This window comes from Leptidea sinapis, chromosome 4 (assembly GCF_905404315.1).
Source record: "Leptidea sinapis chromosome 4, ilLepSina1.1, whole genome shotgun sequence".
Taxonomy (NCBI): domain Eukaryota; kingdom Metazoa; phylum Arthropoda; class Insecta; order Lepidoptera; family Pieridae; genus Leptidea; species Leptidea sinapis.
In genome coordinates this window covers 10,564,279-10,625,226 of record NC_066268.1, presented here as the reverse complement: position 1 = coordinate 10,625,226, position 60,948 = coordinate 10,564,279, and the positions used below count along the sequence as shown (strand labels likewise).

General features: G+C 34.9%; 1 protein-coding gene across 1 annotated transcript; it reads left to right on the top strand.

The window, feature by feature from the left end:
* The first annotated feature begins 263 nt into the window (after positions 1-263).
* On the top strand, positions 264-38,892 carry LOC126979746 (dual specificity tyrosine-phosphorylation-regulated kinase 2-like). The gene is made up of 9 exons (XM_050829258.1): positions 264-344; positions 8,382-8,523; positions 15,905-16,068; positions 17,041-17,318; positions 18,161-18,299; positions 21,444-21,615; positions 25,398-25,541; positions 29,735-29,864; positions 36,916-38,892. Exons 1-9 carry the CDS (start codon positions 315-317, stop codon positions 37,109-37,111), a joined length of 1,395 nt encoding a protein of 464 aa, XP_050685215.1. The 5' UTR covers positions 264-314; the 3' UTR covers positions 37,112-38,892.
* Positions 38,893-60,948: the final 22,056 nt, after the last annotated feature.

Below are 60,948 nucleotides of genomic sequence, written 5' to 3'. Positions count from 1 at the left end.
CTTTAGTTAGTCTTTTGTTACGTGATGTAAATGCTTTTACCACAGGATCCCAGAAAGTCTTCGAAATAAACGTGTTGCAAAAGCTATGTGGAAACTTGGGATTGGATAAGTTTTAAGAACTTTCATAGTTTTATAGAAGCAACATCGATATCAGCTAGCAAACTTATTTATCGATTTCATCATCCCATCTCTAGAATCACTTCAGTATTTAGTGTGGTGGCCGGATGGGTGCATTCATTTGGTAGCTCTGCACTCTTAAATATTCAAGGAGGTGTGATGATCACCACCAAGGGTGTATAGTGACCGCTGCAGCCATGGGCGTGGATACCGTCGCTCCTCCGCGGGTGAGTCCCAACTATTAAGCCAATTTTAAATGAACTACTTCGCTGTCGCACATGTGTGCTGGCTAACATTTAAAAGCGAATGTTTTAAAGAGTTCGTTACGACTTGCGTGGCTATAATCAAATTCGAAGCCTGTTTGATATCAATTCAACAATACGAAAATTTCATGCGCTTTATATGGGCTTGACCTATATCTAATATTATTATACAAATAGAAAGCGACCTTCAAACATCTGATAATGAATTAAAAGTGTTTTATATCACATTTAATATGCATAAAAACCAGTCGCCAAAGGAAATAAGCAACACCAGAGGTCCAGATATGCGTCGCCGGTGTTGAGAAGGAGGATTGCTCTAGAGATGAAGATTCCTAAGTCTTTTTGGTTCGGGAATACCACAGCCGGGAGAGAGTTCCACATATTAGCTGACGAGGGAGAATGTTCCTCGTCAAATGTGCGAATGTAGAATGCCAAATGTCAACATGATGCTGGTGGAATTTCACAAATAGGCGCTTTGGTGTGAGTCCACTGAAACCATGAGATCTATTAACCTTTATAGCCTTATGGATAACATTAACCTTTATAGCTATTCAACGATAAGAACTATTTTAACTTAAAGCAAGCCAACATCTATCTAATTCATCCAAGAATATTCAAAGCAGTAACTGCCGAATTTCTCCGAAGTCTGCAAAGAATTCCGGGAAGACATCATTCCTTAGTGATAAAGTTAAAATATGACTAATCAATATATTTATAAGTCTACGTATATTATAAGGGATAGTAAGTACTCGATATACTTCTGAATCCATTGGCAGTGCGTTATATATATTTCCAATAATATGGGGAAACCTATCTAACTTCTGTAGTGTGTGTAACACTTTGCACTTTTCCGAAGCTTGTTTTCTATGAAGTTTGAAGAAACTATGAAACTTTGTTTACTGTTGTGAAAATTTTCATCACTATTATTCTATCCTTATGGATAGAAATTAATTTTGTAACCAAAATTATAAACTATGCGGGACTCGAAACCGCGACCTCTCGGGTTCCGTCCGAGCGCTCTTTCCAACTGAGCCAACCGTTCGAGTACGAATGGATCTTAAATTTTGGTATATCTTGTTTAACTCTCAGGTTGAGGCTTCTAATACTAATAAGGATATTTCTGTATTTTTCACCCACTTTTGGGGACATCAAGCATTTTGATCGTGCCAATCTCATTATCTGTAGGGATTGATTAAGGGTTTACCCTGAATACAGCTATAGCAACAAGCTTCAGGTCTTCACTGATTGTACGTGAAAGAGTACTTGTAGAATATCTTCCTTTCTCAGATAAAACTTTTTATTTCCCCATAGGATTATGGCGAATTGGCTTTAACAACCTGTTTTACTTCAGAGCACGTTTCTGGTCTGGGCAACAAAGGATATCGATAGAACGATGTAGAGAAAACGCATAGAAAAAACGATTGACAGCTATCGAAGTGTCTTGAAAATGATTGAAGGCTTTAATATTAACCTCGATAAATATCTAAGATGGCGAGGAATGCTCGAAGTTTCTAAAAATTAATTTTTATAACAATATCTATAGCCAGGCTAGTTATATATCCCGAACCCATTAACATTTCCAATACAACATGAAACATAAGTCTGCCCTTTGCGAAAGGGTACTTCAATTCGAAAGGTCAAGTGATATTTCATACCTATTTATTCGTGGAATAGACAAGAAAATAGTTCAATACAATATTATGTCAAGCAATGTTTCTGCTCAATGATTTTCTAAGTATTCTCTCAAATTGAAATAAAATACATTTAAAAGGATTGAATCGCTGTCATTGTAAACGTATTTTACATTAGGCTTTCGCAAAAGTTATATTTTAATTATTACTTTATTTAACCCGACGTTTCGTGACCTTTTCAATGCACGTTTTCAGGGGGACTGGGGGTATTGTCTCAAATTTCAACTAAGGTACAGAAGAAAAATATAATAAATTTAAAATAATATATTTTGGTCTATTTATTTCTGAACATCTTTCGTATTTTGATTACTATCTCTGGTCTACAGCTTCATCGATACAGTCTTTACATTTATATAATATAACTACTTACACGAGCGACGATCACTATTGTTTCGTGCGTATCCTAATGAGTACCTTTCCTTTGACATTTTGTGTGGAATCATATATGCTTAGATTAAGAATTTGATTGATTGACTACCTAAGAAGCTTTTTTATTATGGCAACTATTAGATGCTCGTTTGCGTGGCATTTTGACACTCAATGGCATCTTTCAAATTTTGTAGCATACGCTTCGTGTTATTTTACATTGAAATTAATAAAATACAAAATACTGATTCATGATGATATGTGATCCCAGTGTCTTTCTTATTTCTTGTAGTATTATTTTTACAAAGTTTTAATACGCAACCCGGCATTTTCGTTTCAATTATAAGCAAAGTTTAACACAACATGTGGCACGTCAACGTCACACATTGTTCGAGACTGGCTGGATAACGTCCACTTGGGCGTAGTATTAGTTGTCTTACTTTGCGAATACGGTATCTTGTTGGAGCGCAGCGGAGACCAATCCTTAATCTAAGCATATATGATTATTTATTTCAAGTTTAGATGACTGTCATTGGTAGCATAACAAAGAATTTTAAAGAGTATGAGGAAGAACTTTTTAAGCTATAATTTAAAATGGCGTCCATCGTAAATTGCAAACAAACTAACGACAGAATTAATTGATGAGGAACATAGAGATTCTAAAAAGTTTCGTCCTGCTCTTGTTTTATTTTAATGTAAACCAATGTCGAAATGATAATTGCTTAGCTTCGAGTATAAATGTAACAATACTATATATTTAACAAACTCAACAAAAGTTTCAACTTGTTCTCTGCCGTTTGGAAATCTCAGTCTGACCAATACTTTATACGTAAGTATCCATTCCTACTTGCCAATACTTACGTCCGTTTTCAATAACCTATCTATACTTAGTTGTAAATTCAAATTCAAATATGTTTATTCAAAATAGGATTTATAATCACTTATTGAACGTCAAAATCTACCACCCATTCAAAAGAGACTGCCTCAGACCTGAGAAGAATGGGCGCAAGAAACTCAGCGGGCTTTTTTTTATATAAAATATGGATTACAATGTAATATCGTACAATAAACATTAATAATTAAAGAGCCTGAGGGTGTTCGCTTTAATCCCAGTCCGTGGTGTCATTAAGAAAATCGTTTATGCTATAATAACCTTTCCCACACAAACGTTTTTTAACAATTATTTTAAATTTCGTAACACATTTGTTTTGTACATTTTCTGGGATCATATTGTAGAAGCATATACATCGCCCAACAAAAGACTTACTAACTCGACCCAACCGAGTAGTAGGCATAACAAGTTTATGTTTGTTCCTCGTGTTAACATTATGAATGTCACAGTTTCTAGAAAATTCCTCAATGTGCTAATGTACTTACTAGAGGTAGACAAATCTATCCTTTTTCTCTTACTTACATTTCAATAACCTATCGACATCCACAAATGTGGATTTACAAAATTAACACCACGGGTTGCAAGATGGCAATCGAATACAAAAATTACAGTGCGTTATATTTGGTAGGTTTGAGAATCGGTTGCATCTATTTTTTATACCCCAATTTTTTTTAATTACTTTATATGGCAACGTTTGCTGGGTCAGCTAGTATTTTATTTAATAATATATACTTATGTAAATGAATTGTTTTAATAATCATTGAAGATAAATGATTGCGAACAATCTCAATTAATTAATCCACGAAAGAATTAAATTTATTATGACGTTCATACTTGTAGAGCAAAACTTTTTTCATTTCTCATACTCGGAAAGTAATATTGTTTTGATCTGATTATTGGGTGGAAAATGCTGCTTACCTGCATAGAGAGGGAAAAACTCATACAAATTACTTCCCACCTAAGGGCCGGAATGAACTTTGAAAATAGAACTGTTGCCAGCTGTGAAGAATTTTATGTAAAAACAAACTAATAAAAAAATATGCTGCGGCCATGTGACTTATAAACAGCCAGTGTGAACATAGCGTAAACTTCTTTGAACGGAATAAGCCGCAACAATTACGCGGTGAATTCCATATTTAAAATTTAAAAAGTCGACATAAATTATTGTCATAATTTGACAACTAATTTTAAATAGGTACTACTAATATTATTATATATTATCAATAAATAGTTTAGATAAACAACTATTTTATCTTCCTCATATTCGAAATGAAAAGTAAAGTGCTTAACACGGGTAAAAGAATCAATTCCTACTCGGACTATAGCCGCCCTTGCTGCGCTCGGGCGTCTAAATAGGTACTTCGGGAATTGATTCTTTCGACCCTAGGTTAACAATCAACTATTTTTAAATGTTATTCATAAGTTCTATTTAAACTTAAGCTCAGCTCGTAAATCACTTGAATTAATAATATAATAATTCCTAATAATAATAATTCCTTGATTAATAGCCCCTATCGGAAAACAAGGAAATAATAAGCAGCAAATTAGCTCCATCCAATGAAGGTATTATATATCCTCATTAAGGTGAAATACTGCAGAACAAACTGCGGGCTTTGTGGGATTGTCTAAGTTTTATGAAATAGAAGGCGGCGTTATTGGGGGGAGCGAGTTTTATGTTCGAACGTAATTATCACAGTTCATGTCTGGTTTAGGTATCTTTTGCTTTGAAGTTACTAGAATTTTGCTACCCTAATAGACCACTGACATGATTTATAGAATGTATTAAATGTTCATTGGGTTCGAATACCGGTAGGTGCAAGCATTTATATGATGAATATGGATGTTTGTTTCCGAGTCATGGATGTTTAAATGTATTTATGTGTGTTTATATGAATTTATATATGTTTAAGTAAGTATATTGTATTAAATATATCATTATCTTGTAACCCATAACACAGGCTGTATATGCTTAACTTGGGGCAAGATAATTTGTGTGAAAAGTGTGTCTATATTATTATATTATATTGGGTGAATTGTGAAAAACTTGTGAATTGTTTTTATTAATTAGCATAATAATAAATGTAATAATTAAATTCTGATAAAACAAAGCCACAATATGGCACATGTCACAAATTTCACCATATTCAGCTTCGACTGTTATTATACATTTCTGCGTTCACTACAGTTGTTTAAAATATTATTGGTCAATAGGAAGCAATGTAAGTAATTTTTTCAGTTGAAGCTGCGTATCGTGAATTTAGAAACCGATTTGTACAGTGACATCAATTGAGTAGGAGATAAGTATTTTTTTAAACCCCGATGAAAAAGAGGGTCCTATAAGTTTTACCTTTGTCAGTCTGTCCCTATTTTCTGATCACCATCACAAAATCGGAGGTTTTTTATGTTTTTAATTAAAAACCACAACCACATCATACTATAAAGGCGAAAGTTTGTATATATAGTTGCTACTCCTTAACGCTCGAAGAGCTGTTTAACCTGATACCTGCCTCCGAATTCCACCTTCGCACAACACGCCACAAGTTAGGATATCATCCCCACCATTTGGATGTGTGGCGGTCCTCCACCGTGCGGTTTTCAAGGAGCTTTCTTCGACGTACTACAAAGCTGTGGAATAAGCTTCCTTGTGCGGTGTTTCCGGGACGATACGACACCTTGAAAAAAAGCCCGTACAACCTCCTTAAAGGCCGGCAACGCTCCTGTGGTTCCTGTGGTGTTGCAAGAGACTGTGGGCGGCGGTGCTACCTTACTCCCGTACGCTCGTTTGTCCTCTTATACCATAAAAAAATCTCAGGAGAGGTAAGGCTGAAAGAAAACGAAATAATTATTAAAATTAGAAACCACTTACTCAAATAGGTAATTTTTAAAGTTTGGTACGAGGGTCGCAGCGGTAACAGAAGGCTGACTAAGTACTTGAAACTATGAACAAATTTGGAGTTGATGTACATACATAGGAACATTCACATACATAGTGCAAAGTTTTCAAAATGTAATTGTATCGCGAATGTCAATCAGGATACACTGTAATGTACATTATTTTGCAACAGTTACTTCGCTGATTGCGTGTCTCCGTTTCTGTCACTGCGGCTACAAGTCAGCTAAGTTCCGCGCTCTAACATCTGTGTAACATAAAGTGCATTGCCTTTACAAAATGTTTGTGGAAAACTATTACAGTTTGTAGGTAACTTGCTGTTGTTGTTTTATAATTTGAGTTTTAGTCTGCCAATTATGAGCCAGGATTTTTGTAATTTAAACATTTTAGGATGATGCTTGTCAGAGTAAACTTCTGGGTTATTTGGTTTTAATGTACACCTTAAAATTTATGAAGATATAATTTCCGACATATCGGTCTTTTATTGTTTGAAAAGAAACTTGAATGCACGGCAATTGAATGACGAAGTTTTGATTTAAGCAGACTTAGTTAGTTTTTTTTGTAGTGAAACTTTTTTTATATGGCCAAACGGTAAATTTTTTCGTTCATCTATCGCATGTCGCACTACAGTCGGCCATGGGGTAATGGATAAGTTGAATCACTATCGTTTTTAAAGTAATGTTGACCAAGTAGTCGCAGTTTCATAAAACCACACAATTCCTTTTTTGTATTGATAAAGGTTTATCCAGTGGAAGATAAAAACTATATTTTAAATTATGTTAAATGAAAATATCTTGACTAATTAATGTCGAATTAGAAATGCTGATGTTCTCAAGTAAATAGTGGGTCCAAGTTTAAGATAAGATAAGATAAACTTTATTTGCATTGAATAGGTTTCATTTGCATGCAAATGTCAGTGATTTACAATTATTTATATAGATAAGAAATTTAAATATCCATGTGACAATTCAAGAATTCACTTACATTATAATATACTGATGTCAATAGAAATTTTTAAGAGTTAATCTAAATTTATATTCGGGTAAATTTTGTACACGTTCGGGTATTTTATTAAATAATTTAACACACATTCCGTATGCGTTACGTTGAAGCAATGAAGTACGTTGTGGTCTATCCAAAACCAGTGTATGACCATTTCTGGTGCAGCGTGTATGAACCTATCTAACAGTTTTAAACAAATTTTTATGTTTTTTAACGAACATGCATGCTTCCAATATATACATGCCAATTAGTGTTAATATATTCAGCTTACGAAATAGTGGCCAACAAGATTCGTACGGGGGGATACCTAATATAGCCCGAACACATTGTTTTTGTGCTACGAAAGCTCTTTGAAAATGAATTGATGAGCCCCATAATAATAAACCATATTTAAGATTCGAGGCTACGTAACCATGATATGCTGAAAGAGCTACCTCCACAGATGCAGTTTGGTGTAATCTTGAAAGAACGTAACGGAATTTTATGAGTTTATTGCAAATCTTGTCTATATGGTGAGTCCAAGTTAAGTAGGTATCAATGGTTATACCTAAGAATGTGCTGCTTTGTACTTCTTTTATTGATTGTCCTCTGAAATTAATTCTTAAATCTACATCAGATTTGTTTTTTGTTTTAAATCTAATAAAGTTACTTTTTGCTAAATTAATATTTAGGTTGTTACATGTCATCCAATTTATTACTAAATCAATTGTTTTATTTACGTCATATTCAAAATTAACAATGTCAGAACTATTTTTAGAATTAACAATAATAGAAATGTCATCAGCAAACATTATGCAACGATGTAATGTAAATAATGTTTATAAGTGAACAAAAAAAAATGTCATAAACTATGATGTTTTTTTTGGGTATTTTTGCCGTAATCGCCACGCTTTGCAGGCGGGTTGGTGGAAGGATGCTGCTCCCATCTTCCGTTCTATGTATCCCTTAGTGGCATCTTACGACATCCACGGGAGGAGATGGGGTGGTGCTATTCTGGTGCGACACCTCACGCACACGTATTGTTTTTGTTTCGTGAATGTTGTATACAACTTTTAATAGTTGTTACACTTCGAACTATAGTTGAAGTTATGATTAATTATTTGTTGTTTAATGTAAGATCAATAGTGTATCATAATAAATAAATAAATTGTGATTGACAGCTCCAGATAGAAGCCGGAGACAGCGAAGGTCCCGGCCCTCCAGGGAACAACAACACGGAGGGCGCGCTGGTGAGCCCTCCACGTGACGACAACCACAACGCACAGCTGCCGACCGTCAGAGCCACGCCACTCACGCCTTCAGGTAACAAGCTTTTTTTATCTCAATGAAGCTAAACTCTTCAAAAGTCCTACTCACAGTATCCGATTAGCCACGCAGCAAGAGTAGCAACTCAGAGAATTAATACTTCTACATAGAGTCTCGTGCTGTTAGACAACCGATAAAAAAATGACAAGAATATTAGTTTAGTATGTGTGACAAGCTACGAGTAGGTCTTACACTCGCGATACAACTTTTCCTCCTGAGGCAATCCACGTTAGATACTTGGTAACGGACTATTTCCAATGTAAAGGGATCTTTCAAAGTATTTGCGCTTACTCATTCAGACTCTTTTGTGGCGTCTATGTTGATCTATAATTTTGAATATTTGAAACAATTCTCAATTCAAGACTTACTACATAAAGTGATTCTTGAAATTAATTATATTTAACCTAAAAAATATAATAAAATCATTATAATGGAGTATATGAATCTGCTCAGTGTATATTTTCGAAGAATAATAACTGGAGGAAGCGAAGAGTCAATAGCAGAACGTAATATCACACACACATTTTATGAACTTTATGGGACTAACAAAAATAATCTTAAGATTACAATCTAATAGCTCGAAGTTACAGTTCACAAGTTCCACCAGTGGACTCCATGGGATGCCAGATGGATTATGGGTACCACAACGGCGCCTATTTCTGCCGTGAAGCAGTAATGTGTAAGCATTATTGTTTCCGTCTGAAGGGTGCCGTAGCTAGTGAAATTACTGGGCAAATGAGTCTTTACATCGTATGTCTCAAGGTGACGAGTGCAATTGTAGTGCCGCTCAGAATTTATGGGTTTCTCAAGAATCTTGAGCGGTACTGCATTGTAATGGGCAGGACGTTTCAATTACCATCAGCTGAACGTCCTCCTCGTCACGTCCCTTTCTGTCATAAAAAAACTTAGTTTTTACTTCTATCACCAGTTCCCAAAGACTGCCACTTTTTTTAATTTCTCACTGGCATTTAAGCTTTAAGCTATATCGGGCACGCATTTTAAATGCTACGTTACTTCCAGAGACAATCTACTATTCTCTGTGACAACCTTTATTTACTCGATGTAATAATATTAAAATGTAATGTGCAAATTAATTCATTCTGTGCTATTTCTGCTTCTATACTTATACAAAATACGCAACACGACTTGCAAACCTTTTTGCATACAATGTTTTCAAATCAATAAAGTTTTAAATTATAATACTCAGTTCGAAATCCGTGTTTGTCGTTATATTTTGCATTGTAAGTTAAAGCTGGACAGAAATAGCAAAGTTGAAGCCAAACAAGATGACATTATCTGTGATGTTGGCTCTAGTAAGCGCTATGGGATTTAAATTAATTAGGTTTGCATTCTCAACAAATCAGTCATAATATATTTTTGCAGAGTCAACATTACTTATTTTTAATTAATTTATATAAGCAATATTTACTGTTTTTATCGAATTTTTCCTCGCTATTTAAGGTTGTAATGAGTATAAAACAGCCGCGTATGGATAACAACTGGATTATTATAAGACTATTATTTATTTATTTATACGGTTTGCCAACAGGTTTACATCTTAGTTACGACCAGAATTCACATTTATCTTATATATAAAATGCTCATGTCACAATGTTAGTTACCTTACTCCTCCGAAACGGCTTTACTGATTTTTACCAAATTTTATATGCATATTCAGTAGGTCTGAGAATCGGCTACTATCTATCTATAATATTTTCATCCCCCTAAATGTTTTATTTTTATTTTTTTGGACGTACTTTATTGTTTTTATTTTTTTATGATACAGCATTCAAAAATACATACAACCCTAAATTTTCAACCCTCTACGATCAACCCCTATTTTTGTACAGCGATTTTTATATTATTCTGTTCCATCCACAAATCCGCTATAGGGTTGCAAAATGGCAATGGATCAATACTTACAATAATTGTAGCAAGCCGTTTTGACCCAAATTGATCCTGGTATACATAACATAATAGGGCCTATAATTACTTATTCTATAATTAGGTCTGGGGACAACCAAGGCCAAAATAACAGTATTTATGGCCAGATTAAGTATAGGTTCATTAATCCATAATATTAAAGGGACTAAAAAAGATTTATCCAAAAATTATTTCAATTTAACCTGATTCCTGCCACCGAATTCCACCTTCGCACGACACGCCACAAGTTAGGATATCATCCCCACCATCTGAATGTGTGGCGGTCCTCCACAGTACGGTTTTCAAGGCGCTTTCTTCCACGTACTACAAAGCTGTGGAATGAACTTCCTTGTGCGGTGTTTCCGGGACGATACGACATGGGAACCTTCAAAAAAAGCGCGTACACCTTCCTTAAAGGCCGGCTACGCTCTTGTGAATCCTCTGGTGTTGCAAGAGAATGTGGGCGGCGGTGATCACTTAACACCAGGTGACCCGTACGCTCGTTTGTCCTCCTATTCCATAAAAAAAATCTGTGTTTATTTTACAATGTACAAACATTTTCAAAATACATCATAATAATAAATCAAGTACGAATCGCTACCCTTGTCAGCCAACTTAAAGATCGCTTAACCACTTAGCCTAGACCTTGATATCTAGACAAAAGACCTCTCGCACAAAATAGTACTTATTACACAGCTGACGCCGGTTCCAAGACAACCGGCTTATCTTAGTCTTCACGATGTAGGTCAACATATCACTTAATTAGACCGACTAACAATGGAGCATGAAGTCACAAAACCGGTGGATTTATTTTTATTTACTGAAATAAAAGCATTGTTATGAGCAGTTTTCCGCATAATATTCATGTATGGCTTTAACTAGGCTAGCAGCTCCAGTTTTTGAAGACATTATTAAAATTGTAATAATGATGATGAAAAGAATGTATTCTTTTATTTTATAAGTTTATCTAATAATATAGCAAGTAATAATATATCAAATATCTACAAGGACTATTTTTATGAACATTCACTAAAATACTTTGTGCTGACTGATATAAAAATCTAAGACCCGATGTGACAAATTATGATTCAAAATTCAAATATTTTTATTCAAAACTAGCTGACCCGACAGACGTTGTTCTGTACATAAATAAAATACTGTTTTTTATGAATTTAATAACTTAAGATTTATCAATCTACATACAGTTGATAGTCAAAAGTCAATTATTATGGTTAGGTTCAGAAATTTTATTTGTGACAATCTTATAATTTATCAATCTACATAAAAATAATTTGATAGATAGTTAGCAACTGTAGTTAATCTCTCAACTATAGTTAGCTAAAATTAAGTTTAAGTTTATTTTTTACCTCCTGAGAAACTTAGAAAGATATAAAATTCTAATTAATTATTCATTTGAAACTATTCTTTCAATTTGATTTTTGAACGACGGGGGACACATCAAAGGAAAAACAAAACTGTTGATTTATTTTATCCCGAGCACTTTCATAATTATTCACCTTATAAACCTTCTCTGGACTTCCACAAATAATGCAAGACCAAAATTAGCCAAATCGGTCCAGCCGTTCTCGAGTTTTAGCGAGACTAACGAACAGCAATTCATTTTTATATATATAGATAGGATTCAAAATCACTTATTGAACGTCAAAAACTACCACCCATTCAAAAGACTGCCTCAGACCAGAGAAGAACGGGCGCAAGAAACTCAGTTTTTTTTATATAAATATATATATTACAATGTAATATCGTACAATAAACATTTATAATTAAAGAGCCTGAGGGTGCTCGCTTCATTCCCAATCTGTGGTGTCATTAAGAAAATCGTTTATGCTATAGTAACCTTTCCCACACAAACGTAATTTAACAATTCTTTTAAATTTCGTAACACATTTGTTTTGTACATTTTCTGGGATCATATTGTAGAAGCATATACATCGCCCAATAAAAGACTTACTAACTCGACTTAACCGAGTAGTAGAAGTTGAATAACAATTTGTTACGTTTTTTAAAGTGATAACCCTAGGATTAATACATAAATAAATTTTGAAAACAAAATTTTATGAACGATGCGGGACTTTAACCCACGTTCTTGCTTTCCGTGCCAGCGCTCTGCCAACTGAGCTAAACGTTCGAGTGACGTAACGTCATAAAATCTTGTATGCTTTGTTCAACTCTCAGTTTGCAGCTCAACAAGTTTATGTTTGTTCCTCGTGTTAACATTATGAATGTCACAGTTTCTAGAAAATTCCTAAATGTGCTTATGAGCATATAGAACATTATCAAAAATATATTGAGAAGCAACAGTCAAAATGTTTATTTCTTTAAATTTTTCTCTTAATGATTCTTTAGGACCTAGGTTATAAATCGCGTGAATAGCCCTCTTCTGTTGATTAGAACTGAAAATCTGCCAGAAGGTTAAAGACATAACAAATAGCAAAGTAGCTAGTAAAATTACTGGGCTAAAGTGACTTAACATGTTATGTCTTCAAAGTGACGAGCGCAATTGCCTGGCAATCCACACACATTTTTGGTTCAATCAAGAATCCTGAGCGGCACTGCATTGTTCTGGGCAGGGTGTATCACTTATGAATTCTTAAAATAAGTTCTTGTATGTGTGTCATTTTATTAAAAGTGCGCTGATTTTCTTCCAGCCGTTCTTTTTAGATCTGAGGCAAAAATTTATAATGGGTTGTAAATTTAAATTTGTTGTTATTAATAAAGCACTGATAGTTAGTTAGTTAGTTAGTTGTAGTATATCTTTTTTTATGAATCTGCTTTATGATCCCACATATTGTAACATATTTAACGCCTGATGAATTGCAATAGCAAAAATGTTTACCTTTTAAATTGCTTAATTGTATTTCTTACATTATGAAGTTCTTTTTATTATTTTTATTATTTATTTTTACGTGGGTACTGAATTTATAGCTTTATTTATTTTACCTGGTTGAAATTATAGATGTATATATACTCTGTATTGGTTTAAGAGTCGGTAAAAATAAAAATTGGTAGTCATATTATTGGCCAATTAATCGCCTTTAAAAACTATGACATATGATATTGTATAAAAAATCCCTAGTATATTAACCCGAATAAATGAACAAATGTTTAATTTTTTATAACAAGTGCCTGTTATTCGCAGTGACATCCCAGGCGTCCCCGTAAATGAATAAATCACTTGTCGACACGACCTTGACATGTCGGGAATATAAAGGACGTAACTGGATTGTACGTTTGTAGCACAGTAAATTTTTGAGTAGGCACCTACTTAAATTTAAGACTTAAGACCGGCTCGTCAAATATACTATTTAAACTTTTATGTCCGTTGATCGTCGTGGAAATAATTTATTAGATTTATAGCATTAAAAAATAGTTTTTGTTCCAACGGGGATTTATTCATTCAAGTGTCTGGATGATACCATTATTAATACATAATATACAAATTATTTAATGTGATACACCGGTTTTGTGTTTTAGCGGCAGTACGCCCATAGTGGCTGCGCGGAGACCAATTTTCGGCGTTGAATTATGATTATAAATAACAGAGATAGCTAATAAATACTAAATGCTATCTTTTTTATCTTTATTTGTTAATAACAATTGCGCAATTTGTCAATAACAACTCAATTTATCATGTGCTATAACATGTTTTTAGGAGCTTTACTGACTAGCCTAGTAGATAAATTTTGTAGTAAGAAAATAAGAAAATATTCGAGAAAATTATTACGCGTAGAGAATAAATTCATACAAATCCAATAAGTCGACGTCGTAGAGTCAAGTATTTTTATTCTATTACCTAGGTTGATAAAAACACATTTTGTTTATGGAAAAGGAGAACAAACTTGATGTTAAGTGATCAACGCCGCCCACATTCTCTTGCAACACCAAATGATTCACAGGAGCCTTGTCGCCCTTTTAGAAGGTGTACGCGCTTTTATAGTTAGGTATACATTTTTTAAAGGAGTAGGTCTCAAAATGAATATGGACAAGATGAAGATCATGTCTAATGTCCATGTCGCACCTACTCCCATAACAATTGGGAACTGTACTCTCGTAATTGTCGACGAGTACGTCTACCTTGGACAAACAATCCCGTTAGGCAATTTCGCGAAAGAGGTCACTCGTCGAATCCAACTCAAATGGTCAGCAAATACCACAGTGTCTGAAGACGAAGGTTTTCAACCAGTGTATGTTGCCAGTGATGACTTACGGTACGCAGACGTGGTCGCTAACTATGGGCCTTATGAGAAAGCTCATGGTCGCTCAGGGCAATGGAGAGGGCTATGCTCGGAGTTTCCCTGCGAGATCGAATCAGAAATGAGGAGATCCGTAGGAGAATCAAAGTTATCGACATAGTCCAAATGATTACGATATGACGAAACTGAAGTGACAGTGGGCAAGGCAGTGTAGTTCGACGGACAGATGGCCGTTAGGGCAGTAAAGTCCTTGAATGGCGACCACCTACCGGAAGACGCAGTGTTGGTTGGCCCCCCACAAGATGGATCCACGATCTGGTCAAGATCGCCGGGATACGTTAGATGAGGGCAGCACAGGACCGATCGTTGTGGAAATCTTTGGGGGAGGCCTTTGTCCAGCAGTGGTGAGTGGAAGCCTTCCGGCTGATGATGATGATAGATTTTTTAGAATGATTTCATTATACCTTTATTTATTTACAGAGTGTATGCATTGATGCATTTACTGTACTCCTTAATTCTTGAGATATTTTTTATGATTTACAAACATACTTTTATTTTACAACTTCCTCAGATTAGTTCAAATATTATTTGAGTGCTTTTGTTCCATCACATTGCATAGACTTATATAAAAGATAACTTGTGAGATTTTGAGTGGCTATGAGTTTCTTGCCAATCGCCGCCGATAGAATTGTCGAAGTACCGACAAACGACCGTACGGGTCACCTTGTATTAAATGATCACCGCCATATTCTCTTACAACACCAAAGGAGTCAAGTCAAGTCATCCTGGAAGCACGGCACAAGGAAGATCATTCCACACCTTCAATTGAATATTAATTTAATTTAATCGTTAATTTATGTACACCGCTAATGATTCAAAAATATGCTTTTATCGTATTATCAAACCAAAGTAGCGTCTAAAAACCAGCTTTAGATGTTTTTTTTTTGATTTTAAGTGATTTAAGTAAAACTACTAAAAATAATATTATAGTTAACAAGTCTATTTGATAATAATCTGTCTACATGCATACATGACTCCCTGATGTAAGGATTGGGCTCTTCGATAACATGAATAAAGAAGCAATGTGTGTCGATATACATAAATACGTTATGAAAAATTATTTCTTAAACTTGAATTTTTAGGATGTCAACATTATAAAATGAATTAACTAAAACTCACTAGAACCAAAAATAATATTACAGACGAATGGGGTCTCACAAGTAATATTTTTTTAATTGCAGATGCCTTAAAATCGTTTGGCGACCGATTAACAGAATGGGAGCGAAACGAGATCAGGAAATATCCGGAACTTTGGTTTCTGGGCCTAGAAGCCAAGAAAATAGAGGCCAAGGCTAATCTGCCCAACAACTGTGGCTTCGATGATGAAAACGGCAGTTACACTAAAGTAAGGTTTTGTTTTAAGATTTATCTGCAAATCATTAACCTGATTATAATTTTATATTTACAAAATAAGAATGATGTTGAAAAAAGTTAAAAATTTTAGTTATAAAATTTATAAATTACTCTATCTGATAAAATGTATGATCAAGCTGGTATATTTATGCTATTCTTTGCTATATATATTGTTCCGGAAATTATTTACTAAGAAAAGCTTAGATTATTTATACGTCTAGATAGACTGTTCAAGCCGGTACCAACCATTGGATCGAGCTGCACAACCCACGAGTGATTTCTGCTGAACGCCAATATATCCCACGGCCTGTTTGAGAAGCTATAGAAATTAAAAAGCATCCTAACACTTTTAAAAGGGAGGATGGTTTTAGGCTAGCGCAAATATGGAATACCGTGGTCTCTCTCTGTAGTATAAATGCAACAAAAAGATCCGAAAGTATGGACGTCGTCAGTAGTGTGTGTCGTGAATTAGGGAATCAAGGACCAAAACGAATTAGGTGCCAAGTGGACAGATTGATGTACTATTTTAATACTTTAAGTTTCAAGTGTAAATGTGTCAAGTGTTTCTCGCCGCCTCCGCAGCCCCGCCGTGACCACGATTCATGCAATTGGATCGAAATATCGGCATCAAATCAATTAAATATATATCGTGAGTACCCATCATAATAATTACAAGACTGTGACAGCTGTGAAAACGTCAAAAAAATTCAGGTTGATCTCTATTATGAACAATATTTGTGTTAGTGTGTGTGCACACTAACACAAAGTGACAAACAAATCGTGAGTGTAAGACGTAGCCTGGCTTGTTTTCATCGGTTGTATAGCAGCAACAGGCTCTATTTAGATGTATAAATTATCAAAAAAGAAAAGAATTGTATCGGACTTGAGAAAGCATAAAGCAAATATTAGTATATCCATTTCAAAGCATAATAGTTCTAATTTTGAACTTCTCAAAAATTTCCAGCAAATGCATGACCATGTCGCGTACCGATATGAAATCCTGGAAGTGATCGGCAAGGGCTCTTTCGGTCAGGTCATCCGAGCGTACGACCATCGCTGTGGGAAGCAGGTGGCCATCAAGATCATCAGGAATAAGAAGCGGTTCCATCACCAGGCGCTGGTGGAAGTTAGGGTGCTCGATCATTTGAGGCTCAAGGATAAGGAGCAGGCCCATAATGTGATACATATGCTGGATTACTTCTACTTTAGGAACCATTTGTGCATCAGCTTTGAATTGATGAGGTGAGATGTTTGCTGGGATTTTATTTAGGTCTAATTTAGTTTCTTAGTGGCAATTCACTGATTTATCTACATACTTACACGTTTGGAGGACAGCTAAATATGCTTGGTGACGTCATTGTAATTTTTTTTATGAGAAGGGGCGCGACCAGCAATTCGTTCATCTTATGGCAAGTTATACACTCTGCTCATTATAATGCAGTTCAGCTCTGAATTCTTGAAAATTTGTTTCTGTTGCTGAGATTTCTGAAATTGCTATAATTTTTTATTTACTTTAAAAACGTACAATTTCGATCTTGTGGTGACTGGATGTTCTTGTTACAGGGAGGTCTGCTTCATGTTCATATTATTTATTTTATTTAATTATCTTAAAATTAATGTAATTGTATATTTTAAATTTTTTATATTTTTTTTTTAATAAAATGCTCGCATAATGCCTTTTTTGTTTACGGTATGTGTGGATTGATGCATCTACTGTACTCAATAACTCTTGTGTTTATAATTATTAATTTATGACTTACCACGGGTAAGCCATTTAGTTTTTGACGTTTGAGTATTTTTGTTTCATCACTTTGCATACTTATATAGCAATTGAAATGATTTATCACATAAAAAAAAAAATTCAATACTTAATCTATTTTGAAAAGAACCACCTTAGAGTTTCTAGCTCATTCTTCTGTAAGGAAATCTGCCTTCCGAATAAAATGATTTACCTATGAAATAAAAATATTTTTGATTTGATTTGATATGATCATTTTAATATTTAATTCTGTACCTTACAGTTTTGCCAAAATAGAAGCTAAGTTTCTCATGAATAGATTCTTCACATACATTAATAATTGCAGTATAAACCTGTATGAGCTGATAAAGAAGAACAACTACCAGGGGTTCAGTCTGAGTCTCATCAGGAGGTTCACGAGTTCCCTGCTGAGGTGTCTGCGACTGCTGGAGTCGGAGAACATCATACACTGCGACTTGAAGCCAGTGAGTCAACATTTTCAGCGTATTGATCTCTGGTCTGTTGCACTCCAGTATCAGCTCGAACATTTGACCGCGTGCAACGCCGAGCTGCTAACATTTTCGGGGATCCATTTCTCTGTGAACGATCTTGATCTCGCCGATCACATACTTGGATACCATCCTCACAACCTGGATGTGTGACATTTTTTTAATTGTGGTTTACAAGCAACTTTCTTCCACGAATAACCAAGCTATGGAATGAGTGGGGAATATCACTTTAAAAATAACAAATTGTTTAGATTTACAAGAGCGACATCCCAAGTCAATTTCCTAATATGCAAATATTGGGGCTTAGCAGGTTATCTACTGTAAAGTAGATTCTGTAGATGGATTCTGAAGATTTGAATGGCTCTAGGTACTCAGATAAACCCGTGAGGTTTTCGTGGTACTAATTTCATAAAAATCTATGTATTTGTTCTGTATTGGCCAATAAACAAAAAAAAAGCCACCACCTGAGAGTTGAACAAGACATACCAAATTTTACGAACCATTCGTCACTCGAACGGTCGCCTATGTTGCGTTGTGTTGGTCGCGGGTTCAAGTTCCGCATCGATCAAAAATTTTGGTTACAAAAATTTATATAATTAATCCCAGAAGTGAGAAGTGATTTTACTTTAACAATAACAAATTGATAAGAATGCTTCCTTTACTGAACGTACAGCATGGGTACCTTCAAAAAATACGTACACCTTTCTTAAATGCCGGCAACGCTCCTGTGATTCCTCTGGTGTTGAAGGAGAATTTGGGTGGGGGTGATTGCTTAACATGTGTGAACAGTACGCTCTTTTGTCCTGTCTTCCTTAACAAAAAACTACCCAAATCATCATGAAATTTTGCACAAACTTTTATCCCAAAATCTTTGAGAGATCCCGAGGGATCGCGATGCAATTTAATGTTAACGTAGTCGCGGGTGGACAAAAGTCATATTTCTGCTTTATTTTGTTTATTACATAAGAGGGGGTAAACGGGCAAGAGGCTCACGGGATAGGGAGTGGTGAGGCAACCGCCCATGGACATCCACAACAAGTGTTAAGAGAAATCATTGCCGGCCTTTAGGTGGGAGTATACTCTAGCTTGAAGGACCCTGAGTGGTATCGGTTCGATCATGATAATAAATCTTCTTACATCGACATTGGTTAAGTTAATCTAGTCTCTTCTCCATTAAACGAAAGTATGCCTACTTCAATAAATCAAAAATCTTAGAATTGGTGTCAAAAGTCGTAAAGCGAATATTTATCAAAAAATTTGCCAATGAGTAAAAGATTTATACAAGTACATAGTTGCTATTAGTAGTATTAATACGTGAGTATCCATCCCTAAGGAAAAAAAAATTAGGAAGTTCATAATATCAGTGTTAGGAAAATACGTCCTAACGTTTGCTGAGAACTTTCCTTTTTGCGAATCGCGCTGCTGCCTAGTTTTGTAGTTATTAAATAATCCTTACATGTTTTAAAGCATTAATATCTCTGTCTTTATTGTTTTTTAAACATTTGTATTGTTATTTTTTCTTTTCTTTATTTAATGTTAATTGTTCATATCTATTGTAATTGTAAAAAATTTGGTGGCAGTTTTTCGCAAATAAAAAATTAATGTTAGTAGTATAATGCAAGGACCGTCATGACAGCTTTGGGTAAACGAGAAATTGTATTTAATTCATACAAGGAAAAACATAGTAAAGGGAAAGTGTTTGACAATTACAACAAGTATATTATGTACAAACAACATCGAGCTAGCTGACCATGCCTACTCTACCTTATTAGGAACGGTGTGCAGCTTTAAAAGGCATAAAAGCCATTTATTTTCTCAAAATTGATTCCTTTAAAATTCTTTTTGATGTCATTTCTAATATATTAGATAATCCTACCGCTTCGGAAACAAATGACGCTCTGAGAGAGAAGAAGCAGCGCAAGAAACTCTCCCAGCATTCTTTTTTGCGCTGTTTTTAATAAAATATGTATACAATATTGTACTGCCATTGCTATAAAATAATATTAATCTAGTCCCAAGCTGTCCGATCACTTCGACAATCAGCTGTGGAGTATTAGGATTTACGACAGTCATTTTTTAATAAATAAATAATTATAAATCATTTAAATTGATTTATAGATAATGCCTGAACAGAGGCTGGGACTTTATTATAAAAGTTTATACATTTACCCTTAAAGCTATAGTGTATATTATGAAGCCTAGTAGAATTAGTTACAAACATCCCTTATTTCTAGTGTTATAATAATGAAAATAAAAAAAAATGCGATTTTTGTGAACGTATATTAAATTTTCATAAATGTACTGAAAATGAACAGTCATAATATTTATTTCTTTAAATTTTTCTTTGAGAGACTGTCTATAGCCAAGCTGATATATAGCACGAACAGCTCTCTTTTGCAGAGCCAACACTATATTAATGTCAGCAGCTTGACCCCACCGTAAAATACCGTACGTCATGATGCTTTGAAAATCTAAGTTATCTAAGTAGCTCGTTCCTCTGTCCATAGACAGGTAAACTAAACGCTCTATGGATTGGGTTCTACGTCACGCTGCTATTTAACTTTGAATATCAATAAAGTTCCTCGTGATATTCATCTTTCATATATTAAAAATAATCTCTTACAAATTGCCAAAGCAGTTTATTTACTAAAGCAAGGCATAGGGCAAATTAGAAGACATCATTATTTCCATTGGTTACATAGTTACCTTTTTACTAAGCATAATATAAAAACAACTCTTTACAGGAGGAACGGTTATAATAATATTTCTTTTATGGAAATGAATAACTAACGAGCGTACGGGTCACCTGGTGTTAGTGATCACCGCCGCCCTCATACTCTTGCAACACCAGAAGAATCACAGGCGTTGCCGGCCTTTAAGAAAAGTGTACGCGTTTTTTTGAAGGTCGTATCATCCCGGAAACACCGCAGAAGGATGCTCATTCCACAGATTTGTAGTACATGGAAGCTCTTTGAAAACTTGATTGTAGGGTTGATATCCTAATTTGTGGCGTGTCGTGCAAAGGTGGAATTCGGCAGGGATCAGGTGAAACAAATATGGTTTCATATAATGTGATTTCTTTTAAGCTAACCAGAGTACCTATAAATATTTTTTTTTCAGGAAAACATCTTGCTGAAGGCGCGAGGCAGCTCCTCCATAAAGGTGATCGACTTCGGCAGTTCCTGCTTCACGCACTCCCGCGTGTACACGTATATACAGTCACGCTTCTACCGGAGCCCCGAGGTCATCCTGGGGCTACAGTACGGCCCGCCAATAGACATGTGGAGCATGGGTCAGTATCATGGCTTCATTCCAAGATATTTGTAGTAAAATGCTCGCAAAATACCTTAATTTATTTACGGTGTGCCTTAATCATGCATCTACTGTTCTCAATAACTCTTGTTTTTTTCTAAATTCATACATATTTACTTTTTTGACTTACTCGTGTAAGGCATTGATAATTTAACGTTTGAGTATTTTTGTTACATCACTTTATATATATTGTAATTCAAATTATTTGTAAAACGATGAAGGTGTGATTTAAAAGAGTTGCAATGAGTTTATTTCCACTTCATCTCATAAAAGCTCAACCTTTTATTGTAAATGTTAAAAGAAAACTTTTGACGTTCATAAGTCAGTGTCATTTCCGTGACCTACTTGAATAAAGTGATTTTGATTTGATTTAATACGTGAGAGTCGGTACGCCCTTTGTCCGGGATCGCGTGTTCCCTCCGGTTTCCTCTGCCGTTCCAAGAAAATATGGGCAGCGGGGATCTCTTCCAACCTGGAGAACCGTACGCTTATTTATCTTCGCCTTTCTTCCATAAAAAAATAAACCTTTTCAATCACAGTAATTTATTGTTTTTACCTACTCATAAAAAATAAGTAGTGCATCGTATCGTTGATATTACACCTTATTTAAACCCTGTCCTGTCGTCACTTAGATAATGCATATTTGTCATATTATTAGCTCCAGGAGTTTGTAGGTAGGAACATTACTCTGGAGTAAAAATGCTTTATCAAACTGAATACTTATACTTACGTAATTAGATACAGATAATATACGTCTTTGGCATAATTAAAAAAAATGCTTAGAGTTTTTACTAGGACCTAAATCCTAGTAGTCCTAATCCCATACATTTTCAACAGAAGTATCGATATCTACTCTTAAAATGTTTGTCTTCAATGAAGCAATAGAATTGAGAAGCCAATATTATTACTATTTGTTACCGTAAAACATTATTATAGGAAAATCGTTCGTTTGTGTGATTGTAATATGGATCATTATTCTATGTGTTGTTACGTTTAAAAAGGTTAAGCTGTTGGCCGTTACGTCATCCGTTTGTAGAAAGCAGAGAGAAAGGAGATGTGACCACGCGTGATCCGCAAACAATGTTGTTGCATTGGCGCGCGAAACAGCCACCTTAATTTGAGATTTATGTTAAGCCCTGTGATTTAACACAAATATCAAATAAAATACTTCTGTAAGTAGATCTAGACATTTACATATAAAATTAAACTATTTTACCGATAAATCATAGTCACCTGCAGATATTTATTGATACATATGTACCTAATTTAATATAAAATAAATTAAAACTAAAATTTATTATGACTAAACAAGTCTCGTGAATTAATTAAATTGCAGGCCTAAATTTGCGATCCCAGAATGATATTTCTTTGAAATTAATATTGCAACATTGGAACGTAGATTCGGAATCGATTATGGGATGAGATATTATCTGGATTCTCAAAAATCTTAAATTTACGCTCGACAATTGTAATTGGCCGCTAGCTGTACATGCGCGTACCCGCGCCAATGTGAAAGTTGTCACCTAGGCCACTGTCCACACGTTACGCAAGATCCGTCGGATAGACTCGTATTTATTACATCTCATTTTGATGATGATATTGTGACGAATGATGCAACTGATACCTGAGACCGGTGTGCTTCTCTCTCTTACATATATTCTATCTTATATTTAACTGTGAGGTCATACTGCTGACATTGATTATATAGTGTTTGCTCTGCAAAAGAGAGCTGTTCGTGCAGAATATATATATATCAGCTTAGTTACAGACAGTAACTCAAAAAAAAATTTAAAGAAATAAATATTATGACTGTTCATTGTCAGTACATTTTTGAAAATTTAATATCTTTTTTGCTCTAAATAGTTATTTTCATTATTATAACACTAGAAATAAGGGATTGCTTGTAACTAATTTTAGTATTATATTTTAGGCTTTTCATAAGATACGTAATAGGTTTAAGGGTAAATGTATACACATTTAAATGTTTTGTTAAAAAATGCCTTCTGAACGTGATCTGACAGCCTGGGACTAGATATATTAGAAATGACATCAAAAATAATTCCAAAGGATTTTAAGAAAATAAATGCCTTTTTTACATATATATATATATATATATATATATATATATATATATATATATATTATAAAATTACAAATACAAACTTACAAAGTCTTAGTACAATTATTATAAGTAAAGAATTTCATAGTTTTTTTTTACCTTGACAGTAACTGCAACATATTATAAAGTTCAAAAGAGTATTGATCCAAATAATATTTTTTTTTAATAATAAATGGAAAGACAGTTTACTTTTTCTTTTCTTTTTTTTTTCGTTTTCTTCGGTGTAGATTTTGGTATTTCTTATATAGTTATGCACCAATTTGAACAATATTGTAATACATAAAATAATATCTATTATTGGTGACGCCATCCGTGATGTGTCGAGAAACCGTTAAAATACAAACAAATTGACAAATATGTGTGGCAAAAATCACTTTGGTTTTAAATTTTTATTGATAGTAGCCCAATGAGGTAATCTTTATTTATTTATTGTTGGAAATTCAGTTGCTACAATATAACGTACTTATAAATTTATATCAATAATCTTACTATTAAAGGACAACATTTTAAGAGTTTCACGGCTAACGCAGTAATAAGAAACATCCGTATTATAAAACTTATCAGTGGCTCCTTTGCACAGGATGCCGGCTAGATTATGGGTACCACAACAGTTTCTATTTCTGCCGTGTTTCGGTCTGAAGGCCGAAGCTAGTGAAATTACTGGGCAAGTGAGACTTAATATCATATGTCTCAAGGTGACGAGCGCAATAATTATTGTAGTGCCGCTTAGAATTTTTGGGTTTTTCTAGAATCCTGAGCGGCACTGCATTGTAATGGGTAGGGCGTAACAATTACCATCAGCTGAACGTCCAGCTCGTCTCGTCCCTTATATTCACGAAAAAAAAGGAATTAAGTAAAATAAATATGTAAGTGCAAAAAACATATAGAATTTGGAGAACGTGAATCCTTCCCTTCTCTCTTTTGAATCTTTCAATGAAAAATTTTAAGAAATAGGAGATATATTTATAAATGTTACGAGGTTGACACTGAATGTGTTTAGAACTTGCTACGTGTAAACAATTTAAAAAATAAGTTTAAATTTTGAAAATGGAACTCTTCGTTAATAATATTAAGTGTCTATTTTATTAATTTCGTTTCACGTTTTGGCAGCAAATATTTACTGTGTCACTTCGGTATGAATCGTTACGTCTGTGGTTTCGTGCAATGATTTTTATGACTTTCGATGTGATTGTAGTAAACAAGAAAATTATGCTAGACTGCGAGTGGTCTTTAACTATGAAGACTAGTTTAATGAGATTTATGAGCTTAAACTTGGTCACACTAATCTCACCCATGATCTACGTGAGGATCTTCGACGTCCTTAAGATCCTTCTTCACCACGACAATGCCTCGTCACACACTGTCAGGCTAAATATTGAATATTTAGCGACGTCTGCGTGGAATTACTTCGTTACTCGCCGTATCTCGTACTTTGAAATTTTTATTTATTCCTGAGAATAAAAAAATAACTTCGAGAAAAATGTTTTATGGTCACCAAGGCAACTGTTGTTGTGTTTCAAGAGTGAATTGAAGTGACCCCTAAGGAAAAATCGACAAAAGGCTCTTTAGTACTTTCAATAGCAGAAATTATAGCGGTATCACCAAGTTTTTTTTTTTAATTTATCATAATTCCGCTATGACAGGTTGCATTTTGGCGGAGTTACACACAGGCTATCCCCTATTCCCGGGTGAGAACGAGTCAGAACAATTGGCCTGCATAATGGAGCTGCTGGGTCCGCCTCCGCCAGACCTGCTCATTCACGCCACCAGAAAGAGACTGTTCTTTGGTGAGTAGTGAATATGTTTTGAGTTGTTTTATTATTCATTCATTCATACGACCGCTTATGTCATCCATTATTTCTACATAATATGACATCAATTGATTTTATCTAATATATAAAATTCTCGTGTCACGGTGTGCGGGACCGAACTCCTCCGAAACGGCTTGACCGATTCTCATGAAATTTTGAGTGCATATTGGGTAGGTCTGAGAATCGGACAGCATCTATTTTTCATCCCCCAAAATGTCATGGTGGTCCACACAAAATTTTTTTTTAATTTGTTTGATTATGAGTCAGCATTAAAAAATACATACAATTTCAAATTTTCACCCATCTGCGATCAACACTTACTTATGTATAGCGATTTTAATATTATCCTAATCCATCCTCAGACACGCAATAGAGTTGCAATATGGCAATCGAATATAATGATTATTGTAGTACCATAAATTTTATGTACGATATATTTGGTAGGTCTGAGAATCGGTCGTCATCTATTTTTATACCCTAAAAATATTAATTATTGAATTTTTTTATAACTTTATATGGCAATACAACGTTTGCTGGGCCAGCTAGTATATATGTATAAATCACTGTATATGTAGATACTATATAGATTACTGGCGATAGTGTTAAACTTAAACCGTATATAGCCTTGGGATCAAAGTTGGTAAACTTCTGTTAATTAAATTAGTGTGATAAATATAAATGACGATTTATGTAAAAAAAATTTTTAAATTAATTAATTAAGTAATATTATAAATCTTAATTTAAGACACGTAGAAGTGCTATTTTTTGTCCAACTTACATAATAAACATTTGAATTTGAATAACAACGTCTTACGTTCGCGTTATGTATGTCACTTTCTATTAGTGTGCGTGTATTGCTCAAAATAGAGGGTAACAGTTAACCGCCATTTAGTTTCGATATTTTCACAGCTATCACCGTCTATCTAGAGTCTAGACCATGATTCTAAGTTTATACACATACATAAATTTTAAATAACCGATTAACCGCTAGTTGCAGAAAGCATCCTTAAAGTTAATGTTTCATTAAATATAATGCCGTCACTTTCTTTTTCATTTTGACAGACAAAGATAGCATGTGATATAATGAAATATTAAGGATTCTTTCAGCAACAAGGGGTCAGTAGCATTGTATGTGGGTTCAAATTTTAGATAATAAAGCTTAAATCTTAATAATGTTAAGGTTGTAATAGGCAGGGTGTATCAATTATCATCAGCTGAAAGTCCTGCTAGTCTCGTCCCTTATTTTGATTACAAAAATCAACCAAGCACCATAATAAATAAAATAAAATGAGCTTTATTATTCCTATACACATATTTTTACATACAACAAATATAACTAGATACTTAAACATATATAGGTATATATTTTTTAATCTATGTTAATTAAAATATTAAAGTACCTGTAAAAAGTAAGGTGAAAAGACCGCCTATGGCGGTAAAAGCCTCCTCCAAGTTTCTCTATTGGTATCTATAACTGGCTTCTCTCTGCCAATGTCTCCCCGCAACGTTTACCACGTCGTCTTCCCATCTCTTAAGGCGACACTAAATGCCAGCGACCTTGAGCGATATGACTTCACCGCTGCCGGCCCGCCAAATCTATGTAACAAAGCCAATATTTCAAAATTCTTGCGTGGAAAACAGTTTATATGCTTACAATCCTCGTTATTCACTACTAATCTGAATAAATGAACCTACACAAAAAAGTACAAGCTATAAGAATAACTTTTATGAGAGAAGTACCAAAAAAATGCGTCACGCCATGCCAAAAAATTTGTTTAACTTCAAAGAAAAGTGGTAGTTCAAAAAGGCTCGGCAGTATTAACAGCAAGTTTTGGCAACCTACAAATAAGACATAAGGATATGTGTAACAGGATTAAGTAGTGTTCATAGCTCGAAATGCTATACTTTCACCACAAAACTTGTCTAAAAACACCATGTTTGCGTGTTTTCTGCTTACTCTTCACCTTAAATGACCTCCCCTTCCTTCGTTTTGTATCTCGAGGAACCAAATTTGTGACTGCTTGAGACCACAGATTTGTCTTAATTCTCTGTAGGTGACCAGCCCATCTCCACTTCAGTCTCAGTATTCGCTCTATCACATCTTTGTCTTTTGTTTTGATACGAATAGTAATGTTCACTTAAAAACGCACCGTCTTTAATATTATTTAATTAGAACTCGATCAGAAAGTAGTTTGAAAGGTATCGAAGTTGACTCATTAATATTAATCAATCTATTCTAGGCTCGTTCTACATAGATTTCACGAAATCATTTAACGGGACCGCTAGTTATTCGTAGATACAGACATAATATTAATACACTCTCAAATATTATATCTTTGATGTAAATATATTAATCTTGAATTGTGAATTAATTTTTATTATAATAATATAAAATTAGTTCATATTCACATTTACTGAAGTAATGTCGCTTTAAAGAAAGAAGTTGGCTGCGTTGAAACGCTCGGAAAAATTCAAATAAATATAATACTGAAAAAAAACTGTAAAAATATTTATTAATTTTATTTTGTTTTCTATAAAACCATCTTTAGTTGGTCACTTTTTTAAAATGGATTAGTTTTACCACAAAGTACCTCAAATATTGTTAGATATGTCATAAAATGTACTATACAAATGATTTAAGTTTTCTTTAGTGTTAATTCCGCAAATCTTTGTTTTTTAAAAACAATTTGACACGTGTTTCGCCTCTACACGAGGCATCCTCAGGACGTGTTGTCTCGCCAAAATCTGGCACGAGACTGATCGTCTCTAAAGAAAACTTAAATCATTTGTATAATTATGGATTTCCGCAAAGTAACGCCTAATTCATTATTTTTTTATAAAATGTACTAATATAAAGGCGATTTATTTAATTTATTCATCATTGCTAATATTAGAAGATGAATTAAGGCATTAAATTTACTGTTATTCTGTGGTTATTCCTAATATTGCAATTGTCACAACTTCACAACAAGTGGGAGTCTCCTTTGCACAGGATGCGGTCTACATTATGGGTGCAACCACAACGGTGCCAATTTTGCCGTGATGTGTGTGTAAACATTATTGTGTTTCGGTCTGAAGGGCGCCATAGCTGAAATTACTGGGCAATGACACTAAACATCTTATGTCTCAAGGTGACGAGCGCAATTGTAGAGCCGCTCAGAATTTTTGGATTTATCAAGAATACTGAGCGGCATTGCATTGTTATGGGTAGGGCGTATCAATTACCAACAGCTGAACGTCGTGCTCGTCTCGTGCCTTATTTTCGTAAAAAAGAAACAGTTCTCAAATATATCAAGTCTGGCCATGATTTCTCTTACAAATGCTTTTATTTATTTATGACGTAATCTACCTAATCTGTATAAAACTTATATGTATTTATTTATTGAAGTCACATAAATAAGAAAATTCGGTTCGAATTAAATATCTTTGGCTTTAATGAGGGCCTGTGATCTGTTTCGCCACGATATTATTATGGTGATATTAACGCACTCCTTCCATGAGAAAATTAGTCACTGCTCATTCTAGAGATTTCTTGTCGGCGTGTTGTTTTGAGCAGGCCATGCTTAGTTCTAACAGCACGCGACCGTCTAGATCTTATAAGGTCTTCGCGAGAGAATGAGTTGTAATTATAAACTTTGAATACTATAATCCAGATTCTAAAACATTATTTGTGTATCACTAAAAAAAGTAATGTATTAATATTGTATTTCTTTCTCTGTATCAATTTCGTAAAAATAATTCGCTCGTTTGATTTATTTTAACATTATACAATATCTATCGATACGGTATGACGTACGAACATTAACCTAGCATTATTAAAGGTGTTGGAAACGACCGTCGGCTCATGTTTTATTTAACACCCCATTATGATTTAATTATCATCATCATCAGCCGGAAGCCGTCCACTGCTGGCCAAAGGCCTCCCCCAAAGATCTCCACGAGGATCGGCCCTGAGCTGCCCTCATCTAACGTATTCCGGCGATGTTGACCAGATCGTCGGGCCATCTTGTACCTATGAAATGGCGGGAAAAGCTTCTAACTTAATAAACGCGATCGAAATTTGAATAAAAAATATACATTTGAAGTTTTTAAGTTATAACAAATTTGTGGCTAGACTAGTTAGAACGACATAGTGAGTAGTGTGACAGTTCCTTGCTGGTTTCCTACAGACTCGAAGGGCTCGCCGAGGTCGGTGTGCAACTCCAAGGGTCGCAAGAGACGGCCGGCTTCGCGCACCCTGTCCTCTGCCGTGCGCAGCGACGACCCGCCTTTCCTGCACTTCCTGCACAGATGTCTAGAGTAAGTTTTCTTTTATTAATAACCTTTTTTTTAAGGTACCTATGTCATATCGTCCCAGAAACTCCACACCAGGAAGCTCATTCGATGGCTTTGTTGTACGTGGAAGATGGTTCGTTGAAAACCGCACTGTGGAGGAACGCCACACATCCAGATGGTTGGGATGATATTCAAATTTGTGGCGTGTTGTGCGAAGGTGGAATATGGCGGCAGACATATATATTGTTGCGTAGCAACCCTTCGAAGAATATGACGAGAGTTGTCAAACTTCAAGACATTGTTAATTTCAACAGCCCCGTCAGCAATACTCGTAGCTCAGCGGAAAAGTGTTTACTTTAGACGCTGTAGACCCGGGTTCGATACACCTACCAGTGTATGGATTTTTTTGGGTTTTGTGAAGATAAAGGAAATTTCTAGTTAGTTCAGGATCAAATCGAACAGAAAAAAAGGGATGGAAAATGTGTAAGCAGGATAAAAATAGTTAAAAGAATTTTCTAGTACAATTTAAATTTAAAGATGGAATGGGAGAATCATTTTGAAAATAGAACGGATCCGGGGGTATATAAGCCGTACTAAGCGTGGCCTACGGTAGTTCTAGTTCTGACTCGAAAGTGTAAGGAAGAAGAAGAAGAAAAGAAGAAGTGAAAAGTGGAAGTGTTCCAAGAGGAAGAAGATAGAAGAGACTTAGTGTTCGGTGTGGTGTGACGCGTTGAAGGTACCGCCGCCCACAAGAGGAACAGCGGCAGACCGGCGAAGTGCAAGTTCAGAAAAAGTGAACGCAAATAAAGACTCGTTCCTATAAGCGGAGTATTATTTCCAATCCCTGACCCACTCCCGTGTCAATATAAACCCTTTGGCTGTTCTTAACTTTAAATCTTAAATCCCAGACCATTGCCAATTGATTGTTGACGAATAAACTTAACTTTTTGACGCGTATTCTAGTGTAGAGTGTAAATAGAATTGATACACGATGTATAATTACCGCGAATGATAAGTGGAAAGTAATTATGAAATCAATTATCTCATAAGTTGAGGCAGAGGTGAGCCGAGCGTGGGAACACTTTTACTTTTAGATCTCAATGAAGGCTCGTTGTTCCAATAAAGTGAGTAAGTTAACATTTCCGGTATGTATCTATGCTTGCTAGACGATAGACAGAAGAAAATAACAAGAAAGAAACATACTGATAGACAAAAAAACTGTTTTTTTTTTCAAAAACTTATCAACTCAGCTTATTTGCACAGGCTCCTTTGCACAGGATGCTGGCTAGATTATGCGTACCATAACGGTGACTATTTCTGCCGTGAAGCAGTAATGTGTAAACATTACTGTGTTTCGGTCTGAAGGGCGCCGTAGCTAGTGACATTACTGGGCAAGTAAGACTTAACATCTTATGTCTCAAGGTGACGAGCGCTATTGTAGTGCCGCTCAGAATTTTTGGGGTTTCAAGAATCCTGAGCGGCACTGCATATTGTAATGGGCAGGGCGTATCAATTACCATCAGCTGATCGTCCTGCTCGTCTTGTCCCTTATTTTCATAAAAAAAAATCCAATTCACATCTTCCTTGAATAAGCAAACTGCCAAAATATAAAATGCTATTCAATTTTGGGTTATACTCAGCTCACTACACAATATAAAGAATATTATTCACATCATATAGGTATATGTATCCATCATTATCTTACAAATTACGTTGCCATATAAAACGTTACAATTTCACGCTGTTTAACCCATTAACAGGGAGATTTCCCACAAAGTTAGAAGCGATGAGATCTGCCGCGCGAAGATAGGCTTAGGAATAATATTGATCGAGCCAGCGACACATTCAGCTAATAATACAGTTGTCTTTATTCACAATTGCTATTTACCCGCCTAATTAAAATACCTACTGTTCCAATCAACCATTAAAAAGAGAGACAAAAGTGCACCAATAAAATTATTTAATGTAGGTATAGATAATATTATAATATATTTTGGGTGATGATAATTTCGTGCCTGTTATATTACAGTCTGCGGTAGATTTTGACTATTTTAAAGTGAAACTTTTATTACATCGTCTCAAACATTTTCGTCTGCATGTCGCGTGACGGTCGGGCGGCGCCTATAGTACGCATATTGGATGCAATTGCGTTCGGGTGGATGAGTAGGTTCGAACCCCACACATGATAATGTTTTTTTTTACATTTGCAAATGTAAAGCATAATATATAAATATGTTTTTTTTTCTATGCTGATATTAATACCTATGTTATTTTGTGAAAAAAAGTTTCACTTGCATCGTGGTTTCATAAAACCACACTATATTGCTTTTTTATGTGTTTTTACTGATTCATAATAATTTTATTCGTCCCAAATTGACCCCTCTTCAGTTTTAATGCATTGTTATTCTTAGCGTTCGCTCTACGAATAGCTTAGTCTGCGGTAAGTCTTCACTCTTCACAGTGAAAGGTTACTGTGATGTAACATTATTTATGATGTCGAAGATGTACCTAAATTTAACTTTACAACGGCCATTCTGTGATTTAACATATCTTCGTATGTTTATCTTATTTTTTTAATTGTTTTCATGAGTTAACATTTACGGCTCAAAAATCAGTGTGCGAAAAGATGCATCAAGAATTAGGTCACTTAATAAAGGGTTACAAAGGGTTACAAAGGGTTACAGGCGATCTAGTTAGAAGAATACTAAAATAAGTGTGAACGAGTCAAATAACCAATAAAGATTGACTTTATTCTATTAGATCTGTTTCAGCATATAGTGTGGCTGGTAAAAATCATCAGATCCTTAATATTCATCCGCAGGCTGGCTTAGAACCATATCTGTCAGTGGTATCTTCACTATGATTAGCATCTCGATTTAAGACAACTATAATCTTACAAAATACGTCAACGTTAAGAGTTAACAATATAAGTGGAAGTAGAAGAATTACAAATAATCAAATTAATTAATTTAAAGTCGGAATATTTTTATTGAGTTCTTCTTTTTCTTCTCATATCTCTTTTATGTATCATTTTACGAGCCTTCTCTTTTATATATACTCACAAAAAGCATAAGATTGGTAACGCAAATTTTTGAGGTTATAAACTCTATAACAAAAGTGTTCGTTATGAAATTCTGCAATGAATGCATTGGACGAGAAGGGACGTGTCTTGTATTTGTGTTATACACGTATATACATTAAAGTAGGACAACTGGTCCGCCGAGCGCTGAGGGCCACTGCGGTAAGGTCTATTACAGATTTAACTTATTCACTTTTACTGTATTTGAAGCTACTTTACACTCTGTCAAGTAGCCAGTACAATTGAAATATTAAGTTTTAATGTACAAGCGGTCTACGTAGGCAGGGACTATGGGTATGTTCCGATGTGCACTGCGAGCACTGCACAGTGCTATCACTGTAGAAAACTTCGTTCCGCTATGGACTGCCAGTATACTGCCGCAGTACATTTTTTAATGAACTAGAAAACTTTAATACACTCATTTGAATGCTGCGTCAAAAAATCCGGCTGCAGTATACGGGATTGCGTTCCGTTTTAAATAGTAACCAGTATAACTGGCTATAAAGGAACGGCTTCACAGTATACTAAATTGACGTCACACTGTACAGTGGTCGCAGTGCATATCGGAACATACCCTATATTGCCATCTAATTTTGCTGTACTTCTACTGACAACGGGTAAGGGTGATAACCAAATATGGTTCGTATCTTCGCAAAACGATGCCGCACTGCAGTGCAATACTTTCAGTTTGACACAGTGCAAAAGTTTTATCGCATGCGGCATGAGACCTTGTATGATAAAAACTGCATCGATACAACAGAATGAAGAATTAAAGGAATATTGTTGCAACTCAGAATAATTGTTTGAGTCGAAATTCCCGTTGAGGTATCTTTGGGATTTTTGTACATGACTTCGCCTTAAGTTATTGTAATGAACTTTTGTTACTTGAACTCGTACTTCACTATCACTTGTACTGGTTAAAAAGTAAACGAGATTTCAGACCCAAGTTATGAAATTATTGCAGCTTACGAAATACGAAGTGGTCTGACTGCCATCTGTTATATTCAGTTTCTACTAATTAACTAATCGTATAAACCTACGTAAGTGGATTTTAATTATCCCTTTGAGTTAGTTTAGTTAAGAAAATAATTTGGAACTTTGAAGACGCTTTCTGATAATAGATTTGCACCAGAGAATAGCGTCTTGGAGGTGACCACTACCATCCATAATCTATTTCAAAACCAAAGGAATCCCAAAAAAGCGTAACCGACCATTATAGAGAGTTGGCGTGTTTTACAAGGTACCCATCGTTGTCATATCGACTTGGTAACAATGCGGAAGGAATTTCTTATTAAAGTTTTTTTAACGGCAGAGTTCTTTAAAACTCCTTGTTAATGAATGGAATGCATCCAGATGGTTTGCATTCAATAAATATTTTAAGGGAACAAAATTCTTGATCAAGTGGTATACGTTTTTGCCTCTCCCTTGGGCACTGGGAATATCGCAAAATTTACTTCGCCTAGACGTGGAAAATTACACAGCTAGGTGTTTGTTAGACAACGTACATTTGTTATTCAAGTTATTGGAGGGAGGCTTTTTTTATGAAAATAAGGGACAAGACGAGCAGGACGTTCAGCTGAAGGTAATTGATACGGCCTCCCTATTACAATGTAGTGCCGCTCAGGATTCTTGAAAAACCCAAAAATTCTGACCGGCACTACAATTGCGCTCGCTACCCTGAGACATAATATGTTAAGTCTCATTTTCCCAGTTCTTTTACTAGCTACGGCGCCCTTCAGACCGAAACACAGTAATGTTTACACATTACTGCTTCACGGCAGAAATAGGTGCCGTTGTGGTACCCATAATCTGGCCGGCTTTCTGTGCAAAGGAGCCTCCCACTAGAAAAAGGCTTCCTTGCACAGGATTCCGGCTAAATTATGGGTACCACAACGGCGCCTTTTTCTGTAATACAAGTAACTTGCTTGTAATTAACGAACAAGAATGTTACTACCCGCTCCAGCAAGAAATCTTAGTATCAAATCGTTTATCTATTTGCAGCTGCTCACATAACTCTAGAATCTAGAGTCTAGATAATTCCTTAGCGGCAACAACCAAATACTTCACCTTGCTCTCAATTCGCAAGTTATTAATATAAATTCTGGGCACATGCATTCATACAGAAACATTCGTGTATATTATCTAACAGACTGTAGCATAAAGCATTTGTAGATAGAGCTAAGGAAATAAAAAAACCTGTATGATATTTAAATCCGATAAGTTTTGATTTTAATACCGAATGTTTTTAAGTTTACTTTATTTTCATAATATGCCCAGCAAATAACTCTCATAACAAATCAGACACAATTAAAAAGGATTTGTTCAACACCGCTTTAGTACAATAAGTTTCAATCTCACTTAGATCTCATGTTACTTACATACATACTTGTTCTAAAAATTTAATGAAGTAGGCGTTACTTTGCGGAAATCCATAATTATACAAATGATTTGAGTTTTCTTTAGTGTTAATTCCGCCAATTTCTATAGTCTCGCCAAATTCCGCCACGAGACTCTCGTGCCAGATTTTGGCGAGACAACACGTCCTGAGGATGCCTCTTGAAGAGGCGAAACACGTGTCGAATTGTTTAAAGACAAATATTGGCGGAATTAACACTAAAGAAAACTCAAATCAAATGTATAATTGTTCTGGTTAAGCTGTTTGAATGTGTGTTTATTTTGTACACGATTTCAGCCCCATTCTCTATCTAATGCTTAGTCAAAAGCTTATGTCAGAAGAATAAAACTGTATTTTATTATTAGTGAAGTTCTATCTATATTACTTTAAAGTAACCTTTAACTAACTTGCTTGTTAAAACATCAGAAAACTTAAATGACATAAGTCATTCAAACGTTGTCTTTTAAGGGATTAAAGTTGAGACCGATACGTCTTGTATAGTATATTTTTTCAACTAACCGTTTATGGATTACAGTAATAATCAAGTAAATGAATGGAATGGTAGCCTAACTTTTTGTTGTTTTATGATAAAGAAGATTAAATAAAATCTTCATCCAAAAGCAATTTACGTAACAGCCATATTATATCATATTATTGAGCTTGTGATTATATTAATCAATTCAATTAAGTGTGTTGTTCGGCAGTGAAATAGTCAGTAACGTCGTATATAGGTTGTATTTAGTGATTTTTTCGTATCTTTTATCGGCTCTTGTAATATTTTGTTGAAGGAATACATATTAAAATACTTCCCAACAAACTCTCCACACACACATCTCTCACGTAATAAAATAAAGTCCACTTTTTAGTATTCGTTCCAATTTTTCCATTGCCCGAAATTGGTCCAATTCGTCTCATTGATCGATATCAATACTTGATTAATTGATTGATATCTGTAACACTATTGTGTATCGTTTATATTTTATACATTGATAGCACTAACAATATACTGTGAGATAGATGACCAGCGTATTGTTAGTTATTTCAATTCAAGGCTTGTCTGAGTGAATCGGATACATTTTTGTTTCTGTCTTATTGTTTATTTTCAAGATGTTTCTTTCGGTGTTCTTTATTTTGTAATTAACTTCTGTTTCGTTTTGTTTAAGTAAATCCATGCTTTAATCACTAGTAATTATAAATGTTTAATGCTGTTCTCTTTATCTTGATGCCGTATTTAAACTTGTGATATAAATTCTAATTTCTGCTTCTCCTTCGTTATTGTGAAAATTTGTTTTAAATCCTTATGTTTTCCAACTTTTTATTCTGTCCATCTGTTCACTTATTTGGTACTAAAGTTTCTGTTCTCATGATGGAAACTCTGGAAAGTAGGGCCTAGTTTATGGATGCGTTCGCGAGAACTATTGATTTAATGCCAATTTCGTGATGGTGAACGATTTGTGTGTGTAATATACGGTAGTAATCCATAATAGTAAACCACTACGCTCCAGAAACGCCTACCCTTCGATTTAAAGAGAAATTCGTAGAAGATTCCTTTTAGGGCTTTGATGAAACTAAGGCTGTACTAAATATCCCGCACCTTCCAGATGGGACCCCAAGCGAAGGATCACGCCAACGGAAGCGTCACGCCACGAGTTTGTGACGGGTAGTCCAGCTGCTGCGTCGAGTGTGCTGGCATTGCCGCGTCTGCCCGCCCCCGCGGTCGTCCCGCCGCGCACCGCTCGCGCCCTGCTTCACTCGCAATCAGCCGGCGACGTGGCAGCCATGTTGGGCCGTGCGTGACGTCACGACAAACACAGGGTCGCCTCGAGCGGCCTGCTGTAGCCACACGCAACAAACCACCGCCGCACACCTCACTGTTGATGTACCTACGACGGTTATAGGTATTAATATATGGAAGAATACATTCTGGCTGATCGGAAATTTGATAACTTTTTATCAAGGAACACAAGCAAAATATTTAGCTGAAAACAAAATATTGTTATCCCTAGGTCGCGATTCATTTATTCAGCAGATCTCTATCAAACGTCTGATCACTTGTCTTACGGCCGTTTTCAATAACGTATCTCTAGTTACCGTTTCATGACAAGATCTTATCTATCCATAGTAATTTCCAATATAGTGATAGTCCAATACATTATGTCGATTGGTTATTTAAATGTAAGTAAGCGTAAAAGGATAGATTTGTCTACCTCTAGTAAGTTAAACTAAGTATAGATAGGTAATCGAAAACGGCCGTTAAACAGTTACGTCCGAAAGTTTACGTAGTTTAGTATAGGTACAATAATTATCCAAATACTTATGAATAATAATATTATGTTTTCAGCTTTATCCATTGCGGCTATCACTTGTACAATACAAATGAAAGTGTGTGGCGGTCTTTTACGTCATGACCGGTAAAATTCCTGGAACCAATCATACTTCTCAATCAATAAATGACTCAAAATCTTATAATAAAATAGTTTAAATAGTACTTCTCTGTATACTTTTGTATAATAGGCCTAAATCACGAATTGATTTATAGAAAAGTCATATCTTTGCATTGAGGTAATATGTACAATATACGAGAAGATTTTTCACCTTGATTGTAACATAAGTTGTAGCCAGCTGTAGTCAACTCATTTAGTCTATGCTAAGCGCTTCTAACAACAGCACGTATCTGAGTGCCGGGTTTTGTTTAACCTTTTTTACACCTTTGCGTGTATTATTTTTTTTAATTTTTGTGTTTAAATAATTCCCAAAACACAAGTAAAAGTCAAGTGACCTTTCACAGCCAAGCTTAACGTTTTGTTTTTAAGACAGGCTTAATTTATATTATTTCGATTTAACCATGTCATCACGGTGGCAACTGGCAACATATATTTTGCTGCCAGCGACGTCGTCCACGTGGACACCTAAAGCAGCATAAATACTATATTAATAAGTAATGGTGTAAAAGAGTTAAAATCCAACTTGTTTAAAATAATATCTTATTTGTGAAAACAGCTTTTACATTACCGCTTTATAATTGCAAATATTTTAAAGTATTATAATGGATATCGTATGTTATCCTTAAGAGATAGACATATGCCATCGCGGACTTTTCTATAGTCTGTAAGAAGTATATAAGAAACACAATTCCATCATACATTATTTTGTTATCTCACAAAGGGTTTAGACTGCGTTTTTATTTAAAGCTCCCAGACGACTTCCTTTTTTCCGATACCTCCAACAAATATCGTTAGTGTGTACAAAAATTTAACAAATTATATACTAAAGCCTTCCTCGAGAACCACGCTATCCATTGGTGAGAACAGTAGGAAAATCGGTACAGTAGTTTATGAGTTTATCGCGAACAGACAGACAGCGCGGCGGAGGACATTGTTTTATAATATGTAGATGATGATACCTTTACAGATATAGAAAAAAAAAGATAAAAGAATGAATATGAATGTAAAGTACTTGGCTCGCATTCATCAAGACGGGCTCTATAATATAATTTGTTGGGCTTCTCTAGTACCGAGTACGGAGTACATATTACCTCAATCTATCGTATCTATAGTAGTATGTTACGTCATAGTTAGGTGCCCGATAATAAGTGTTAGATAGAGATTGAATATCAATTTTTGCTTTCCTTAATATTAAGTCGCAGAAAATGCATTTGTTCAAATCTTATGTTTGTGTAAAGCGTACCTACTTGTGTATATGTTAAAAAACTTTAGAGATGAGCGTTTGATTTCCATGTTACTAAAAGACATTTTTTTTATTTCTAGCATTACTCAAATATGACCTGTAACTAGTTTTTCTTTAAATATTAACCGTTGTCGTCTTCTATCATATTCTAAATCAGTTTGCTAGCATCTTCTTTAACACAATAGCTCGTCAGGGAATGAGATGTGGATTATTTTGTATGAATTATCATATGATGGTCGTAAAATGTAAAGAAAATATCATGAGTGTTTGCTAAATTTAATATTATCTCATTCCAAATATTTAATTACTTCTCACAGAACTGTTTTATTTAGATAAATCTCTTTAATAGTCTTGACTCTGGTCCAAAATACATAATATTTCGTAGTAATACTATTGCATATTGTAATTAAGTAGTATTTTATAACATCTTTAGAAATAGTACATAATAGATGTTAACAATTTAGCAGACAATAAGTAAGGACTGAAATGTCAGGTGTTGCCAAATAAAATGCATCGTTATAGAGCGGCATGTTGCGACAGTTGGTGATGCGATGTATTGGGAGGAAAGTTCGACGAGAACTTGGTGATTAGATTAACGAACTGTAACGGAAGATGGATTAAGTTTTAAAAGTCTTCTTGCAATATTGTTACTCTAACTCTTCGCACGAATTCAAAAATAGATATTATAAGGATGATTTAGGAAGTTTTTAACAAAACGTAGAAGGATTTGGGGATATTGTATGGTGCCAACTTAATGTATGATTTTATCGACCAAACCAATCTTTACGGACGTAACGGACATATCATGCTGTCGCATCCCTAATACGTCTCTACTGTAGTAACACGCCTTTAACATGTTAATGGGCAGTGTCACAACGGAGTCCAAGGCACTCAAAACGAATGATAGTGTGTGATAAATATATAACATATTATGGCGTATTTTATGAAGCTTTACACACATCTCATAAATGTGAACATTCAAATGCTATGGAATTTAATTAAAACAGATTACCGAAGTCTATGGGGAAATGTCTATATCCATCTTTGACCCGAATGTTACTGTATCTCCCCGATTTTATTTTGGGCCATTATCCGTAAAATTTGTTCATGGTGGTTCAGCCTCAACACTCCCCATCCCGTGAGCCTCTTGCCCGTTAGCCTCCTCTTATAAAGAAAACTGCGGGACTGCATCAATGGTAGCAATTTACCAATGGGAGGCTCCTTTGCATAGGAATATGTAAACGTTATTGTGCTAGTGAAATTACTGGGCAAATGAGACTTAACATTTTATGTCTCCAGGTCACGAGCGCAATTGTAGTACCGCTCAGAATTTTGGAGGTTTTTCAAGAATTCCTTGCGGCACCTACTGCATTGTAATAGATAAAAGACAACAGGGCGTATCAATTACTATCAGGTGAACGTTCTGCACATTTCGGCCATTATTCTCATTAAAAAAAAGCTTTGAAGTGCATGCGACGCCAACAAACGCCACTCTCGTGCTGTAATAGCTAAGATAAGCAGCCTCTCACAGTCCGAGATGTGTAACAATGTTACGAGGAAATGTTAGTTGATTATTCATTTTGTAATACAGTTTTATCGCTCGTCTGATATCTATGGGCCGTCGGCGCGTCTATCCGTTCCGCGCTACTTCAACGGTGAACAGTCGGCACATTAACTCTTGCGCTTGCGCAACATTCTAGAACGATCTTTGACCGTATTGCGATTTTGGATGTTTTTTTACGAGCAGGACGTTCAGCTGATGGTAATTGATACGCCTTGCCCATTACAATGCTCAGGATTCTTGAAAAACCCAAAAATTCTGAGCGAGACTACAAATGCGCTCGTCACCTTGAGATATAAAATGTTAAGTCTCATTTGCCCAGTAATTTCACTAGCTACGGCGCCCTTCAGAACGAAACACAATAATGCTTACATATTACTGCTTGACGGCAGAAATAGGCGCCGTTTTGGTACCCATAATCTTACAGGAATCCTGTGAGCCTCCCCTGGCTAACTGGATGTTTAACGAGTTAAACAATGCTCTTCCAATGACTTGATATTATTAAGAGTACAAGGCCATGTTAGCAAAACCAGTGTTGGGGTAAATCCTTAGAAATCTCCGAAAATATCTTTAATCAATGTTGATGTCAAAATATTGGCATAATGATCGTGCCCGGGACGTCGTAGGAGGGCCGACGCGAAACTGTTCACATACGTTACGTCTATATACGTCTCAACATACGTTACAAACGTGCCCGGACAGTGGAGAAACCATGTAATCCACATAAAATGACCTTCTATCACTTTATTCTGTTCGCGTCTCTGACTATAGCTCCAGTATTGAGTATTAAAATGGCTAGTACCGAAACTAGATTTGGAATGAAAAAAGTTGTAATTTGATAACTTTGACACAAGAACAATAGTTAATAATTACGATACAAGAAGTATAGTTAATTATTTCATGTAATGGTGCCATTTGAATGTCAGTTACAATTTCAAAATAATTATTCAAATAATTGACAGTTAAAACAAAAAAACATAAAACCCGCTGTAATAAAAATCCAAACGAAAAAGTAGAAAATAATTTAATTAAAGTCTAAATGAGAATCAGTTGTGATAAACAAAAAATAAATTTTATTGTAAAAAAGCATGGCAAATTGAATTGAAATTGACGCAGTGCTTACGTGCGGGATAACACAAATAAGTATAACACAGAATTATTGTCTCTCATCTGAGCTGAGTACCAACTTAGGTACTTACTCAGATACGCTTGATAATTATAAGCAACTATGCAAACTAGGTAACTGATGTTGTCAGCAGTTAGCAAACGTTGTGAAAACATTTCTAAACGCTTTGGATTCGCTAAAGATTAATAAACAAGTTGTAATTTATAATCGCTGTGTTTAAGGGGCGAATACAATATCAATGACAAGAATTTACAAACAATCTCCTTAAAGTCCGATATATATACTCCATCCAATCATATCCACAATACTCCAGTGATTGTTTGCTCTAATGCCACCAGGAAGCAGGGTGCAGCGGTGATCACTTATCAATTGACCTGCGGGCAGTTTTTGAAGTTATATTTCTTTAGGCGCGTTATGAAAAAATTATGAGAGTGAAATTTTAAGATGCGCGCGCATCACTGTAACACAAAAGTAAGGTTGAAGTTTTTTCCTAAAATTTTCTGACGTTTGCGTCGTTCCTTATTTTTTTTTGGTTTCTTCGTCCATTATTAGGACAGGCAAAGGGTTCAAGCCCATACAGTCGTATTTATTATTGAATAATTAATCGTCAAAGCCATCTTTGCAAGATTTTTACAAAATTGTTCTTTCTAAAACGTAAAATTGCACGAGGAATACATCATTTTAATGATATGTGCATAGTTACGCCAAAGAAGTATAACTTCTTGCGTGCATACATAAGTACCTACACACACTTTTTTTTATGGAAAAGCTGTAGAAAGGATCCTTTAATTTCCATAAAAAGCGAAGCCAATTCATCTACAATATTACATGTTGTTTCTTAGCAGTTACTTCAGCATTGGCTGATACTCCTGTGGCAAATGATGGTGAGATGATGAATTAGTTAATGACATCCCTTCGAATCTCTTGTAACTTTTATAATCTGTATGATGAAAGACTTAATAAATCCATTATTAAGTGTGTTGCTGTTTCTTTTACGAAAAACAAATAAGACACAAGTTATATAGGATTCACAACGACCTTAATACAAATCTCAGTTTGACATCCAAAATTAACACTGCAAGCGTTGCTTCGATTTGTAAGATGTCGTTAGAAAAAATATAATATACAATAAAGTTTTCTTTTTTTTTTATTTATAAAAAAAAATATGAAGCGTTATCTAAATACAGTACAAAGTCGAATTATTATAGGAGTATCTACACAAAATTGATGTATCTGTAAGTATCCTTTTTTTTTGTTTTTTTCGGTTATTTTGAGTGTAAATTCCGCTAATATGTCTCTTCAATCATATGTTGATTCTCCAAATTCTGGCACGAGACTCTCTCTCTTTCGGAGTTTTCGGATTTACGCAGAAAAACGCCTAATTTTATAAAAAAAAATACAAGACTTGTTCTTCTAAAAAGAAGTAAAATATTTTTATATTCTTTACTTGAAGTAATATTATATTATCATTGACGCAAAGAAAAGCATTAAAATCTATTAGAAAGAAAGACTTTTTGTAGGTCCAGTTAGGTCAGCACAGTCCTGCTCTGATGAAAATAGTTTCAAGATTCATTGGTTGAAATTAAATTTGAACACTCAATATTTGTATGGAGCTACTGTGCCGGTTATATTATGTGAAATATAATAGGTTAGTAATTTAATGTTTCACAACAAAGTAGAACTGATAGGAAACCTACCAGAAAATCGTAATGTGAGACTAATTTGGACAACAATGAATAAATGTACTAAAGAATATGAATTTAACTGTCAGAGAGAAGTTAATATGTCTTCTGACTTGTGTACTTGGAAGTGATTCAGTAATTAATTTAATGAATGTTCCATCTTAAATAGTGACTAAAGGATGTTAGTGTGGACGGAATATAGCAAAGAAGTGAATACGCTCCGCCGTTATCTGGTGGTGTTATAATGTTTTGATATATTCGAAAAATGTCAAAATCTTAATAGAGGACGTAGAGACGACAATTAAAGATTTAGAAAATGCTGAATATCCATGTTATTTGCTTTAAGAATGCGTTTTCAAACAACCAACACGGGTTTATTTACAACGGTAAATGTTCATGAACACAATTTCTGCATCATATATACAAATTAATGATTTCAAAATCTGATATATATGTCACTGAATCACATGTAATATGAGGCGAGCGCGAGCTATTTGGAGTTCTAGACTATACTATATATTTTGGAATACGAATAAATTTTTGTGCTAATATATAGTCCGAATAATAGTAAAATAATATAGTCCGAGAACTTCGTGCGCGACCGTCCCACGGCGGGACAGACGTTGTATTAAAGATGTCAGCGGGTGATGCGCGGGGAAGGGTAACGCATGAGAATGTCGTACCCAGTCCCCACCACCGTCTGTCACCCCGTGAGACGGTCGCGCACGAAGTTGTCGGACTAAGAGGCGATTTGATTGCAGACTTCTTAAATCTGTTGCTTATGATATAACAATATCAGAAGATGCATATCTAAGCTATTTGTTCTAAAGATAAAAATAGAGTCTTAAAGACATATTAGTCTCGCAATGCTGCATTTGACTAGTATCGCCAAGCGTACTGTGTGAAACATATATAAGTATAAAAAAAGATATATAGTATGAAGTTTAATAAAAATAGGTAGTTATCATGATGAAAAGATATATAGAATACAACTTACTTCGAATGAAGGGCATTTACTCAGGAGGCTCCCTTTTCCCGTATCATCCATGTATAATTGCAGAGATAAAAAATAAAAATTAATTAAAAAAGTATTTAATAAGATATGCACTTTAATGTTAAATAAACCGGTATGGTATCCCAACGCAGAATGCGCCGACGAAACGATGAAAAATTTTAGCTGCGGCAAAATTTAATTGTATACAGAATATATTGTGTGTGTTGTAGTCCATAATTTTTGATCAAACTTATAATAATATAATAGCAATTTCGTATACTCTTCAACGATGCCAAGATAAGAATCCGCTATTAGTTTTATAGCTGGAATAAATACTCAAATATTAAATTTTCTTTTACAATGTATTTAATAACGCCTATTTATAAGTTTGGATCTCATCAAATTGACATAATAAAGCGGTTAAAGCTCTTTAAAGGAGCTGATGCCGTGAGTATGATTACCGAACGGCTTTAATGATGTCTGTGAATTGTAAATTTTATATTAATATGATGTGTGTGTCTTAGATAATTAATAATTAAACAATTTGTTATGTATCGACCTGAGAGTTGAACAAAGCGTACAAGATTTTATCATCGATACGTCACTCGAACGGTTGGCTCAGTTGGTAAGAGCGCTCGCACGAAACGCGAGAGGTAGCGGGTTCGAGTCACGCATCGTTCATAAAATTTTGTTTTCAAATTTTAATTTATACTACTAGATAGACTGTGATAGCTGTGAACACGTCGATAAAAAAAGCGGTGAAATAGAGATGAAACGAAATGACTGACGTACCGCGAGTGTAAGACGTAACTGTAATTAATACTAAAGTAACAAACCTGGCCTGTTGTCCTGCCTTTCCTAAGAAAATAAGGCTCTATCTAGACGTATAAATTATCTAAGTTGTGTGTAATGTTATTCCTAGCAATGGGCACACACGAATTTAGATGTTTTTTATAAGTTTTACTGGGTTTTATTGTACTTAGACGGAAACATGTATGATAGAGTGCCAATTTTGTGCTGAATGTATGTCTTTTGTAGGGCTGTTTTGGTTTAAAATAATCAACGTTTTGTTATAAAGTTTATGTAATGTGCCGTGTGCCTCAGCCGTGAAATATTTTTACAGTTTATTATGGATAAAAGTTGATTTTTCCGAGAGATAAACTTTTTAATGTAAAATAATCTTAATAGTTCTGAAGTGTTAATTATTTTATGTAATATAAATTGTCATTTTTGTGTAAGATAACGCAATAAATGAATATTGTATCTAACCACATAAATGCTAGTACTTTTATGCTGATAAATAAAGCAATTCATCCGAAATTATTCCTGAACCATGGACAACGTTAATGTTTAAGTTTTCACTTCTGCCAACAGTCCCGAAGTATAACCCGTACTTTTTGATATTTGTAATAGTAACGACGTAATCGCCTGGTCACAATTAACGATTAAATCCTGTATATTACCGAGATATTTATATTATGTTAATACTCATATTAAAAGATTGTTTGAAAATAGTTCTCTCTCCTACTCCTCCTCCCCACGTCATTTTCCTCATTACTGAGGGTCGTGACTCCCCCGCTGCATCAATTTCCCTCCGTCTGCTGCGATCCTTAGCTTCATGAAGGGCATTGTGGAAGTTGATGTTCAGCGAAGATCGTATTTGATCCGACCATCTCGTGGGACTGGGTTCTCTGGGACGTTTGCCATCTACTTTGCCTGTCACCATCAGCTGTTCAAGATTGTGACTCCAGCGAAGTAATTCCAGCGAAGTTTAAAGTCTAGTTTTGACATTAAGCTCTTTCAGAATAGACACGTTGATGCTAAGGTTCTCTCTAGCTTTTTATAATTATTTATGCTATCTATAAACCTAGATAAACTTAATACAAGTCTAGGTTTTAAAGTACATTCGTGTGTGCCTTGGACGAAACTTAGGTCGTAAGGAATGTTACTCAAACCTAACCAGCCTGGTTACTTTCAATTGTGCGCTGCGTTTGTGAAAGGAGGCCTTATTGCGCGATACAAAAATTATTGGAAATCCATAATATTATATTTGACAAATATTGTGTCCTTTTACTCGTAGCCTTGCTTTAAGATTACGTGCTATATACAAATAATTTTCTTGAGGCAATTCTGAAAATAATATGCATTTTAGTATTTAAACTTCGATTATGATAAAATTTCAAAAATAATCAAACCTCTCCATTTTATTGTTGTTTTTGCATCTAATCACTGACCTCTACTATAAGCTACTGGACTGGCGGGTGTCAAAGTGCTTTTGTGCCTGTTTGATATTCGCCATTTTGGCGCTGTTGGCCATGTAGCGAGAGTCTGCGGTACTAAAACTAGTGATGACAACCTCAGCAAACATCGATAGATAGTTAGAAACTATTTAAAAAAAAATGTGTACTGTCTTACGTTGAGTCTTGAAGTATACATATCACGGAAAATTAAAGAAATTCATTCCAAATGCAAAAATACTTCAGAGTATTGTACGTTCCTTCGCGGCCATTTGTTTTATACGTCAAAATTAGTTCTCTGGACGCTCGCGAGTGGCGCTTCAAATGGGCACAAAAAAATTGCTGTCAAACATGTGGAACAGCCGGTCCATTGTTATTTATACAGGTCAGTGCATCGAATAGAGTTGTTAATTTGTTATAACGAGAATTACGCGATTGTTGGACTTTTTTTAAATAAGAATAATTCATCTTTACGAATATTAATTCTACTTTCCTTAAAAGGACTAGAATGGAAGAAATATAATAAAATATCATGGATTTTCGATTTAGCCATTGGACAATAATAGGCTTAATACTTATTGGACAACGAATGTTTGAGTAGCATTCCTCGCAGGCGTGGATCCAGTCTAACCATGAAACATTTTCCAATCATGACATGTCATGTCTAGTCAAGAAGTAAGTCAACAAGTTCAAAAACATGTTAATTCTCAATAAAGCTTCTAAAATAAGACTGATATCTGTACTTACTCTACTCGCGTAAATCTTAGCTGAGTGTAAGATTAGCATTATCATTGATACCGTTTTTACAGTCATTTAACAGCTGAAATTATGCTGTGCTTAACCTACGATAGCCCAATGCAAAAGTCAAGTTAGCGTTTTATCACAATAAGCTAAGTTTTACGTAAGTGAAGTCTGAGCAAAGTCTAACTTAGCTCTATTGATCTCAGCATAAGAGCTACCTTTCATTCATTACAAATTACAATTGTTATTAGACAAATAAAAATGAAAAATAAAAGTGTGTGTACTTATGTATGCACGCAAGAAGTTATACTTCTTTTGCCTAACAAAGCAAAAATTCTTAAAATTATTTATTTCTCGTCCTATTCTACGTTTGTAGAAAGAACAATATTGTAAAAATCTTGCAACGATGGCTTTGACAATTAATTATTACATAACGAATACGGCTGTACGGGTTTAAACCCTTTGCCTATCCTAATAATGGACGAAGAAACCAAAAAAAAAAATAACGAATATGTCGCAAACGTCAGGAAATTTTAGGAACCAACTTCACCCTGTTTTTTTTGTGTTTACAGTATTGCGCGCGAATCTTAAAATTTCACTCTCATCATATTTTCATAACGCACCTAAAGAAGTATAACTTCAAAATTTTGCATTTAGTTTTTCGTTCGTAACTCAAATTTAAACTAGGTATAAAGAATTAGCTAACGATTTTGTAATGTATTTTAATTAGAATGTCGTGCAATAAACCTGGATTCGCGTCTGAGTAATTATTAAAGTTGAATGTAAATTTGAACGTTGTAAATGTTTGTAGATATAATATAATGTAGAGGATGACAGTTGTATCCAGATATCATTAAATATAAATTTGTTTCGGTTGATGGATAATAAAATATTTCAAATTACGAATTCTAGTTTAATTAATCAACAAATCAGTTGTTTTATGTTTTGCAATTCGTTTTAGGTTTTAATTATTATGCCCTAAGGTTTCAACAGCATCGTTCCTCTTTTCCAATTAGGCTTGCGGCGGCGTCGTGTGCTGGGTCGTCTCCTTCCCCTTAAATATTTGAGTTTTTTAATGCAAATAAGGGAGGAGACGCGCAGGACGTTCAGTTGATGGTAATTGATACGCTCTGCTGCTCAAGATTCCTGAAAACCACTAAATTTCTGAGCGGCAATACAATCGCGCTCGTCACCTTGAGACACAAGATGTTAAGTTTCATTTGCCCAGTAATTTCACTAGCTACGGCGCCCTTCACCGTACCGAAACACAATAATGATTACACATTACTGCTTCACGCAGAAATAGGCGTCGTTGTGGTACCCATAATCTAACCGGCATCCTGTGCAAAGGAGCCTCCCACTGGTAAATCATATTAATTATATAATTAACAGATCTAAAATATTAACAATAATTTCTAATGTGATTGATGCAATATCACCAGCAATATATCCAGTTCGCGATCGAATTCGTGTTCAGTTCGAATTTAAACTCGGTCGAAGCTGATCTTCCGTGTAATGGTAAGGTGACCTATCAAGTAAACCCAATGCTTACTCACCGGCTAGTATGACTAGGTGTGTGCCCGGTGCCGCATCATCTGAAAATATTTTAACTCTTTGACTTTTTAGTCCTCCATTGGTAAAGGCATTCCCAACTTCATCTTTAAATCGCAATCTCAACACGATCTCGTCCAAGTGTCTGATACCAAATATATAAATATTTGACGATTGGGTATTTTTTGCTGCATCACTTTACATATTATATTGTAGTTGAAATGATTTATAAATTTCGACATTCATAAGTGTTATAAAGTGGTTTGATTTGATTTTTTGGGTCAATAATACTTGTATAATTTGTTATGTTTTCAAGTTATAAACCTCACCTTTGGGATAATTACACAAAAAAAAAATTGAAAACAAATTTTTATGAACGATGCAGGACTCGAACCCACGACCTCTCGCGTTCCGTGCGAGTGCTCCCAACCTAACCTAACCGTTCGAGTGACGTATCGTCATAAAATCTTGTATGCTTTGTTCAACCTCAACGGTTAACTAAGTTGGGAGAGCACTCGCGAGAGGTCGTGGATTTGAGTCTTTGTGTAATAATTCTTGTAGACAAGTTTGGGGATTTATCGTACATTTAAGGAATTTTTGATGATTGACTTCCACAATGATGTAACAAATACGTAAATTAATTGCTCCTAACCACCTACAAAACACGGCTTCTGTGAAACACAGCTATCTCGCCGTTGTTGGAAACATTAATGGCGTTGAAATGTATGGGAATATCTCGTATCTCAAATCTTCACTTTGAGTATTTTTTGCCATGATGAAATATTAAATTGACATGATGCAACACGGCTTTGAGGTGTACTTAACGAACGCAAAAGTAGCACAATTTAGTTTATGGATGATGTAAAGTGGATATAAAAGGCATTTTTCTAAAAATTTCACTCTTTAGACTCGTTGCTTTTAAAATTCTTTTTGATGTCACTTCTAATAGTACCACCGCTTCACAAACAAAAAGCACTCTGAGAGGGAAGTAGCGGCGCAAAAACCGCTCTTTTTTTTACTGATTTCCAGATGTTCAGAATTTATGCACCTTCGAATGTCTAAATTGACCGGATTATTAGGTTACTTTCCACCCTTGTATTCCAGTCGAACAACATGTTTTCATGACATATTCAGAGTAAATTTTTCTCAATATATAATCCATCAATCGAGTTCAGTTCACAACGTCACAATTCTTACAATCCAAAATAAAAATATTAAAAAGAGACCAAGTTTACAGTCCTTTTACATTTATTTTGCTTCTCGCTGACTAGCCTAAGCACTGTATTACCGTACTTCCTTGTTCGAAATATTAAATACCTGTGTGTTTAGTTTAATACTATAAATACAACCATTCGTTTTGAAAATGAAATAACGAGGGTTTATATTATAATATTATATAAGTATTAAAATTTCATTTTATAAATATTATTGATATCATTGTGAAATCCGACATGTTTCAATATAACAGTACGATTAGTGTTTAGACAATTTTGTAACATATTTTGCATGTCAATTGACGAAACATATTGGATTATCCATTATATTGTTAACACCTTAAGTACAATGTTTCCTGCAAATAAATTTCATTTCATTTCATTTCATTTCATTTCATTTATTCTATACCTAATAATTAATAATTTACAGAATTATGTAGCTTATGATAAATATTTTCTTAATAAATTCTGAGTGATCTATTTTATTATTTTTTTTTTATGGAAAAGGAGGACAAAGGAGCGGACCTGTTGTAAATTGATCACCGCCGCCCATATTCTCTTGCAACACCAGAGGAATCACAGGAGAGTTGCCGGCGGAAGGTGTACACGTTTTTTTTGAAGGTACCGATATCGTATCGTCCTGGAAACACCGCACAAGGAAGTTAATTTCACAGCTTTGGAGGAAAGCTCCTTGAAAATCGCACTGTGGAGGACCGCCCACATATCCAGATGGTGGGGATGATATCCTAACTTGTGGAGTGTCGTGCGAAGGTAGAATTCGGCGGTAGAAGTCAGGTGAAACAGCACGTCGGAACACGTGATAAATGCGGTACAGGACATACAATGAAGCGACGTCTCTACGCAATACAATAACAGCTCGTTTGCAACAACCTACACAGTACACATCTTTGTATTTCACACGACATTTTCAAAACAGTTGTGGGTAATATTAAAAAATAAAATCAAATGTACCCAAACTTTTGGACGATTCGGTTTCAAACCCGAAACTCTCGGGTTACATCCCAGCGCTCTACCAACTAAGCCATCCGTCCACATTGTCTTTAAATCTTACTATGTTTTTTTTGAACTTTCGGGTTGTGGCTCCATCCACAGGATCTACTTTACAGTTGATAACCTGCTCAACCCCAATGTTTACATATTAGGAAATTGACTTGAGATGTCGCACTTTCAAATCTAAACAGTTTGATATTTTTAAAGTGATACCCTCACTTCTAGGATTGAGTATAAAAATTAATTAATTATTTAGCTGAATAGAGAGATGCAGGTTGGAATATCGCATAGTCTATTGACTGATATTTTGAAGATCACAATTATAAAATATCGATTAATACATAACAGACTCATAAAAATAAATGAATGTAAATTAATAGATATGATATTACCGCAATAAAACAACATAATCGTTCGCTTGGTTCAAATTTCAAGTCTCTTGTTAAATAATTATTCTTAATGGAAAAATTATTGTTGCAAAACATAATATTGGGATTTGGAAATTCATTCGTTTGTAAGATGTTAAGTCATTTGTATATTTGTGCCTACTTTAAGCGTCAAGGAATAGGGCTGTCACTTCCATGTTATTATCTATACATAAATATAAATAAAATGAGTGAGAAGGAGTGTCTGTGTGTAATATTTAAATAACCGTTTTTTACTACATGTATATGAATGTAAAAAACATTTTTTAGAAGTTTTGCCTATCTGACTGTCTGTCTGTATGTTTGTTCCGGCTAATCTCTGGAATGGCTGGACCGATTTTGACGGGACTTATATTGGCAGGCTGATGTAATAAGGAGTAACTTAAGCTACGTTTAAAAATCTTTAATTTTAGAAAAATTTAGTGTAACTCTAAAAATAATTTATATGGCAAAACATTGTTTGCCGGGACAGCTAGTATCTTAATATGTTTAAATTACGTGTCAAGTTGTTTGTCCGCGATGGACTCCACTAATGAATGGATTTTAATGGGGATTAACTTCATGGAGTGCAGTTTAGTCCAATTTGAGAGATAGGATAGTTTTTATTTCGATTTGGGAACCATAATTATTTTTATTTTCAATATATGTTTTGTATGGACATATTTTCTATGAGAGAATTTAGTGACGCGCGGTTTGACAGTTCTGCTGTGAAACAATTTCATTATAACAGCAGGGAGCATTTTTTACGAAATAATTCTTGATGTTTTGAAATATTATTGGCAAATTCCTACAAAACAGTATTTTTTTACTATCTACAGAACAACATCTGTCGGGTCAGCTAGTTTATTATAAAAAGTAAACCAATTAAATACAAAATACATATTTTATCTGTGAGTGAATCCTCTGAATAGTGAACTTAGGTAACAAGCTGCGAATTGCTCTGAACGGTTAACCTACAGTTCTAAACAATTTGTTATTTTTAAAATGATACCTATTCATCACTTCTGGGATTCATGAACGACGCGGGACTCGAACCCGTTACATCTCGTATAGCTCATAAATCTTGGGATGTCTTGTAGTGAACTCTCAGGTTGTGGCTTCATCGCCTATACAGGATCTACTTTACAACTACACTACGTCTTGAATGGTTGGCAGTGGAAGAGCGCTCGGACGGAACCTGATAGGTCACGGGTCCCACAACGTTCACAAAGTTTGGTTACAAATTTAATTAAGTACCTACAGTTTATACTTACTACGACGTGGACTAAGGAACTGAAGCGCAATGAGATTGTAGCTCGTCATTTTATTTCCTCGACTATTTAAAACGGTATATATATTTTTTTTATGGAATAGGAGGACAAACGAGCGTACGGGTCACCTGGTGTTAAGTGATCACCGACACCCACATTCTCTTGCAACACCAGAGGAATCACAAGTGCGTTGCCGGCCCTTAAGGAAGGTGTACGCGCTTTTCTTGAAGGTACCCATGTCGTATCGTTCCGGAAACACCGCACAAGGAAGCTCATTCCACAGCTTACGTACGAGGAAGAAAGCTCCTTGAAAACCGCACTGTGGAGGACCGCCAAACATCCAGATGGTGTGGCGAAGGTGGAATTCGGCGGCAGGAATCAGGTTAAACAGTTACTATTTATTATTAATTATATTTGGTGTACTTCGCCGAATGGATAGTGGAAACGGTTCATTTGCTATATTATACGCACAAGTTTTACACATAGCGGGATCTATCCGTAGATTCTTATCGCCTTTTTCGTATTTTGGATTAAGTTGTTATTACCGGAGTTTTATCAGTATAAGTAAAATAGTTATATAATGGGATTAAGATCTCATATAATATTAACGTTGGCAAAACTCAAGCTTGGAAATAAATAAACTTTGTATGTCATTGTAGCAGTAGATCATTTAAATCAGCATATACTGCATATAAGTGTTTAGTTTGTCCCTACACTAATTATATTATTCTTTACTCAAATTTTCTTAAAATAATAACTAAGTAATTAAATGAGATATTAGTTTTGAACTTTTGAAGTGAAACTTCTTTAGAATCGTTGTGATTTCAAACTGGATGCAACGGAAAAAACGACAGGTAAGAGACACAAATACAAAAATGTGTAGAATGAAGCTGGCAAAGAATGAGACAGAAATATGCATAATATTGAAGTGAAAACTTCTTTATCATCGTTGTGATTTGAAAGTCGATGAAACGAAAAAGCGACAGTAAAAAGAGCAGTCAAATCAATTCATAATAGATTAATGAGATAGGAAGCATTGTTCGAAGTAAATCCATCGGACAGCATTTATATTACAAATATTGCTTAGTAGATAAAATTAATTGTAATAAAACCATGTGTTGCTTTTAGTAAGGCAGTACGCGGGTGACCATTGATCGGGCCGGTCCTAGTTACCATTAACCATCACAGGACCGGCCCGAGTATCCATTTTAACCAATTAATAGTAGAGATCTGCGTAATAACAAATAGAACCATTAGTTATAGTTATTTACCAAGTGTCATAGATTAATTTGGTATGTTAAGTAAATAAATACTTTTACCATAAAACCAATATATATCTACCCCTAAGTGCACCCCTTTTCAAGCATAATATAATGTTTTGGTACCAGGCGATCATAGTTAAAGAAGAGATTGTCTTAAGTATGGCGCGAGTATAGCTTAATATATTCTGACTCCAAGCGCACGACGTATTACTACATAGACACTAGGAGAACATATTATTATATATATTAGTGGTGGTAGGAATGTCCTTCATAGCGATTGAAATCATGTGTCATCCTAGCAACACGTACAAGGAATTCATATGCAGTTTAGAGGTTCATGCACCATGCAGGTTTCACTTTTGACATGTGTACTTTGTACGCACGCAATGTTTTTAAACTAACCTATATATAGTAGGTACCTTACTTACCTAGGTTATGAGAATGTACAAACCTTGTTTTTCACACTATTTTTTATTTTAAAAGTATTACATTGTATTATAAGTTGCTACACAGCCCTGCCAGTATTTGGTAAATCACCAATTCTGTGCCGATACGTTTAAGAAGAGAAGGTAATGTATGTAACAAATTTTCGATACATTGCGTCACAAGATTCATTATAATTAAAGTTATTGAGAAAGGTCGGCGCTGCAACTGACATAATACAGAAGACATTTCTTGCGGGTATTAGCTCACTTACGGCCGTTTTCAATAACGTATCTCTAGTTACGGATACATTGCTGTCGCCGTTTAATGACAAGATCTTATCTATCCATAGTTATGTCCAATATAGTCCAATGCTTTTTCTAGATAGGTTATTGAAATGTAAGTAAGTGTAAAAGGATAGATTTGTCTACCTCTAGTAAGTTAAACTAAGGATGGATAGGTAATTGAAAACGGCCGTTAGTACGTCTTAAATTACTTTAAAAGTGATGACCCTGTTACATAAAAAAACTAGTGTGCTTTAGACCACACGACTGAACTGAAACAAAATATTAATTTATAAAATTGTTAAAGAGCGAAATGAATAACGAAATAATGATGAAATCACCGTTCGTGTAACGCTAGCGTTCGTTCGTATTCGCATTCACCAACGTAAAGTGCGTTAAGAAGTTTTACTTCAAAAATTTATTGACGAGCAGATGGACAGACAGATAAATGGACGACGAAGTGATACTTTAGAGGTTTGTCTTTAAGAGGTATCACTGCTCTTCAAATAAATATATCCCCAGTATCGCTAACCCATAAGCCTAAATAGTCGATACATTGCAAATGGCGTCGAAAGAAATTGGGGTCATATATACAGCAATAATTACAAAATTATGTATAACAACACTTTAGTCTCCGTTTGTAAATTAACATTTCGAATAGAAAGAAAAAAGCCGACCCCTAATATTAAAAAAAAGACATCGTAGTGTATTTATTCAATACCCACAAAAAAGTTCTCCTATAGAAATTTTCATTTCATAAAAGACTTATATTTTAGAATATATTTTTTTAATTATATATATAATATAATTTATATATATAAACGTATATTCAGATAAAAGATGTAAAACTTATACATATTTAAATATTTTTTAAAATTAAAAGTTTTTATATAAGGCCTTCCAATCTATTTGATGGTTAAAATAATTTTAAACACCTGCGTTTTCACAAAAAAATGTTTGAATATCACTGTCACTTATTTCTAAAAAATATAATTTTTATGGTTATTTTGGTATGGATTCAACGAATTTATTGTTTTATTGTAAAAATAACATGCACAAAAAATAACATACTTTTTTTCATTTAAATTAATGTTTTTTTTTACATTTTAAAATTTTTGTATGTATTGCATTTGTACTTGGTAGCAATACTCTCACAGATTATTATTTTTCTTTTCAAAGCTTTATCTTTTAAGTGTCAATCTAATAATAAGACGTTAGATTGACACTCTCAACCTGACACAAGTGTTTATGTCAGGTTGAGAGTAGGTCTCCCGTCTCTCTCACTGCTCACAGGTACAGCAATCAAAAGTACATACACACAAAAACACAATAAATAGATTCTTCTCGCTTCTCGCCTCCAATTAGCATTATAGAGTAAACTGGTGGAATATATAAATCATTTTAGGATGGAGTTTTTAAGTTTAAGTTCCATTTTGTTGTTTCATTGATGGTGCCAAATGAAATATGTGTAAAAAATAAAGCGATACATTATAGAGTACTATCATATTTCACATTCCACAGCTAAGTTGTACGTGGAAGTAAGTTCCTTGAAAACCGCACTGTGGAGGAACGCTATTGGACTGGTAACTAGCAATATCGCTATATTGCTAAGGGGAAACGCTGCCGATATTAAAATTATATTTGTGTTGCATGCTGTACGTTTTAAAGAATTATTGAGAGCAAAATTCAAGGAAATTAATATCTTGACAATGTACCTTCGAACCATGTGCACGTATTTTCTTTCAAAATGAACTTTTTTGCGCAATATTTCCAGTTGGATACATCGGTACCTTAAAAGGCGTGTATATTCATGTCATCGCTACTGTTATCAATGTTTAATTATATTAATCTATCTAGGTTGCACCGACTAACTTTAGCAATAACAAATATGTTAAAAAAGTACCGGTTAAGAAAAAAAGGGTTGCACCATTTGACAATTTTTAGACAACGTCATAGCTTTAGCTGTTAACTGTAACCGTTCAATCTTCGCCGATTAGAGCTATTGATAATGTTAAATAGCAAAATAGCAAACTGTCAAAAGGTAAAAAATAATTATCCGATATCGACTTGATATTTCCCTTTTTAACTTTAACTTTAACAATGCCAAGGACTACGATGGTGCAACTTAGTCCGCAGACTATATTAAAGTCAGCGTCACTGTCAACGTTAAATTTGACTTAAACCCAGACTAAATTATTTAAATAAATATCCATTTAACAAGCAAAAAATACCCGCTTATCTTGTCTTTAGTTGTGACTGTGATGAATGAACCTAGGAAAATACATTTACGTATTGAAGACCCCGAAACGGGGCTCATATGTGGGACTCAAGTGTCCCTATCCCACTCCCTATCGACTAAAAACCTCCTCTTTGCAGTCACCCCTGAAGGCTTTTACAGAGACATAGGACGTGGGCCGTGGAAGCCGCAAAGACTACGCAACAACAGTCGCGGGGCGTCTCCTAAGGAGACTCGAACCTCGGACCGGCTGTGTGCTTGTGGGAAGGAGAGAGAATGAATATGAAGATGAAAAAATGAGAAGAACACACTCGCCGGCGAGTGTGGTGATCTTTTGTGTAATGTATGTATGTGTGTATGAATGTATTTATGAATGTTTGTATGTATGTAAGTAGTGTAAATGTTTGTGTTTGTTTCTGTTTGTGGAGTGTGTTTGTGGTTGTGTATGTGGTGTATGTCAGTCCGAAGAACGTTGAGTGAAGAGAGAGACCTCGGTATAGGTGAGTTGGTGCGAGCCACAGTACGACGTGCCGGACTCGCGAACAATCTATGCCCGGCCTCGAACGATGATTGTCCGGTACAAAGATTCTACATATCTCATCATGCAAACTCGGCGTATATCTAAGCTCTGTAACAACCGTATACACTACAATATTGTACATCATAATGGTGACTATTGTATAAACAGTGATGTAGCATTGAGTTTGAATAAAGCAGAAGCCAATTTACGACTCACTCCGTAATAGAACAAATTCTTTATAATATGATGACTTACCAGGTTATATGAATAGCTTCTGCCTTAAAGTACGTATTACTAAATCGAGCGATTGGTAATACTTTACTAAACAAAATATCGTTTCGCAATATTTACATTAACCAGCATGCTATCTATATAAATATAGACGGAGCGAATATTGGAAACAACAACTGTTTCCAAATTGTACAAATATATTAAACACGTTTCTGAGCCTTTGTTCCATATATTTTAAGGCTGCCACTAGTAACTATAAAAAGTGATTTAGGGCTTTTACATTTTTGAATTTTACATCTAAAACAATTTTTATCAAAAGCAGCAAAGTACTCGTACAATCATACATTCGTGCATGCTCTCATCAACCTTTAGGAACAGACATAAACTTATGATGCCTACTACTCGGCTAAGTCGAGTTAGTAAGTCTTTTGTGGGGCGATGTATATGCTTTTACAACAAGATCCCAGAGAATGTTCAAAACAAAAGTATAACGTTATTCAAAAGAATTGTTAAAAAACGTTTGTGTGGTAAAGGTTACTATAACATAAATGACTTTCTTAATGATACCACAGATTGGGAATGGAGTGACCGCCCTCAGGCTATTAAATAATAAGTTTAATTGTACAATATTACTTTGTAAACATATTTATTCGATGAAAAAAAAAGCCCGCTGAGTTTGTTGCACCCATTCTTCTCAGGTCTGAGGCATTCATTTTGGAATGGGTGGTAGTTTTTGACTTTCAATAAGTGATGTCACATCCTATTTTGAATAAAAATATTTGAATTTGAATTTAAATGCTGGCTCTCTTATTCTTGGTTTGTTTAACCTGACCCATTACTGTACATGAGAATATACATGTAATAATAATCTAAGCGATGACACTTAAATCTACATCAGCTCTATAAATTTGAACAGTCAAAATATAATGACGAAACAAGCTCTTATAAATTAAATTAATTTATTAATTCAAATCTTAAAATGTAAGCTCTGAATAAAGAATATTTAACTATGAACTTTAGTTAAACCTTCTCAAATTTTATTTATGTATCGGTTACAACTTTTTTAGAGCTTTTTTCAACTTCCATTCCAATGATTATATTATAAGTGCCAATCGTAGGTTCGCGTCCGTCTATACAAAATAAGTCTATGCACTTTTTGCAAGTGTCAGTTATAATTATAGTTTGCCAGTTGAAGCATCTTATAATGGGTACTTGTTGCAAACTTTTCATTATCATTTCTGCGTCTCCGAAAGCTTAAATATAAATTAGTAATATTTCAAATGTGTGGTATTTCAAAAGAGTGATTAGACCTCTGTTAGAAGATACCTAGAATACTTGGAGGAAGAGGAGATGAAACAAATGCTCGCGACAAGCATAGAAATAACATTGATATGAATAAGTAAATCTTAAGAGAACACCTGACAACCTCAGATAATTTTTTCGCCTATATAGAACCGCTTGATGTTAGACAACGCATGACAACAAGGCTGGTTTATTACTTTAGTGTGCATGACAAGATACGTCTTATACTCGCGATATGGCAGTCACTTTGTTTTACTATGCGTGCATTGCTGAAAATAGAGGCTGACAGTTCGCCGCTATTCACAGATAATAGGATCTACCAGTGGCAGGCTCTTTTGCACAGGATGCCGGCTAGATTATGGGTACCACAACGGCGCCTGTTTCTGCCGTGAAGCAGTAATGTGTAAGCATTTCTGTGTTTCGGTCTGAAGGGCGCCGTAGCTATTGAAATTACTGGGCAAATGAGACTTAACATCTTATGTCTCAAGATGACTAGCGCAGTTGTAGTGCCGCTCAGAATATTTGGGGTTTTTCAAGAATCCTGAGCAGCACTGCATTGCAATGGGCAGGGCGTATCAATTACCAACAGCTGAACGTCCTGCTCGTCTCGTCCCTTATTTTCATTAAAAAACATGTTTTTATAGCTGTGACAGTCCAGATAAACATCTAGACGTATAAATAATGTAAGCTGACAAATTTGATTGCGTTTTTAATCAATATACTCGTATTACGACAATAAAACAAATATTTCACACGTAAACATAATTCACACATGCTCTCTGAATATTGCTCTTGAAGTCAAGCCCAGCAACAACGACCAGTAAACGAAGTAAGTACATCATTTTCCCTTACCTTATATAACAATAACATTACAAATATATTCATCATTCTGTTGTCGGTATTTCGATCATTTGCGTAATTTTTGTGAAGATTATTGCGTTGAGAAAGCGATTGGTGGGCGCTGATGGCCCACATTGTAAGTGCAATAGAATAAGACGACCTTTTATGGTTCTTAATGAAAGATTGAGTCAACAATACTTTTAATGGTTTAAAATAACTTTAAATGTTACTCGTATGTAGTCGTCTTAAAAAAATGTTTCATAAAAATCTGCTTGCTGATTGATTCGGTTCTCAATCTGTCCATATGATATTCTTTTGTGGCGTGTCGTGTGAAAATGGAATTTGGCGGCAGGAATCAAACAGGTCTTCGGAACACTCCCCGTGATAAATGCGGTAGAGGAATGAATGAAGTGTCGTCTCTACGCAACGCAAGGTGATCGAGCCGTTCACAGAGCATTGGATCCCCAACAATTGGTGCACCTCTGCTTCGCACGCGATCAAATGTTTCGAGTTGATACTGGGGTGCGCCAGCAATACTCCGTGGAATTTGTAGAGCACGAGAATGTGGGGCGGCTTGAAGTATTGCCGTGCTCTATTAATGACGCCCAGTTTCTTCGAAGCCAATTTGGGTTAGCCTTCCAGATGATCTATGGTCCGAGAGAGATACTAGGCGAGGCTTTAAGGGAGGTGCTGTCGAAGAGCGGTAACACGACAATAGGTATAGTTAAGTAAAACGTTTATGTGGTAAAGATTACTATAAAATAAATAACTTTTTAATTATACCGCATGTTGGGAATGGAGCGACTGCCGTCAGCCTATTTAATTAATGAATGTTATTGTAATGCATTTTTATATAAAAAACCCCGCCGAGTTTCTTGCGCCTGTTCTTTTTAGTTCTGGGGCATACATTTCGAAAGAGTGATAGTTTTTGACTATATTTGGTTTATAAAATTTTTATAAAAATATTTAAATTAGATTATCAATTGTGGATTCTATTAGGTAAAGATATGTTAAGTAGCAATGCTTGATCATAAATTCTCTGTAGAAAGTTGCTCGC

What these genes read in the sequence shown, in the direction of transcription:
- LOC126979746 (XM_050829258.1), top strand. Translation starts at nt 315, where the DNA reads ATGGGCGTGGATACCGTCGCTCCTCCGCGG. An exon ending in ATACCGTCGCTCCTCCGCGG is followed by an intron (nt 345 to 8,381) that starts GTGAGTCCCAAC and finishes TGTGATTGACAG; the next exon opens with CTCCAGATAGAAGCCGGAGA. An exon ending in TTCCTGCACAGATGTCTAGA is followed by an intron (nt 29,865 to 36,915) that starts GTAAGTTTTCTT and finishes CGCACCTTCCAG; the next exon opens with ATGGGACCCCAAGCGAAGGA.